We start from the raw sequence: 61,595 nt of genomic DNA on the forward strand, positions 1-61,595 counted from the left end.
TAGAAAAAACACTTTAATAAATACACTTTATTTTTCTTTGTTTATTTATTTATGAAAAATACAACATTTATCATAATAATGCACTTAAAATAATATCATTTTTATTTACAGCATTTTAAATGGGGTCCCCTTCGGGGATGGCCGCTGCGGCGGCCGCGGGGCCCACTGTGGCGGGAAGGGAAGTGCCGCGGGTGCCCGCTGCGGTGGGCCTGGGAAGCGGGGGCCCGCTGCGGTGGGCCAGGGCATTAAATAATGGAAATTTATCTGCCTTGCACACACATTGAAAATTGTTTGCACACACATTGAAAAAAAAATTAAAAAAAACACCCATTATCCAAAAAACCCTCCCACCCAATTTGTACTATTTTTAAATGAATTTAAGTTAATTTTTCTAGACCGAGTTGTTTTCTGTACTCTACACATTCAACTCGGTCTGAAATTAAATAATGACCGTGTGGTAGTACCTACACACCATCCTCAAATACATAGACTTTGTTCGATGTGGCCGAAATGGGGATTTCCTCAACTCTATCTGTGTAGTTTTTACATTTTAAACAGTGAATTGCCTTTACTTTCACTCTTCGAACTAAACTAAGTTCCAAACAGTCGTTATGGACAGAAATGTCAAAATTTAGGTTTTAAAAAGTGTGTTGTTATCCCCGTACGCACGTTTTTGTTACCCTTGTGTTGCGTTTTAACCCAGTATACTTTTGGCCCAGGAAACACACAGCTGGATATCAGTTCGCTACCCGTTTCAGATATTAGCAATCCAAATTTATTTGGAGCCTGGTGTGTCAATTGTTCTGGGAAGCAGGCTTCGTCCAAATTAGTGTACTTCATTCGTGAGCTAATTTGCTCGCCATTTTCCAAATCATTCAATAAATTTTCAGTTTTGACTCTTAACAGGAGTGAATCAGTGTCCCTGTAATACACTTGAACTTGTCCCTCAATCGGCCACTGTACCTTGCAAACATTATAATAAAATGACAACATGAGTTTCTTAGATATTTCAGTTATTGCACTTCCGCCTGCAATATTTTTATTTAAAACAATGTTTCTTTTCTTACGGTGTAGGAGCACCATATTAAAGTCTATGATTGTGAACGTTGTGAAGTTTGGATCCGCAATGATTCGAGCATAATCTTTGGGGTTGGTTACAATGTCACATCGACTTCTGTTTCGTACGCTCTTGCACATTTTACCGAACGCTGAGTTCAAAATTAGTTTATAGACTTCTTTTTCAACTTTCGTTTTCGCTTTTGAACGCTTACTGACAAAGGTGTCAATAAACGTTTTCATGTAAGACTTTTGATCAAATTGGAGGGCTCTATGAATCTTTGTGACTTTGAAACCATTAGACACCATCCATTTCAATAGCACGTGATGAACAACGATATTCTGTTTCGGGTTGAGGTCGGCAATTAGTTTTTGTTTTGAAGGTACCCAGCGCGTACTCCCATCCTCTACTAAAGATAAATTACAGGGGCTCAGAAAGTCCCTACCCACCGGTCTATTTATGCACGGAAAAACAAATTCTTTTACCGAGTCATGGATTTCCATGGGTATTTCACCGTCAGTTTAAAAACCATCCCTATTCCCCATTCTCCTCAACGCTAGCAATGTCGGGGATATTCGAAGCACATGGATTGTCAAGCCATTTATAATTGCCACACGGCAAACAGTAGTGAGACATTGCCTATGGGTAAAGAGAATTCATATAAAAAAAACACGTCCGACTTTTCATCGGTGTGCTGTCTGGTCGGATCAGTTTTCATGATACAATCCCCGTGAAAAACATACCCAACCCTCATTGATCTCTCTACATATAGATGCTGATCCACATCGGTGATCAGACCTATTTCTTCTTTACTGATTTTAAGAATCAAGTCCATCACCAGATGAGGAGTGGACAAATAATAACCTAAATCCTACCCAAATTCTCCATAAATTTTATCCGTATTTTGCACACAATGTCCAGAAGAGTGAGTACGTCACCTGCCAAGTATAGTTTACAATAATACCATCCTTTTCTACACCCGCCCTTTGCCCAAATACTCTTAGCAAATTCGTAGTCGCTAGTGGGGCACTCATTATCAGTAAAAGAATTTTAAAAGGCTTCAATGGGTGGCAACGACACTTTATCTAGCCTCCAGCCAAAGTTGTAATAATCATATGGATATATACCCTTACACGCTAATAAGTCATACATTTCATCATCGGGACCACGCTGTTTGAGAAAGGGAAAGTTATTAAAATTGTAACTTTTCTGTACTTGAATCAATTGACTTAAAGATTCGGGGAAGAAGCTAAAAGAGCCTAAAAAACGGATTTTATTCAGGCACGTGTTACCCTTGTCAACTGTTTTCCACATGATTTCAAGCAGCAGTAGCTTCTCCGATGATTTGGGTATGATATTATATGAAAAAGAACCATCTATCCATGCGTCATTTACAACTCCAACCTTGGCAATGCGGGCCAACGCCGGTAAAACAAACTTTAAGTTATAATTGGAATTGCGCATAAAAACAGCCACGAAATATTGCTGTATGGCGTTTAAATTGCACGACTGATGTGGCACCCATCAAAAGTTACTCCCCCCCGATATAGTTTCCTGCCACAAATGATCATGGTCAATCACCTTCCTCCTCCCCCCACTCCCAACACCATCATCAAATTCTTCCTTGAAAACCCAGCACATTTTACGATTTTTAATGGTGGCTATGTCATCTGGTCATAGGAGCATAAGATAGTTTGTGTAACGAAGGCGAGAAAATGCACCGTTCACTGTTTTGATTAGACTAACGAATGCTGAGCGCATGCAGTCTTCACCGTCACTCTAAATCTCAACTACATCTAGCACTTGCATGGTATTAAGGGAATCTTGTTGCGCGTGAGCGTAAGAGACCCCTATGGCTTCATGTATTTTAACACGATTTGAATTTGACGAATTGTACACGTCTTTTAGTTTCTCCTCGAAGTCTAAAATGATCTTATTGCTCTGCAGGAGTGTGTTTTGGAAATATTTAAAACGTAAGGTCGCTCTGTCTCCGCTTACCGTCTCCACAGCCTGGTATTCATGACGTTTACAGTGTTTCATGTGATGCTTTAACTTTAAATTAGAGCGAAATCTTGAGAGGCATGTTGGACAGTAATAACACATACCACCCCGATGTTTACCCTCACTTAGAACCCTACTAATATCGGTAATTGGATTAAAATGTCCAATTGAATCGGGGTCTGTGGGTGGACTGTGTAGAAGCCACACCCAATTTTCAACTGATTCAATTGAAGGAGCTCGCACTGGAAATAATACCCCCTTCTTATCGGAACGGTGGCCCTCCTCAAATTCTGTTTCCTACTGTAACACCGTGACACCAATCTTTAAATGTGCATTAGCCCGCTCGAAAATATCTATTCCTTTTAGTGTCACGGGAAATTGACCATTTAAACAATTAAACTCTACTTTGGGGAACTTTGAACCCTCCCAACCATTAACTGCCATTTTATCCAACTTTTTCTTAGTGGTATCTTTTTGAAGTGTTCTGTAGGTGCCAATTAAAAATGCATAATTGAAGCACTGTAGCCTCCTATCGAAACAGATTTGTTGTATCCCCTTATATACCTCTAAATCTGAATGATATTTTAATTCAATTGCCTTCTCCCCAGCCCCACCTCTTAAAATAAAATCCTTTTAAATATACAAATATTAACATTAAAACTTTCAATAAATCAAACCACCGATCCTCTACCCCCTTCTGAATAATTTTCCCAAGTAGGTTGAATGCTATTGTCACCATTTAGAAAAGCCCCCTCATAATTTTATAAATTCGGGCGAATCGCTAACTTCTCTCTGTGCAAGTATTTAGAATACACCTCGCCCACATTTTCATTAAAAAAAATTTTTTTAGTGCTATTGAACCTTTTAAACTAACCCCCATCCCCCACACACCCCTCTTTTGTTCAAGAATGGCTTGAATACCACTAGTGTATAAATGCGTTAAGGCCAAGGAGTCTGTGATTATATACCCCGACACTAGAGAGTTAAAGGGGTCACCAAATTTGGCGCTGTAGACCTTTGTGTGGTGCAAGGCAGAGTTGGAAAGAAAAAAATCTGGCAGAGGGGATACTTGTGTTGTTGCTGTATCGTTACTACTACTACTAGTGGCTGTATCATTAAGCGGAAAGGTGGGGGTGACAAAGAATTGTCGATAGCACCACCCCCCGTCTGTTCAATTGCAATGGATGGAGATGGGAGGAAGTCCTGTAAGTCAGTTAGTACGTATTCCAAGGTTTTTGGAGATAGCTAATCTAGGCAGCCTGTATTGTCCTGTGACAGAATTTCTTTATGTGGAGCCGGCTCAGATGCACTAGTATCATCACCTAAATGCTCTCGCATAAATCTATCTGTCCATTCCGGGTCCTCCATCATGTCAATGTCACAAGTTAAATCGTCTAGGCTGGCCATGTCCCCAAGACAATCATTTAGAAAACCCCTATGCCATTCCATATTGTCTAGAACTAGCGTAGGTTCATCTCTGAACTCCATTGGTGGTGCTAGAATTGGTTCAGGTCCAGTAAATGTTGATGTTTCATGATCCAATGGCGCTGCTATTTCATTAATCTGTAGAAAAAAGGTTTATTTTCTATGTGAAATAACCATTATTTTATAAAGTTGAAAAAATATTCAATTTTCCAGCCCACCCAAAAAAACTTAATTCCTCCTAGAACTATTTAAACTAAATACTTGCCTCCATTCCCCTCCCCAGGAGGTTTGGAAAGACGCTATATTCTTATTTATGCTGAAGCATTTCTAATTTTATGTTAACCAGAATATTTAATAAGTACCATTTTTCCTTTAACCCACAAAACTCAATTCCTCCTTGAATTTTTTAAACTAAATACTTGGCTCCATCCCCCTCCCCAGAAAGGTCAGAAAGACGCAATAGCCCCATTTATACTGAAACATTTCTACTAGTATGTTTACCTGAATATTTAATAAGTACCATTTTTCACCCCACCCACAACACTCAATTCCTTCTAGAATTATTTAAACTAAATACTTAACCCTGCCCCCCACCTCCCACAGAAAGTTCAGAACGATGCAATAGCCTTATTTATGTTGAAGCGTTTCTTAGTCGTATGTTTACCAGGATATTTAATAAGTACCATTTTTCACCCAACCCACAAAACTCAATTCCTCCTAGCATTTTTAAAACTAAATACTTGGCTCCACCCCCCCCCCAGAAAGTTCCGAAAGATGCAATACCCTATTTATACTGAAGTATTTTTCAAGTCGTATGTTTACCTGGATATTTAATAAGTACCATTTTTCACCCCACCCACAAAACTCAATTCCTCTTAGCATTATTTAAACTAAATAGTTACCCCCGCCCCAGAAAGTTCAGAAAGACATGATACCCTATTTACCCTGAAGTATTTTTTTTGTCGTATGTTTACCAGGATATTTAATAAGTACCATTTTTCACCCCACCCACAAAACTCAATTCCTCCTAGCATTTTTTAAGTAAATAATCAGGTATAGTGTAGAGGTAAAATACTTACATTTCCAAATTCAGACTGCACTTGTATGCCTGAAGCCCCTGGCAAAGCATGAAGGGGGGCCCCCTCATGATCTTGAGTAGACAAGACCGATGCATTGTGAGAAAGCATCCATTCGCTCTTGAATTTTCTACCAGGTTGCATAGAGGTTTGTGCATAGCTGAAACTGCCATGAGAGGGTCCTGGCTGGTCCAGAAAACTTGTAATGGAGCTAGCATATCTGATGATGGATGGCCTTGCAGCTTGCATCGATGTGGTATCGTTCCATCTTGGTCTCTTTTCAGGGGGAGTTATTATATGAATCTTCCTCCTCCTTAAAAAGAAGAAGAGAAATTTAGCATGGAAATAATGAGCCCTCTTTTACAGATAAATTGTGCTCTAAAGATAATTCTGTTATTTGTAGTGCTTTAGAAATATTTAAAAAAGCTTCTAAAGTAAAATTTTGGGGGGAGGGGGATTTCAAAAACATCTTCCCATAATATAATTTATCCTCTAAAGTTGATTCCGATGTTTGTAGCACTCTATGTCTTATTGCTTTAGAAATCTTTAAAAAAGCTTCTAAAGTAAAAATTTGGAAAATTTTGAGTTTGGGGGGGAAGGGGGATTTCAAAAACATCTTCCCATGATATAATTTATCCTCTAAAGTTGATTCCAATGTTTGTAGCACTCTATGTCTTAGCGCTTTAGAAATATTTAAAAAAGCTTCTAAAGTAAAATTTTGGAAAATTGTGAGTTTGGGGGGAAGGGGGACTTCAAAAATAACTTCCAATAATATAATTTATCCTTTAAAGTTGATTATGATGTTTGTAGCACTCTATGTCTTAGCGCTTTAGAAATATTTTAAAAAGGTTCTAAAGTAAAATTTTGGAAAATTTTGAGTTTGGGGGGAAGGGGGATTTCAAAAACATCTTCCCTTAACAAAATTTGTCCTGTAAAGTTGATTCTGATGTTTGTGGCGCTCTATGTCTTAGCGCTTTAGAAATATTTTAAAAAGGTTCTAAAGTTAAATTTTGGAAATTTTTGAGTTTGGGGGGAAGGGGGATTTCAAAAACACCTTCCCCTAACATAATTTGTCCTCTAAAGTCAATTCTGAGTTTAGTGTAGTATTCTTTAATTAACGATTTTAATATCAATTTTTTTTAGTATACCATAACGCGAGACCCTATTTTAAATTGACAACCTTGTTCAAGCATCACTTATGCTTCGCATTTCAACGGCTTTACTCACGTTTAATTTGACCATGAAAAGAATCTATTTGTCAAGGAAAGCCGTGCCGCTATCCTTCAACACGTGGTACCAATAATTTAAGATAACGCATGTAAAAGGCTGTTTGAAAATAGTCACTCTTGTTAAGAGGATTACACATATGCTTTTAGAGCAGACACTCTATTTTGATAATGGGAAAAGTAATATTTGGAACGAAATAACTATTTTTAAGGAATTAAGCTCATAAACAGAGTAGGAGAGTAGGGATTTTATTTACATAATAGAAAAAAGAGCGTACTTTACGTTTTATAGCGAGTATACTCATACTATTGTAGGGTTTGTATTGTTGGAGGGGGGGGGGGCTATGTCCCCCTGAAATTTGAATTTACTAGTGGGATGGTAAAATGATTTTATTTGGAAATAAATTAAGAAATTTACGTAAGCTGTACTCACATTGTAAATTGACAAATCCATTTCTTTAAAGTTAATAGTATTCAATGTACTATCTATGATATATCAAATCATTATGAAAATTAAATCGTAAGGTATGAGCATTTTATACAAAATCTCAAGGACGAATAAAAAATCAGTCCTTTTATTTGTAACCAATCACCAATCAAATTACCATATACTGTACAACCTCCGATGTCTTTGATTGGCTCCTAAAAAATAGTTGTTGACAAAAAAAAACAGTCTGGTTGAGTTATATAATTTCGACCATACTCTCAAAACATGTTGAACCACTTCACATGTTGCCAGCTTTTTTTTAAATGTGCACGTGAAGCTGAAGTGCAATTCCTTGTGTAATTGACAACAATAACAAAAACCAGTCTGGTTGAGTTATATAATTTCGACCATTCTCTCAAAACATGTTTGACCAAATTATACCTTGCCACCTTTTTGCAATGTCCATGTGGAAGGAACATGCATATTCTTGTAGGCGTGAATGTATGGTTGAATGTACGGTTGAATGTATGGTTGAATGTATGGTTGAATGTACGGTTGAATGTATGGTTGAATGTATGGTTGAAACAGTGTATATAGATACTACTCAGGCAGGACATTACTGTATCAATCTAAGAGAGCAGACAGTACCCCTAGTTGAGTCAATGTAAGAGAGAGGACAGTACCCCCTTATTGTGTCAATCTGAGGAAGCAGACCCATAAGTAATGCATACAAGCGAGACTATATTTCAAGCAGACACATACCCAATCTAATAGGATGTTTTATGTTTATGGATGTAAGGATTTTTATTGTTAATTATATTGGTGTTTTATTTGATGTTTTAGTGCATGGATGTACGGAGTCAATCTTATTGTATGGATGTTGTATGTTTATGGATTTAAGGATTTTTATTGTTCATTATATTGGTGTTTTATTGGATGTTTTATTGTTTGGATGCACGGATGTTATTGTAGGGATGGTTTAATGTCGTGTTAAATGGTTTGTGTTCTATTTTATGTTATTTTATACGGAAATTTTTGTTTGATGTAGGAATCGAACGTGAATCATCCTAAGAATATGCATACCACGATAATTTGAGATGCATACTGGACAGACAATTTCTTCTGATGGTAGAGTTCCATGTCCCCACTCAAGAACCACAAGTCTCCCCCCCAAACGAAAGTGTGTACATATGATAAAATCATTGTTGCGTTGAATGCTGACAAAGAGATATGTTTGAACTATGAAACAAGTAGTAGCGGAGATCTTATTGGGAATGTATGCGTACGGGAATGTAAGACTGTTATGTAAGAAATAATCCAGTAGAATTATTATTCTACTGGTTATGAAGTAAGAGAAGAGAGTAACTTTAGTATCAAGAGAGAACCTCTTGTTCAAGGAGTTGATGGGGGAAACGTTCCAGTGAAACCTTCTGCTTTAACTGGAGGCTTTGACATTTGTGAGCGATACATGGGGTCAAAAAGCTAGAGTAAAGACTAGATTAATATTCGTCTGCAATCACCATGATATACCTCCCAACCATTACTTTCACAAGAAGAACGTACTGATTTTAAATGAGAGGATGTTTGACTACGGACGTTTTTATTAAAAGATATTAATAAGGTGTAATATTCTAAGTGTCATTGTTGGAATAAAAATGTTCCTTTACATCACGTTGCTGTTTTGTTTATTTGTTAGGGGCACAATTGTTTAGACAATGGAACACATTTTTTTCTTAATCTCATTACATTGATATTTTTGAAATAAGAAATAAAATTGGAATGCGTATGCTGGCCATTATTTTTTTGTTCAAGTAGAACAGAATATTTTTTGTGCGCTAGTTTGTTAGCAGTTTCATAAGGAGAAAAATCCATTAACATGTTTCACGAAGAGAAAAATCCCACATGAAACACGTTTCACCAACGAAAAAAAACAGTATGCAGCAAATTTTGTTAAAATAAATCAAAACGCAACAAGTTCCATGAATAAAATCAGTTTCACGAGGAGAAAAAATCAATGCACGATTTTCACAATGAGAAAAATTAACATGTAACAAGTCTCATGAACCAAAAATCAGCACTCAACAAGTACGATGAATAAAAATTAGCACTCAACATGTTCCATCCAAAAATCGGTTTCACGAGAAAAAATTAAAAGCAATGTACAAGTTTCACGAAGAAACAAAAACATGCAATAAGTTTCACGTATAAAAAAATTAGCATGCAACAAGTTCCATGAACAAAACCAGTTTCATTTGGATAAAAATCAATGTATAAGTTTCAAAAAGATAAAAATTAACATGTAACAAGGTTTATGAAGACAAACCAGCATGCAACAAGTTACACGTACAAAAAATCAGCGCGCAACAAGTTCTATTGAGAAAATCAGTTTCAAGAGGAGAAAAATCAATGTACAAGTTTCACAATGACAAAAGTCAACATGCAACGAGTTCCACAAACAAACATCATATGCAACAAGTTCCTTGAAACAAAACAAGTTTCACGAGGAGAAAAATCAGTGTACGAGTTTCGCAAAGAGAAAAAAATCAACATGCAACAAGTTTCACGAACAAAAACAGAATCAGCACGCAACAAGCTCCACGATAAGAAAACATGCATGCAGTATGTTCCATGAACAAAATTAGTTTCAGGAGGAGAAAAAAATCAATGCACATGTTTTACGAAGAGAAAAAATCAACCTGCAACAAGTTTCACGAATGAAAAAACAGCATGCAACAAGTTCCACGAAAAAAAAATCAGCACGCAACAAGTTCAATTAACAAAATCAGTTTCACATAGAGAAAAATGAATGTACAAGTTTCGAGAAGAGGAGAAAAAAATCAGACGGCAACATGTTTCACGAACAAAAAAATCCTCACTCAACAATTTCCACGAACATAAATCAGCGTGCAACAAGTTCCATGAACAAAACCAGTTTTTTCAATGAGGAAAATCATGGTAGAAGTTCCACGAAGAAAAAAAAATCAACATTTAACATGGATCACGAACAAAGAAATATGCATGCAATAAGTTCCATGAACAAAATTAGTTTGAGTAAGCGGAAAAAATTAATATACTTGTTTCACGAAGATAAAAACAAACATGCAACAAGTTTCACGAATAAAAAATCAGCCCGCAACAAGTTCCATGAACAAAATCAGTTTAACGGGGAAAAAAATCATTGTTTAAGTTTTGCGAAGAGAAAAAAAATAAATGTGCAGGTTTCACGAAGAGAAAAGTCAACTTGCAACAAGTTTCATGAAGAAAAAACTATCATGCAACAATTTCCATAAACAAAAATCAGCACGCAACAAGTTTCTTGAACAAAATCAGTTTCACCAGGAGAAAAATCAATATAAAAGTTTCGTGAAGAGAAAAAAACAACATGTAACAAGTTTCACGAAAAAAAAATCAGCACGCTACAAGTTCCACAATCAGAAAAATATGCATGCAGTATGTTCCATGAACAAAATTAGTTTTAAGAGGAGAAAAAAATCAATGTTAATGTTCCACGAAGAGAAAAAATCAACATCCAACAAGTTTTACGAATCAAAATCAGCATGCAACAAGTTCCACGAACAAAACACAATCAGCACGCAACAAGCTCCATTAACAAAATCAGTTTCACAAGGTGAAAAATCAATGTACAAGTTTCGCGAAGAGAAAAAAAAATCAGACTGCAACAAGTTTCACAAACAAAAAAATCATCACTCAACAAGTTCCGCGAACATAAATCAGCTTGCAACAAGTTCCATGAACAAAACCAGTTTTCTCTATGAGAAAAATCATTGTAGATGTTTCACGAAGAAAAAATCAACATGTAACATGAATCACGATCATAAAATATGCATGCAATAAGTTCCATGAACAAAATAAGTTTTACTAGGCGGACAAAAATCAATGTACATGTTTCACAAAGAGAAAAAATAAACACACACATAGTTTCACGAATAAAAAATTAGCACTCAATAAGTCCCACGAACATAAATCAGTACGGAACAAGTTCTAAGAACAAAATCGGATTAGCAAGGAGAAAAACAAAATCAATGTAAAAGTTCCCCGAAGAGAAAAAACAACATGTAACAAGCTTTACGAATAAAAATCAGCAGGCAACAAGTTTCAGAAACAAAAATCAACACTCAAAATGTTCCACGATCAAAATCAGTTTCACGAGAAAAAAAAATTAATGTACAAGTTTCACGAAGAGAAAAAAAAACATGCAACAAGTTTACCGAACAAAATATTAGCACGCTACAAGTAAGTTTCGCGAAGAGAAAAATCAACAAGCAAGAAGCTTCACGAAGAAAAAATCAGCACGCAACAAGTTCCTTGAACAAAATCAGTTTCACGAGAAGAAAAATCAGAGTAGAAGTTTCGCAATGAGAAAAAAATCAACATGCAACAAGTTTCACGAACAAAAAAATCAACCAGCACGCAAGAAGTTACACGATAAAAAAATATGCTTGCAGTATGTTCCATGAACAAAATTAGTTTCAGGAGGAGAAAAAAAATCAATATACATGTTTCACGAACAGAAAATATTAATATGCAACAAGTTTCACGAATAAAAAAATAGCATGCAATAAGTTCCATGAAAAAAAACCTACAGTACGCAACAAGTTTATTAACAAAGTCAGTTTTACGAGCGTTTCGCACAACGCTAAGTGAACATAAATGACCCAACTTGAATGCAGTTATTTGAAAAAAGGATTGGTATTGTAGGTTGGCTGTAGGTACCCGGTTGCACGCCCTTTTTTTATTGTTCGTGAAACTTGTTGCATGTTGATTTTTCTCTTCGTGAAACTTGCACTTTTATTTTTCTCCTCGTGAAACTGATTCTCTCCATGGAACTTGTTGCATGCTGATTTTTGTTTGTGAGACTTGTTACATGTTGATATTTCTCTTCGTGAACTTTATACGTCAATTTTTGTCCACATGAATCTGATTTCGCTCATGGAACTCGTTGCATGCTAATTTTTTGCTCGTCAAACTTATTGTATGTTTTTTTCTCTTTGTGAAACTTGTACATTGATATTTTAATTTTTCTCCTAGTGAAACTGATTTTGTTCAAGGAACTTGTTGTGTGCTGATTTTTTTATTCATGGAACATGTTGCGTGCTGATTTTTTTATTCTTGAAACTTCTTGGATGCTGATTCTTCTCTTCGTTAAAGTTACTTGTAGATAACTAACGGTTTTTTCGTGAAACTTGTTGCATGTTGTTTTTTTTTCTTTGTGAAAATTGTACATTGATTTTTTCCTCGTGAAACTGATTTTGATCATGGAACAAGTTAAGTGCCGAATTTTGTTTTTGGAACTAGCTGCCTGCTGAATTTTATTCGTGAAACTTGCTTCATGTTGTGATTTCTCTTCGGGGAACTTTTACACTGATTTTTTTCTCCTCGGGAAGCCAATTTTGTTCATGGATCTTGTTCTGTGCTTATTTATGTTAATGGAACTTATTGAGTGCTGATTTTTTGTTCGTAAAACTTGTTGAGTGCTGATTTTTGTTCGTGAAACTTGCTGCATGTTGATTCTTTCTCTTCGCGAAACTTCTACACTGATTTTTCTCCTCGTGAAACTGATTCTGTTCAAGGAACTTGTTGCATTCTGATTTTTGTTCATGGAACTTGTTGCATAATGGATTGTTGTTGGTGAAACTTGTATATTGATTTTTTTTCTCGTGAAACTGATTTTGTTAATGAACTTCTTGCGTGCTGTATGTTTTTTTGTGGAACTTATTGCATGCTATTTTTTTATTCATGAAACTTGTTGCATGTTGATTTTTTCTGTTCGTGAAACATGTACATTGATTTTTTTTTCTCCTCCTGAATTTAATTTTGTTCATGGAACATACTGCATGCATATTTTTATCGTGGAACTTGTTGCGTGCTGATTGATTTTTTTGTTCGTGAAACTCGTTGCATGTTGATTTTTCTCATCGCGATACTTCTACACAGGTTTTTCTCCTCGTGAAACTGATTTTTTTCAAGGAACTTGTTGCGTGCTGATTTTTTCTTCGTGAAACTTCTTGCTTGTTGATTTTTCTCTTCGTGAAACTTACTTGTAGCGTGCTAATGTTTTGTTCGTGAAACTTGTTTAATGTTGTTTTTTCTCTTCTTGAAACTTGTACACTGATTTTTTCTCGTGAAACTGATTTTAATCATGGAACATTTTGAGTGCTGATTTTTGTTTCTGAAACTTGTTGCCTGCTGATTTTTATTCGTAAGACTTGTTAAATGTTGTTTTTTCTGTTCGTGCAACTTCTACAGTGATTTTGTTTGTCTCCTCACGAATCCAATTTTGTTCATGGAACTTGTTCCGTACTGATTTATGTTCGTGGAACTTGTTGAGTGCTGATTTTTTATTCGTGAAATTATGTGTATGTTTATTTTTCTCTTCGTGAAACATGTGCATTGATTGTTTTTCCACTTAGATTTTTTTTTTGAAACTGGTTGCAGTCTGATTTTTTTTTCTCTTCGCGAAACTTGTACGTTGATTTTTCACCTCGTGAAACTGATTTTGTTAATGGAGCTTGTTGCGTGCTGATTTTTTTTTATTAGTGAAACTTGTTGCATGTTGATTTTATATCTTCAAGGAACATGTACATTGATTTTTTTTCTCCTCCCAAAACTAATTTTGTTCATGGATCATACTGCATGCATATTTTTCCGATTGTGGAACTTCTTTCGTGCTGATTATTTTTTTTCTCGTAAAACTTATTGTATGTTGCTTTTTTTCTCTTTGTGAAACTTTTATACTGATTTTTCTCCTCCAGAAACTGATTTTGTTCAAGGAACTTTTTGCGTGCTGATTTTTGTTCATGAAAGTTGTTGCATGATGGTTTTTTGCTAATGAAATTTATTGCATGTTGACTTTTCTCCTCGTGAAACTTGCACATTGATCTTTTTCTTCTCTTGAAGCCAATTTTGTTCTTAGAACTTGACCGTGCTGATTTTTGCTTGTGGAATATGTTGAGTGCTGATTTTTCTTCGTGAAACTTGTTGCTTGCTGATTTTTTTCTCTTCGCGAAACTTAAACAATGGTTATTTCCCCCTTAAACTGATCTGGTTCGTGGAACTTGTTGCGTGCTGATATTTTATTCGTGAAACTTGTTGCATGTTTATTTTTTCTCTTCGTTAAACAGATATATTTATTTTTTTCCACCTAGTGAAACTAATTTTTTTCATGGAACTTATTGCATACATATTTCTTTGTTCGTGATTCATGCTAAATGTTGATTTTGCTCTTCGTAAAACTTCTACAATGATTTTCCTCATTGAAAAACTGGTTTTGTTCCTGGAACTTGTTGCAAGCTGATTTATATTTGTGGAGCTTGTTGAGTGATGTTTTTTTGTTCGTGAAACGTGTTGCAGTCTGATTTGTTTATCCTTTTCTTGAAACTTGTACATTGATTTTCCTCTTTGTGAAACTGATTTTTTTAATGAAATTGTTGCGTACTGATTGTTTTTTTTGTTTGTTGAACTTGTTGCATGCTGTTTTTCTCTTCGTGAAACATGTACATTGATTTTTTTCTCCTTCTGAAACTAATTTTGTTTATGGAACATACTGCTTGCATATTTTTTTATCGTGGAACTTGTTAAGTGCAGACTGTTTTTTTGTTCGTGAAACTTGTTGCACGTTGTTTTTTTTCTCTTCGCGAAACTCGTACACTGATTTTTCTCCTCTTGAAACTGATTTTGTTCAAGGAACTTATTGCGTTCTGATTTTGTTCATGATACTTGTTACATATAATTTTTGTTCGTGAAACTTGTTGCAAGTTGACTTTTCTCATCGTGAAACTTGCACATTGATTTTTCTCCTCTTGAAACTGATTTTCTCCATGGAACTTGTTGCGTGCTGATTTTTTGTACGTGTAACTTGTTTCATGCGGGTTTTTCTTCATGAACCTTGTTACATGTTAATTTTTATTTTTCTCAAACTTATACATTGATTTTTATCCAAATGAAACTGGTTTTGTTCATGGAACTTGTTGTATGCTATTTTTTTTATTCGTGAGACTTATTGCATGTTTTTTTTTCTTCGTGAAACTTGTACATTGATTTTTTATTTTTTCCTCGTGAAACCAATCTGTAGATGGAACATGTTGAGTGCTGATTATTATTCATGGAACTTGTTGAGTGCTGATTTTTTGTTCATAAAACTTGTTACATGTTGATTGTTTTCATTGTGAAAATCGTACATTGATTGTTTTCTCCTCGTGAAACTGATTTTGTTCATGGAACTTGTTGCGTTTTTATTTATGTTTACGAAAGCTGCTGCGTGCTGTTTTTTTCGTTCGTGAAACATGTTTCATTTGAGCTATTTCTCTTCGTGAAACATTTACATTGATTTTTCCTCTCATGAAACTGCTAACAAACTAGCGCACAAAAAATATTCTGTTCTACTTGATAAAAAAAAATGACCAGTATACACATTCCAATTTTATTTCTTACTTCAAAAATATCAATCTGATGACGTTAAAAAAAAATGTGTTCCATTGTCTAAAAAAATGTGCCCCTAACAAATAAACGAAACAACAACGCGATGTAAAGGAACTTTTTTTATTCCAATAATGAAGCATAGAATATTACACCTTATTAATATCTTTGAATAAAAACCTTCTTAGCCTAACATCCTCTCATTTAAGAGCAGTACACTCTTCTTGTGACAGTAATGGTTGGGAGGTATATCAAGGTGATTGCAGACCAATATTAATTTATTTTTGACTGTATCTTCTTGACACCATATATCGCTCAAAAATGTCATAGCCTCCAGTTAAAGCAGAAGGTTTCAGTGGAATGTTTTCCCCGTCAAATCCTTGAACAAAAAGTTCTCTCTTAATACTAAAGTTGCTCCCTTCTATTAGTTCATAACCGGTAAAATAATCATTCAGCTATTTTGAGTCATACACAATTTTTACTGAGGTGTCACCTAAACGTTCAATATGCATTTTGTTTTTGGTACTATTTGATTCATTGACTATATGATCAATAATAGTAATAACGTTCACTTGCGCTTCATTTTCCATCAATTCATGTTTATATTCATTGATGATAATATCTGTCAATGCCCTTTTTATTTTGCTTGTGATTTCACTGTCTATTGTCACGTTATTTTTACACAGATAACAGTTTTGGCACGTAGACAAGATATGATTGATGACAATAGAGCAGGAGTATGCCTGTCTTCTTCTTCTTGTCTTCTTTAAAATGCTAATACCGGAAAGGTGACGATGGGATGTATCAACAGGTAATGTGTTACCCCCAACAGTAGCAAGGAGTTTTCCCCTATCATCGACGATTATTTTTATGTTTGCCTTCTCTTTGAGCACTAACTTCTCTGGTAATGATACTCTAGCATATCCACCAATTCCACGATGGAAATTCTTGGGTACTCCAAAGGAATTTAACTCCTCACTGTCATGACAACGTACGCATACATTCCCAATAAGATCTCCACTTCTACTTGTTTCATAGTTTAAATATATTTCTTTGTCAGCATTCAACGCAACGATGACTTTATCATGTGTACACAATTTCCTCAAATAATTCCTTTTCACTTTTTTTTTAAGTATGATGCAGGTGTTTATCCCTCCAATGTGTGAAAATTACTGATTTAATACATACAATAAACTAGGTAGTGTCGATAACCGACCATAGAGTACCACTGGGAAAGTCGCGTCGTGTCTATGAGCAAGCGTAGATTACGATTGGTACAGCCGAAAGCATATTTCATGTCATTTTAAGATACGTAAAAAAAAAAAAGTAGAATAATTTTCTAAGTCCATAAAAATTCAGTCCAAAAAAGAGAAAAAAGTGCTACTACAAACATTATTCTTCTAATAGTAAAAGTCACGACTAACATATCTATATCATTCTCATTTTGAATTTGGAAAATATTAAACGTGAATCTTTTATGTTTTAAGTATGCTTCATGTCATTCTAAAATATGTATAAAAAAGTTGAAAAAACTGACTAAAAAATAGGGGTCGTTCCCTCGCGGGAGGGGGACGCGGGGGGGGGGTTGGTGTTCTTGAGTGGGGACATGGAACCCTACCATCAGAAGAAATTGTCTGTCCAGTATGCATCTCAAATCATCGTGGTATGCATATTCTTAGGATGATTCACGTTCGATTCCTACATCAAACAAAAATTTCCGTATAATATAACATCAAATAGAACACAAACCATTTAACAAGACATTAAACCATCCCTACAAATCATCCGTACATCCAAACAATAAAACATCAAATAAAACACCAATATAATGAACAATAAAAATCCTTACATCCATAAACATACAACATCCATACAATAAGATTGACTCCGTACATCCATACAATAAAACATCAAATAAAACACCAATATAATTAACAATAAACATCCTTACATCCATAAACATAAAACATCCTATTAGATTGGGTATGTGTCTGCTTGGAATATAGTCTCGCTTGTATGGATTGCTTATGGGTCTACTTCCTTAGATTGACACAATAAAGGGGTACTGTCCGCTCTCTTTCATTGACCCAATTAAGGGGTACTGTTCGCTCTCTTAAATTGACACAGTAATGTCCTACCTGTCCGCTTATCTATACAATAAAACATCCATAATAAAAACATTAAATAAAAACCAACCATATAACAATACGTATAATCAGTCATTAAGACATGCAAAAAAAGTTGAAAAAAAAACTAAATGTTTAAACGTCCATAACAGCCTATAAAACTATTAAAATCCATTTATCCATACAAAAAAAATTAAATAAAACACCAACTATTTAACAATAAGTATAATCAGTCATAAAGTAGCACACATAGTCATCTATATATTAAAAAAAAACTGTTCAAAAAAGATAGGGCCCCGCTCTCTATCATTAATACAATACTACTTAGGATCTCTCGTAATCGAGCGAATCTCTTGGAAGAAATATTGCTATACACAAACAACTTCGCTAAGCGTTACATGAAAATGCGAGAAGTGGAGAAACACCCTGCTGCATCACTGGGACAAAGCGACAAGCGACAATGACAATATATAAAAGCCTGTCGCAAAATACTGACTGGTTTGCGAGTAGGGTTGCCACCCGTTAAAAGAAAATCTTTAGACTATAGTAATTTGTTGGTTAGTGATTTCCTTCAAAATTCAAGTGATTTATATCCTGATTTAGTATTTTTTTTTTGTTTAGGCAATATAAAAAGTCACTAGAAATAGTGATAAATCACTAGGGGAGGCAACCCTGTTCACGAGTATGCCAAAACTACGACAAAAAGACGTATTTCACTCATTAAAGCTAACGAGAATAAATCTTATTTTGTCTCAAAACCCACCAGGGACTATTTGCAGAAAGACCTTTATCGATTTTTTCCGTCGTATTTTTTCAAATCTATGACAATATACCCATTTTAAGTGACTTTTACCTGATTTTTGAAACAAGTGAGTTCCAGGTTAATTTTTTAGAACAAGAATAATTTGTAATTTTGACCCTTCAATCAGTTGAAACGATGGTAAAGATCAAGAACAGTTGCTCTTCAAAAGGAGTCATGTTACAACAAAATGAGAGACATTTTTAGATTGCTAATATTATGCTCAATTTCATAATTTTGTTCGCTTTTTGAAAATTCATCCAAAGCCCCCCTCTAATCATCTCATACCTCTTTTGGCTATGTAAAAAAAAACTGACAGAACAATTGATTAAATTATTCAAAAACAGATAAAAATGGGAGAAAACGAGGAAAAATTATTCACTGATACTTGCTGCATATTATAAAGTAAGAGCTCCATCATCTTCTCTTTTTTTTGGGGGGGGGGGGGGCTGTATAGCCTAAGGCTATATGAGATCAATAAATGGAGATGGTTATGAATCGTCAAAAACTCGGACAAAACTATTAAATTAGCATAAAGTTAGCAATATAAAAATGTGTCCCCTTCTGTTCTAGGATTTTTCTTTTTGAAGAACCACTATTCTTAATCTTTACCGAACAATGGTAAAGGCTAATTAATGGAGTTCAGAGGTGGTTTCAGAGGGAGATGGAGGGGACACGTGCCTTGGGTGCAGACATTTTAGAAGCGCAAAATTTCAAATAAATAATCTAACGGTTATAATCATTTTCAAATTGTATTTCTATTTAAAATAATGGGGAGGGCGCAGTTGGTAAAATTTTGTTAAAATATGGCCCGAAAATTTTTGGGAGACAGGGAGGGGGGGGGAGATAATCAGGATTTGTCCCTGGCGCAAGAGAAACCAGAATTGCCACTGATAAAACTGCTTTTGATCCACTAAGAAAACAACCAGACCAACAAGCGAATAACTGGAAACAATAATCATCCATAGGTTTAGCGCCCCTCATAGCAACTGTAAATGGAGCAAATTGAGGCAATATCACTACAATTACGCATAAAGAGACCCAAGAACATTCTACTGCATCAAATTCCCTTTGGATAAGGTAACAAAGATAAATTGACCCCTATTGAATTACGGACTATGTTTATGACGTCACGGACCGGTTTTTTCTATTGAACAATTGTTACAACCAAACTCGATTTAGTTGAATCTTAGCAATGAGAGTGAGTATGATGATGGAAGTACGCTGGAAGGGGATGTATGTGGTGATAGTCTGTAATGAACCAATAGCCTATGGATCTCAACGTTTATATAAGATGAATTTTCAATTATTGTGCCAATATGGTCGGATTTTTTGTGTTGTCCTCTGATATTATTTAAAAAGATAAGATTATCCTGTGGTCCAGCATTTTCAAGAAACTCTTAGCCTAGTTAATAATTGACATATGAGGTATGTTGCATTCCTTCTTGGCTAGTGCATTCTATTGCGAGGAGACTATTAGGGGAAGGGAAGGCCCCTCCCCCGAATAGTATGTCATTCAATTTCTCTTTTGGTAGCCTGGGCCCAATGTTATTGCAAGCTTTTATTCATGAACCAAGCGCTAGACTAAAGGACACTAGACCGTCAATCATTTTGATCCGAAGCTTCCGTCAATCAATTGATTAAAGCATGATTGACCGTATAGGAGCCTGTTTAACGCTTGAGTCAAGCGTTGAGGGTGATTGATATGAAGTTTGAATGACTCAATTGGTTCCTAGACGGTCAGGTCAATATCTACCAAATCATATTATTGAGTTAGGACTAAAGTGAATACACCATTCGATGCCTTTTTTTATGCTAATTACGAATATAATAAGCATTTCTAGTGGAAATGAATTTCAGCCCCCCCCCCCTATATATGCCAATTCAGGGTTAGTTAGGTTAGGTATAGCCTATATAGGGGGGGGCTGTATGTCATTTCAAAGAGACATGATTATTAAATTTGTAATCAGCATAAAAAAAGGCATCGAATGGTGTGTTCACTTTATTTCTAAGTCAATAATATGATTTGGTAGATATTGACTGATGGTCAATCATGCTTTAGTCAATTGATTGACGGAAGCTTTTGATCAAAATGATTGACCGTCTGGGGTGTCCTTAATAGAGTAATGTCATTTGATTTCCTGTTCAACAATCTTTCCAAATATATAGCCTACCCTGAATTGGTATATATAGGAGTGGGGGGTAAAATTCATTTCCGACAAAAATGATTATTATATTTGGAAAGAGCGTAAAATTTGAAAGGGCTCCGTGTTACCATCGAAATCAACAATAAAAGATTTTGAAATTTAAAGCAAATTGATTTTTTGTGATAAGGGATACATTTATGATTATTCAAATAATTTAAAATGTATTTATTTTAAGTTTTCATTGCTATTCTAAGTTACGCATAGAAAATTTGTTTAGGTGCATTTTTGTTATGAATTTACGAGTCGGGAAAAAAATTTGGGGGAAGGGGTCCAAACTCCCTAACTCCCCCTGGATACCAGTGGCGTTGTTTAGGGGGAATGGCCCGTCCCCAATAATTTTTAGAAAATAATTATTATATAGCCCATACCCCTTAACTCTACGGATGTAGACCCCTCTTGCTACCCCCTCCCAATAAAATACTGGAGCTGCGACATTAATCCCTGTTGGATACAACATTAATGATACTACTTTTATTTATTTAGCATGTTTCTTTAAGATGTAGGCTAGTCAACCATTAAAGGGATACCGCTGATCTTTCTAGGCTATTTTTTTTTTCAAATTCGCATTGGGGCCCCCTAATGCGGGGTCCCCCTGCATTTTTGTTATTTCTTGCCCCCTCCCCCTTCAATAAAAATACTGGAGCTACACCCTGATGGATACGACATTGATGATACTACTTTTATTTATTTAGCATGTTTCTTTAAGAAGTAGGCTAGTCAACCATTAAACGGATACCGCTTATTCTTCCAGGCTATTTTTTTCAAATTCGCATTAGGCTATTTTGGTAATATGGATCGTCTTTTCAGACTCGTATCTAGGATATGAGAAATAAGTACGAAAAATAATGCAAATCCTCAGAATTTGTCTAGCAAACTTATGCTTATAGTCTGGGACTATGTTCAGGCAATGCAGGGGGGGGGCTAATAAAACCTACTATAAACTAGTCGATCCTTTTGGTAAGAATGTTTTCTATAAAAATTTTGCTTTATATGAACATAATCTTTCGTAACATTTTTCTGATTTTAACATTGTCTTGTTCTTGAAAGTTGCTGTAAATTTAAATTATAGATGGGAATATCCAGTTTGGAAAGATAACTTAAATTATTTTACGATAGTTGCTAGAAAAAATTCAAAGAAAAGTAACTTCCATGGATTGAATACGTTTTTATTTGAAGTTAGATTGCATCATATTGGACCTGTCATTGCATATGCAACATTCGTATCTCCGTAGGCTAATATACGATCTAAGAATATTTCTGATACACAGGACTTGGTTCAGTTCAGGCACTTCAGGTCAGAACATCACGACATGAAAAATTTGACAAAGAGAATGTAAGACAATTAAAAAGAATTTTGTATAATAATTCTGTCAAATTCTTCCAGTGTAACATTTCCTCTGGAATATTCAACCCCCAAAAATTTCCTTCCCCAAGAAAAATTCTCCCTATAGGCCTAGAAATCCACCCCAAGCAGAACCACTTCCCCCGAAAAATGTCTGTATATTTCCCAATAACAAATACTATACGTAAACAATGGGCGAGTTTCATAATTTACAGGCTTCTCACGGACTATGGGGGGTCATTTTACACTTAAAGACATAATTATTTTATCTTTTAACTGTACTGAAAAAAATGGCTATCTGAAAATTTTGATCAGGTAATTTTCGGAAACAAATGGGCGTGGGAGGGGCCAAGTTGCCCTCCCAATATTTTTAGTCACTTAAAAAGGGCGCTAGATCTTTTAATATCTGTTCGAACGCATTCTCTCCCGATCTTCTAGGAACATTATTTCGATGCAATCACCCCTGAAAAAAATAAAAAAAAATAAACACCCATTCGTGATCTGTCTTCTGGCAAAATAGCAAAATTCCACATTTTTGCAGATAGGAGCTGGAAACTTCTATAGTAGGGTTTTTTGGTACGCTGAATTTGATGGTGTGGTTATCATTAAGATTCCTTGAGTTTTAGGAGGTGTTTCCCTCCTATTTCAAAAATCAGGCAAATTTTCTCCGACTCGTAACTTTTGATGGACAACACTATGATTTTAACTTGATGAATCTTATGTATTTGGAATTAGCGTAACAAGCTGATTCTTTTTGTGTATCCATTCACAATAAAATTCTGTGTTTTACAGTTTTGGTTACTATTGAGCCGAGTCCCTCCTTACTTACATTTCGTTACCACGAACTGTTTGATAGACCAATGGTCGGCATAGCGCAGGTGCAGATCTCCTGATTCTATGCCTTCTGCCGGGAGTACTATTCCCGGTTGGGGGCAAATCATCCGACTCATTTAGTCATAGACTCTACCTAGACCCTACACACAGGGACTTAGTCTTGCTTTTAACTAATTAATGTTTAAATTTGGCAACCAGTCCTGTTAAAAGTTTTGCTGATAACAGCTTATGTGAAAAATGTTTTCTTTTTTCGTCGTCTTTTCATTTTAAATTGTCATTTTCGTTAACAAAATAGAAAAAAAAAACGCCGGAGCTGCCCTCCTAGATATTTAGAAATACACCCTCCCCTTCAAATTTTCATGAATTAACGCCTCTGCCTAGGAAGCTTTCTTCTCCGTTCCATGAACTTTTTACGAGATTTCTATCTCATACCGATACCGAGTTACAGACCGCTGATGAAGAGCGAAAGGCGAAGCTATGCTCCTAACCCCTATCAGAGGCAGCGCTATAGCATTGCCTACGGTAAAGGCCATACGGCTCCTATGTTTTATTATTATTATTTAATTTTTTCCCAGAGGCACTTCATATGGAAGGGGTCGTTGTAGAAACTTCAAGGGGGGCTCAATCGATTGGAAATCGAGAGTTCTAGTGCCCTTTTTAAGGGTCAAAAGTGATTGGAATGCAGCTAACCGCCTTTCAACGCCCACCAGTTCCCCAAACACATCCAATCGAAATTTTAAGATAGCCATTTTGTTCAGTGTAGCTGATTTCCGGATATAAATTATGTTTTTGAGGATGACACTCCCCCACAGCCCTCAGGGCAAGGGTTGTAAGTTATTCCCTGGGGGCATGTAAGGTTTTTTTAAAGAAAGCTTTGTCGTAAAAACTTCAAGAAAGATTCATTCAATTGGAAATTCAAAGGGCTAGTGCCTTTTTTAAGAGTCGAAAGTGATTGGAGGGCAACTAATCCCCCTCTCACGCCCACCTTTTTCCCAAACACATCCAATCAAAATTTTTAGATAGACTGTTCAAAGTAGTTGAAAATTCAGGGAATTAGGTCTTTTAGGATGACAACCCCCCCACAGCCCTCAGGGCAAGGGTTGTAAGTTATACCCAGGGGTCATATAAGTTTTTTGTTATAGAAAGCGTTGTCGTAGAAACTTCAGAAAGGGCTCATTCGATTGGAAGTTTTAATGGCTAGTGCCTTTTTAAATAGTCCAAAGTGATTGGAAGGCAACTAACACCCCTTCCACGCCCACCATTTCCCCAAACACATCCAATCAAAATTTTGAGATAGCCATTTTGTTCAACGTAGTTGAAAGTTCTGGAAATTGTATATTTGAACAGGGCACATCCTCAACAGTCTTCAGGGCAAGGGTTATAAGCTATCTAGGGGCATATATGATTCTTTAGGAGGGAATACTCTTTTAAACATCAAAGGGTTCATTTGATTGGAAATTGAAAGTTCTAGTTCACTTTTTAACGTCAAAAGATATCGGAGGGTAACCAGCCCCCCCTCCCCGCTCTCTTTTCCCAAATTTATCCGATAAAAATTTCGAGACAGCTATTTTGTTAAAAATAGTTCAAAGATAATAAAACAAAAACTCCGGTGTCGACACAACCCCTCAGGACCCGGGGGCAGGCGTTGTAATTTATGTCCTGGGGGCATATATGGTTCTTATGGAAGGGACGCTCGTATAAACTTTATATAGAGCACATTTGATTGGAAATTGAAAGTTCTAGTTAACTTTTTAAGAGTCAAAAGAGATTGGAGGGCATCTAGCCTCCCTCCCACCTCTCCACGCCCTTTTTTTCTCAAACCCATCTGATAAGAACTTTAAGATAGCCATTTGTTAAAGAAATAGTTCCAAGACCATATAACAAAAACTCAGGGGTCGACAAAGCCCCCCAGGGCCTGAAGGCAGGCGTTTTAAGTTATGCCCTTGGGGAATATATGGTTCTTATGGAAAGATTTTTCGTAAAAATTCATATAGGGCTAATTTGATTGGAAATTGAAAGTTCTAGTTCATTTTTTGATAGTCAAAAGAGATTGGAGGGCAACTAGCCCCCCCGCCCATTTTTTCCCGAATGCATCCGATAAAAATTTTGAGATACCCATTTAGTAAAAAATTGTTCAAAAATTAGATAACAAAAACTCATGTGTCGACACAACCCCCCAGGGCCCGGGGGCAGGCGTTGTAAGTTATGCCGTGGGGCATTTACGGTTCTTATGAAAGTGATTCTCGTATAGACTTCAGAGGGCTCATTTGATTGGAAATGGAAAGTTCGAGTTCACTTTTTAATAGTCATAAGAGATCCAAGGGCAATTAGCCCCCCCCCCCCTTCGCCTTCTTTTTCCAAACCCATCTGATGAAAGTCTTGATAGAAATTTTGTTTAAAAAAAATAATTCATAGGTCGGATAAGAAAAACTCCAGTGTCAATACAACCCACCAGGGCCCGGGAGAAGGCGGTCTAACTTATGCCCTAAAGGCATGTATGGTTCTTATGAAAAGGATGCTCGTATAAACTTCATAGAGTGCTCATGTGATTGGAAATTGAAAATTCTAGTTCACTTTTTAAGAGTCAAAATATTTAAGGGCAACTAGCCCCCCCCCCATGTCCTTTTTCCCCCGAACCCATCCGCTCCAAATTTTTAGATAGTCAGTTTTTTAAAAAAATTTCGAAAATTAGTTAACAAAACCTCCGGTGTCAACACAAACCCCCAGGGGGTAGGCGTTGTAAGTTTTGGCCTGGGGGCGTGTATGGTTCTTATGAAAGGGATATTATGTATAAACTTCAGAGGACTCATTTGATTAGAAATTGAAAGTTTTAGTTCACTTTTTATGAGTCAAAAGATATCCGAGGGCAACTAATCCCCCCCATACACCCTTTTTTCCTCAACCCTATCCGATAAAATTTTAAAAATAGCTATTTCATTGAAAAGAATTCAAAGGTCAGGCAAGAAAAACTCATGTGTCGACGCAACCCCCATGGCCCGGAGGCAGGCGTTGTAAGTAATGCTCTGGGGGCATATATCGTTTTTATGGAAGAGATGCTCTTATAAACCCCGGAGAGGTTTCATTTGACTTGAAATTAAAAGTTCTTGTTCGCCTTTTAAGAGTCAAAAGAGATTGGAAGGCAATAAGCCCCCCTCCCCCTCTACACCCGAAATGTGTCAGATAAAAATTTTTAGATAGACATTTTGCTAAAAGTAGTTACAAGTTCAGATAACAAAAACTCCGGTGTCGACACAGCCCCCCAGGGCCCGAGGGTAGGCGTTGTAAGTTTATGCCCTGGGACATGTATGATTGTTATGGAAGGGATGCTCGTATAAACTTAAAAGAGGGCTCATTTGATCGGAAATTGAAAGTTATAATTCACTTTTTAACAGTAAAAAGTGATCACAGGGCAGCTAGCCCCCCCCACACTCCATTTATTTTTCCCAGACGCACTTCGTGTAGAATGGGTTGTCGTCTAAACTTCAAAGGGGGTAAACTTTTTCACTTTGATATTGTTCCTTTGATGCCAGTTTGATACTCTGATGAAGATTTGATTTTGTTTTTAAGTTTGATTTTGAAATAAGGAATTTTTTTAAACTTGAAACTTTTTGCAATCAAAAACGAACAAAATTTAATTAAAAAAAACTTCCCGAATAATAAATAATTCAAAGAAAAGTAAAGGCCATTTTAAACTTAAGCTCAGCAGATACAAATACCTGTTAAAATTCAAACTCAAAACGACCAGAAATTACTATTAAAGAATAAATGAAACTCAAAACGAACAAAAATTAAATAAACAATCATAGCAAAAAACATAGAACAAGTAATAATATAAATGAGTAAATACATCTTAAAGCGAGTAATGCTTAGATTGAATATGAAAATCAAGCTTAAAACGAAAAAAAAATATTTTGCTATTGAAGTATAAATGAAACTTAAAACAAACAGAAATTAAATAAACAATCAATTTAAACAAACATACAATAGATATTAATGTAAATGAATAAATAAATCTTAAAACGAGTGAAACTTAAATTGAATATACAAATCAAGCTTGAAACGAACAAAAATCACTACAAACAATAGTTTGGGTAGCGCCTCCTTCTCTCACTGTAAAAGTCTAAAACCTACAGCGTCATTGGCACTTTACTGAAAACTATATGCGTCTTGAACCGTCTTGGAAAGTATAAACGACATTAAATTGAATATTTAATATGTAATGATATTAGTTGTTGAAAGATCCATCAGTTCAAGTACTTATTTTACTCTAATTTTATTTTTATTTTAAAATTTATGAAAAAAAAAGAAATCACAACAGAACAAATTACGAAACACACATTAACATGATACATAGCGAAAAATACCTTATGGTAATTTATCGAGAAAATAAGTTTAATTCCATATAATTATTAATAATTAATTGTAAAAATTTTTCCTTCTTTCTAATCCCTTCTCTATGTACGCACCAATACAAAATATTGTGGTTGGATTACTACTTTGTAAAATTCCAGGAAGCAGCAAAACAATCCCATGTAAGTAATTTTCCCTTAAATCAGAGAGCACCGGGCACTTTCGGAGAAAATGGTCCAAATCTTCGTCCTCGTAATTCGTTTTCAATGAAGTGCCAATGACGCAGTAGGCTTTTGGTTTTTATTTACAGTTAAGGAGGGGACAGTATCCAAACTCTTGTTTGTAGTGAAACTATATTCGTCTTGAACAACTTCAGAAAGAAATAATAAATTAAACTGAATATTTGATGTGTATTGATATTAATGGCTGAAAGCTCATCAGTTCAAAATTTTACTATAATTTTAATGTTTACTTTCAATATTAAGTACAAAAGGATAAATAAAAGTTCAAATAGGGATAAAATCCTTTTAATAGACAGTGTTTTTTATAACAGTGATAGAAATTCACAAAAATACCAGATATTTCGGTCACATATACAGTGACCGTCATCAGTGGTAAAACTAAAATAAAACAATTTAAAACAAAAGTTTATATACTAAATCAAATAACACTACATATTGTTTGAATCTCTAATTCATTTCAAAGCAAAGGCGGAAGCTATTCTCTTTGACCTTCTTGGATTCGGTTCATTAGCGTTCAATGATATAACATTTGGACAAAGGTCAACTACATTGGGTGAATTGAACTTTACTCTGTCAGATTTTAATAAATTATCATAGACAGAGTTCAGCCCATATTAACCTGTATCCCGATTCAAAGCAATATTCTTGAATAAGATTTTCTTTATTTCAAGAATTTCACGAAAATTTTGCTTTAAACCCCGATCCCTAGAAATCAAAGAGACAATCTCGAACAAAATAAAATGGTCTGGAAAATTAAAAATATGTTCTGAAAGGGCTGAAGTGAAATCTTCAGACTTAGAATCTTGCTTTAAAGCCGAAGAAATAGAATCTTTGTGTTGTGATAATCTCATTTCCAAACTCTGGTTAGTACGTCCCACATATGAGCTTCCACAAGTACATGGGATCTGATAAACCCCACTTTGTTGCCCCAATGAAGGTAGATCCTTCCCAAAATTTAGAAAACTACCCAAAGTATTATTACTGTTTAAAACTACCCTTAGACCAATGCTTTGTAAAATTCTTTTAAGTTTTTAACTTAGCCCGGGTACATATGGTAAGGAACAAAAGACATCCTTCTCCTGAGTTGTCTCCAGGACTTCCTTAGAAATTTCTAGAAACCTTTTTCTTCTGTTTGAAAAAGTCTGGTTAATTAACCATTCTGGATACATGTTGCTTATTAGTATTTTTCTTAGAAGACACAACTCCTCAACAAATTTTGGAGACCAAATACTAAAGATCCGATTATTTAAAGAAATGATCAAACCAATTTTTACTTGGTGAGGAGCGTGACGGGACAACTATAAGACAAAAATCTATTGTTATTTCTTGGTTTTCTGTAAATTTTAAAATCCAGACTATTTTGATTTTTCAAAAGAAGAACATCAAGGAAAGGAAGTTTCCCATTCTCTTCCAATTCAACAGTAAACTTAAAATCTCCTTCCAAACAATTAAGATGTTCCAAAAATCCTTTTAATTCCTCCTCCCCATAATCCCATACTTTTATAATGTCATCCATATACCGGCCCCAGAAAATATGTTTTAAAAAATATGAATCTAACGCAATTGTTTCAATATTCTCCACAAAAATATTAGCTAATAAAGGGGATAAAGGGGCCCCCATAGGTAAACCATTTACCATTCTGTTCGTTTTAAGTTTCATTTATACTTCAATAGCAAAATATTGTTTTTCGTTTTAAGCTTGATTTTCATATTAAATCTAAGCATTACTCGCTTTAAGATCTATTTACTCATTTATATTATTACTTGTTCTATGTTTTTTGCTATGATTGTTTATTTAATTTGTGTTCGTTTTGGGTTTCTCTTATTCTTTAATAGTAATTTTTGGTCGTTTTGAGTTTGTATTTTAACAGGTATTTGTATCTGCTGAGCTTAAGTTTAAAATGGCCTTTACGTTTCTTTGAAAAATTTATTATTCGGGAAGTTTTTTTTTAATTAATCAGAAGTAAAACACATGCTTCGGGTTAAAAAAATTGCATGGAAACCCATTATTCATTCATCCTTCAACAGCGGCTACACTGCAAAGATTCCACCTAAGCAGTTAAAATCATGTCGTAAATTCTTAAATGGACATCCCTATTTCCAAGACAAAATGCATGGGACGGTTGTTATCAAAATATATGGAGCATTTAATAATTTTATATATAGCCATGCTATTTGCTATTATTCATGCTAATCTAAGAAATTAAAGGAAAGAAAAATTTCTGAAGTGATTAGTTTACTAGGGATAGGGAAAGAGCTTGTCGAGCGGCAGGCATAAAAAAACGAGCTTATACCGTTTTGTGAGGAGCAGAAAAAATAGGTTACCGCCCTTCCTCAGCCACAAAATTGTAGGTCCTCTTAACCCCCCCCACCAGGGGTGGATCCAGGATTTTTTAGGGGGGGGCGACAAATAGGTTGATCCGAAAAAAAAAATTAGTGGGGGCGCAAAATAGGTTGATCCGATAAACTTGCGTTAGGAGCAAGTTTAATTAACGCAAACTTGAGGTAATTAAGTAAATTACACTACTTTAGACTACGCTAGGGGGGTGCGCGTCCCCCCTTTGGATCCGCCCCTGCCCCCTCCCTCCCAAAAATATGGTATGTGAAAGTTACAAATCGATCCCTCAACCCTTTGACAAAATCGGATATACTTACGAACTAATTATTTTGGTTGTCACCTTTTAATTAAACTTGCTGACTGTATGCAATAGGTTATACAGTAATTGGATGTACTAACCAGTCCTTATGCTGCTTGCATAATAGCAGAGAAAAAAGAACTTTGATAATTTCCTTTTATAATGTACAGATTCTACATATTTTTGGATGGAACTGGAACTTCAGTCCTACGTGCTGGCTTGCTTTGACCTATTTTAATATGTAAATGATGTCTAGAAACGTCCTAAGGCTTAAATGCTAGTGACAGTTGTTGCTTTCTAGTCCTTGAGGATTGGCTCCTGATAATAAATCATACAAGATTTATTGTGAATGAGTTGAATATCCAAAAATGACCTAAAGGCCAATAAAAAAGTATATTTCGGAAAAAAATACACACTCTAGGGAGCTTATTAGGGGAAGGGGCCTCCTTCATAGGGTAGTGGGGCCGCTTGCTTATCATGTGACTTTCAAGCCTCGTGTAAATTAATAAAAACCTTCTGAAGGAATTTGTTGAACGGACTTGAGAGCAAAAAAGAAGCACGAAACCGTTTGAAAGTAAAATGCTCGTATTTTGGCTCTGAAAGTCCTTAAAACTAGAAATTTTTAAAACGTATTTTGGTAAGGAAAGTCCTAAAACTAGAAATTTTTGAAACAGTTCCTAAATTTTGCTTCTATAAAATTTCTTTTGTCCCAAACTGAGCGTTGTGCGGGTATAAATTATTCCCGACAGAACTTTTTGGTAAGCTTTAAGTAATGAGTAAGCTCAGAGTAGTGTCCTTTTTGGTAAACTTTTTCTCTTAATTTTTCGCTAGGATTAAGTTACAAATAACAATATAAAATTATATGTTCAATATACAATCTTTCATATGTATTCGCAATGGCATTCTAATAAAACAATAGTAAAACTAAACGACGCCCATGGAATCTCAATTCTTCATGATCCCAAATATCATTAAGTTTTATCAAAATATACCACAGTATTTTCGCAGTCCTCAATTAGAACACGAAATATACCTCATGTAACAACAATTTTATATGCAATATGTCAAGTCGTGACTTCATAAAAAGAAAAATTACATGACCGTCATAATTATGAATTTGACCTACGGGTAACCTAAAATAATAAGTTTTTTACAGAAATTCGTTTTACGACATTTTTATCCCTGATTATCAACATGACTATATGGGGAGTGTGTATACTCTACTGGACTGTTATTGAATAACAATTAGGGGTACTTGGGCTTTATATGGCCTTTCTAAAAAGTCAAGTTTGGTTAATGCTAATGAAATAAAATAGAATGAATATATAATAATTTAGGAACAAATTTTGGCTAAATATTTGCATATTTTGGGGTTGTTGTGAGTAAACCTTGGTATAAATTAAAAACATAACCTACCCTAGCCCAACCTAGGCACTTTTATTCCCCCCACAATCCCAAAAAACAACTATATAAAATTTGTATACGCAATGAAAACCACGCTATGGATTGCATTACTCTATAGCTGTCTCTTGAATTAACCCATCAAAAACGGGTTTTTCGTGACTGGTTTCGTTGTAAAGGTCCATATAGTGCCCAAGTGCCCAATTAGGCTATATCACTTCTTGTTTTGAATGGTAGAAAAAAAGTAATCCATGAGTCTGCGCTATAGTTTTTCTCCTTTTACATTTCAATCTCCTCAACTTTGTAGTTGCATTCATCGTCGTCATTACAATTTTGTCTGGAGGTATTGCTTGTCATGTAACAACTAATGCAATATCAATAACCTTGTGCTTACCGCTTTGGTGATACGATGCATACAATACGTGCATCGTATATCCAAGCTCCCTCTACCCAAGGGGCATATCCAAGCTTTTTGTTCGAGGGGGGTATTTTTGGAGGGGGAGGGGGTTTATAATTTTTTTTAAACATAAAAAAATTTTTTTCTATTCTTTTTGTTACGTTTTTATGAGTCGGGCAATTTTTTTGTGGGGGGGGGGGTCAACCCCACTCCTCCCCCTGGATACGGTCTTGCCTCTACCTCATATTATGTTATGTAATTGAAAAGTGTTCGTAATTCCTAGCCATTCACTAATATGAAACTATCACGTGGCATTATATTACCTGAAGTGCGTGTTTCTCCGGAGGATCGTTGTCAAGGCGGTACAGTTGTACCGTCTTTGGTACAATTTAAAGGTTTTGATACAATTCAGTTCATGTGTAATTTGTTTATGCAATTCATTTTCCGGTACGTTTTGGTTTTGTTTGCTCATTTCTTACTGTCAGATCTTTTCAAGTTTTACTTCATTGAAAATTTTGTCTTGTTACCGAAAATTTTTAACCTGCTGTTCAGATAGCACAGTTTTATCTCTCGTGGTGCAATTTTAGTTGGGAAACTTGTAAAGTTTTTTTCACAGCATTGGCAACGCTGCTCTGGAGTACTTTTATAATCTATGTAAGTGCTTTAGAAAGGTGGTGTGTGATCATCATAGAGAGTATCCTATCGTGTTTTTTTGTGTTTTTTTTGGCTGTGGGATAGGCTTGGGAGCTAGGGACTTTAGTAGAGGTAGTGGAGTTCTACGAGTGAGTTTGGTGGAAGAGGCAAATATTTTTTTTTTCTTTGCGGTCCTCACAAAACAGCATTCGCTACGTTTTTCCTCTTATTAAATCCCTGTCGTCTGGCAGGTTCTTTGGCTTGTCAGTAAATAATTGCCGATCTTTCATATGTGTGTACCGTATACTGGGAACGGTCGAAGCTGTATCATGTAGGCGTGGGGGCTGTTTTCTGGGCAGTACCTCAGATGCATCGCTACGCAAGTTTGGAATCCAGATGTGTTTGTCTATTGAATTCGTTTGAGTTAAACCTAAGAGTTATAAATAAGAAACAAACAATTGTTCAGTGAATTCTTGTTCTATATTTTAAAATCAGACAATTCTTAATGTTCTAGGGTTGAACTAATAAAATGCAAAAAAGTAGCAGACGTTAGATCGGGCTCTCGTGCATTTGAAGACAGGAAATAGATGTAGCCCTCTCCTTATGGCATATTTATTTTGAAGAGATGATGTGTCTAATTATCTTGTCTTGGTGTATGTTCAGCAGTATACACAAAAAGAAATCTAACTGTCTTGATACATTAATAACTTGCTGCAGCTGGTACCAAACCTTGGGTAAGCTCCCTCGCGGACGTTACTTCTCTAACCAACCAACATGCTCAGTACATCCATCCTTGTCTACTTCTATAAAAGCCCTGTATCTTGCCTTTTGCCTTTGTTATTTCCTTTCAGTTTAAGTTTTGGGCACCCGGTTTACGAAAATCATGGTTGAGATTAAGATGTTGTTTTAATTGGTTGAGATCCTTACCTAATGGTTAACGTGTCCTATGCATTAAATTGAAGTATGTTGTTTTCTGTGGGATTTAAAACCTGATTTTTACCGATTTTGATTGAGCCTATTAAAACAAATTGAAAAAAATAAGTTTTTGGAAGAAAAGTATAGAGGCATGTTAAAACCTAAGACAGGCAGAAATAGAATCTTAGATTAATTTCAGGCTTAAAAGAAGATAAATTACCGTTAATGACTTTATGCATACAAAATAGGAACATCAATTAAAACAAATAATCACAACAAATATAAAGATAATTTATGCCGCTATAGATGAATAAATAGGTCCTAAAATGACCATAGATTAAGCTAAATAATCAAGGCAAACTTAAAACGAATAGAAATTTCCACAAACAGGAGTAAGGCTTCGCCCCCTAGGGCCTCTAAAAGCCTTAGCGTCATTTTAGCTTTAATGAAAATACTTTTTATTTCCAGCACTTTGTCATATGTCATAACATCAGTAACAATATAAAAAAAAATTAATAATGTCAGACAGCCAGGTACTATTTACAAACAAGAGTGGTGCTACTCCCTCTTTCTTTCAGACCCTCTAACCGACTTGAGCGTCATTTGAATTTAATGGAAAACTATACTTATTTTGAAAAGTATGGTTTTTGTTTGTCAAAACATCGACAGGAAAAAAAAAGAAGAATATCACCATAATAATCAAGGTGACTGGAAAGAACTAATGAAAGCAGACTGATTGCTTAATATGTAATGATATGAATTCCTGGAAGTTTCGGCAATTTTTGATTTTTTGATATTATAGCTATGAACGAGAAAACGTATAAAATATGATATGTTTTCAATAAAGCGCAAAAGACGATATGGCCTTTGCTAGTAATGAGGAACGGGGGCTTGATTATTGAAGTAATGGATGCCAAACATTCTTTTTCCCACCAATTTGAGGGGTTAGAGCCCATCATTTTAATCTTGATTATATCTCGGTATACTAAAATTAACTGTTTATGGCCTCTATTTGATGCTTTTTTCAGGGATGGGATATCAATGCTCTCAAACAGCGTCTCAGGATGTAACTTCTGGCCCCTAGCCCTCTTCCCCCTGGATTTAGTGCTAGTCAGAACCACTCGCCCTTCGAGGAGGCGACCGCTTTCAGAAATCACGACCACGAGGTGGCGTGTGCCAAGCGAGGCGGAGACTGTGCCAAGCGTGGTGAAACTGTGGAGCTTAAGTGGGGCTCTGAGATGTACACCAGGTGCTGGAAAGTGGACGCCCTCTCCTCGTCATCCATATCAATAATCAGTCCTCTTCAAGAGTCTCATTTAGGCTCTTCGAGACAGAGGCGGATACAGAATTGATGTTTAGGGGAACCAGCGAAATTTCAGCTCCCTCCATTCCTGTAGTTAGTGCAACTTTAGGAGGGCACATGCCCTTAAAACCCCGGATCCTTCTTCTTCTCATTTGAATTAATATGGAGGAGCTTTCACATAATCTCGTCATCGGAATCATATTCTGAGCCCTGCAGTGGGTTGCTGCAGCTCAGCTGAGTTCGAACTCTGGGTCCCATATTACCAAGCAGAAATCAATCTCACTTCGCCAGTGCAGGACGCCCTTGGTTTCACCTCTGTTTGAGATTTATTTCTGCATAAGGAACGACTGTCGACTAATTTTTATACTGTGGAAAAAAAGAAAAATAATAATACTGAATGATTTAATATTTCCGGTGTTTCGCATCTGGCACCGCTATCCTCATTTTTATACTGTTTTTATAGTTTAATTTTCGTAAACAATTGACTTTTTATTATCTAGTTTGAATTTCCTCACTCGATGCTGCAGCAATGATAATAACAATGGCAAGATAACCATGTTGTTATGTAATATACTATAAAAGAATTAGATACTTGAAGATTGATAGCTTTTCTTTTTCAGATATTTATTCATAACCATGAACGAAAAATGGGGCATAAAATAATCGCTAGACTTCCAAAAGATTTCTACCGTAAATGCGTAAGTATCTTATTGTTGTTCTTTTTTTTCACTGTAGCAACTTTTTCGGTGCGATGAGTGGCTACGCAGTAATATTGCGAAAAAGTCTTTGGCTGCTATGATATTCGAACCTGTTTTTAGGGGGGGGGGGCGTATTGCTTGTTGGAGGTTGTTATGACTGTAAAAATAATGGTACTTGTGTATTATACCGATTACACCCGAGAAGTGAAGTTAGGTTAATCATTCTTACTACATAATATGCAGAATAATCATGGTTAACACATTTTGCATGCAGCCTCGCTATACTTCACCCCTAACTCCCCCCCTAATGTGCAAATATATAGCCCAAATTATATGCGTTCAATGCTTTCTGTCATCCGTTGCTCGTTTTTTTCAGTTTTCATTCCGTCACAATTGATTTAATTTACAGGTGCACGGGTTGAAACAACTGAGAGGCATTGGGAGAATAGATAGGAAATATATAGTTTGGGCCATATATTTGCACTTAGGGGGGGGGTAGGGGTTTAAGTATAGCGGGGCTGCATGCAAAATGTTTTAACTATGATTATTGTGCATATTATGAAGTAAGAAAGATTAACCCGACTTCACTTCTTAAGTGTGTTCGGTATATTACAGAAGTGCCGAAATAATTTCTATATTGTGAAAAAAAATAAAGTCTCTCAGATATCGCGTTTTAGAATTAAAGCTATAAAATCTATTGAAATAATACAAAAAATTACAAGAACTGTTGGCACTGTCAGTGGCAGCAGTAAGTGTTCTGTCTAAAGTAAGCTGCTTTAAGGTTATCTGATCCCGATAATCCTGGAGCGAAGGATGTCAGCCAAGCCGAGAAATTTTAATTGGCCAAATCATTTTGCTTTTCTTTTTTTTTCTTGCCCTGTACACAAGTAGATCAGCCCTCCTATTTTGTAGCGCATTCGGGGAAAAGATTAGTTCCGAGATTATGACTTAAGTTTTTTCATGTGTTTCCTCAATATTGTTTTTGTTGCTTTTCAGTTGCGAATTTATAAAAGGGGTGGACAATGAAACTGTAGACGCACTGAAACGCTTATTCCCTGCTGTTTCTTCTTGGTTTTAGAGGGATATTATATCAGATGGAAAATCACTTATGCATAATACCTTTGAAATTAGGCTGGATAAAAAGTGAGAAATCCAATCACTTTATAAACTTCACCAACTGATTCAGCTAGGGCAATAGCCATAGATGAAATGTTTAACCTAAAAAAAAAAAAAAAAAAAAAAAAAAAAAAAAAAAAAAAAAATGGAGTGCGTTTTGAAACACAGGGATTTGGGCTAACTTATTGAGGTCCGGATTATATGTGTATATATAATAATTAACGGCCTACATATATATATATATATATATATATATATATATATATATATATATATATATATATATATGTATTTATATATATATATATATGTGTGTGTGTTTGTGTTTATATTTATTGGGGGGTGTTTCCAGAATTTTTTTCGGGGGGGGGGTGTACAAAAACCTTAAAAACGCATCAGAAAATTGTTTATTTGTATTTTTGTTACGTTTTTACGAGTCGGACAAACATTTTGGGGTGGGAGTGGTCAAACCCCCTAACGTCGAATTTCCTGTTCATCTGTTCATTTTAGAAACGTAAAATTTTTGCAGAACAATTTTAAAACTATGAGAATTTAAACGGACAATAAAATTTCGGTTGAGAAAAACTGAAATTGTGCCGACTTGATAACAGGCATGCGAGAGCGGAATGTCCGAGCGAGGGGTTGCTCTCTCCCAAAATGTGTGTACAGTGTACCCAGTGTCCAGGTGTGCCCAGGTGTGCTGGTTCAATCATTCCTCTGTAAATTCCTTTCAGAAATTTAGAATAGTCAACTTTAAGTCAAGTTTACTTGGCCTGCGTAAATTATTTTTGATTTAGGTAAAGGCTCTTAAAAAAAGCATAGGTGTGCCGAGCCGGTGCCCAGGGGGGGTATACAGTGGTGCCCAGAGAGAGAGGAGCAACCCCTCGGGTCCGAGCTAGCTAGTAGATAAAATATCATTTTGATTGAAATACGCCTTTATTGGCAACTCTGCCTTCATCCGTAAGCAGACTGAGTAACCTTTGTCCTATTTACCAAAACCAAGGTATAGGCTCAAAGATTATTTATAATCCAAGTTGAAAGGCAGACAATAAACGTTACAGATCGGTGCATAAAATGAATAGATCCCATACCGTTTGAATCATTATGTTATTATGGCATCTCTCCGAAATCGTAACCATTTGTATTTAAAATGACCTCTGCATGTTATAAACAACCAACAAAATCATTTCGCATTCTGCCTGTCAGCTGAACTTGGCACTTACTAGAAAATCTGATAAAAAAAAAGTGTGTGAACTGATACTTATCATACCATATGTAAATTTCACTGTGTTATACAGAGGTTATGATGGGTGCCTGCAGAGAGGGGGTTAGATTGGGCTGTGACAACCTTCAAAAGACCAACTAGATATTCAAATGGAAAAGTGTCGCTTCTATGTCAAAAACTTCCCTCTGTCCTGAAGAATTCGAAAAAATGCTTAGGATTGACCCCCCTATGGAAAGACATTCATGTCCCCCTCGTATTTTGAAAAAAATTCTGCTGGTGTTTATGGAAGACATACAACCCACAGGAATGAAAATTACTTGCAAACACCATCTCTTTCTCAGTGTCAATCAGGCTGGTTGGAGTCAAATGCTGCTATCTCTAGTTTTCAATTATTGAAAAAAAGGATTGGACCTAACTCCATAGGTAGCGTTTTACAGAAAAATTCGTGCGTTTTTGCTTAACACAGGCAAGGTTTTAGAAGAGGACTTGTGGGGAAATGTGGAGCCGTGTGTTGAGATATTTTGATACGAAAGCGAAAAGTGTCTCACAATTCGAGATTTTCTAGGAAAATAGATATTAGAGAGAAACAAACAGACAACTGTGACGTTCTGGAAACTTTGGTACTGGTGCATTATGCTGGCACCGCTATATACTGCATGTGGAATGTCAAACAGGAAATGCTGCAGTCAAACGGGAGAGACAGATATCCGGTTATAATGGTTTATGAACAAAATAATAAGAATTACTAGTTGCAATTATGCGCCCAGAACGCTGTAATGTCTTTCGCCGTAATGCTTCTCATACAGGTATAAAGTCATGGTGTGTTCCTTTGCACACTCTTTTCTCTTGGACAATAACCCTTTATCCTGTAAAAATTCAACTGCCTCTTTTTTGTCTTTGGGAAATCCTAAATTATAATTTTAACATTCATATTAGATCAATTCCACCCTAACAACTGTTTTAATACCCGGTATCTGTCTCTCCCGTTTGACTGTAGCATTTCCCGTTTGACGTTACACATGCAGTATATAGCGGTGCCCGCATAATGCACCAGTACCGAAATTTTGTATAATAAGAAGATTGAAGGATTAGTAAAATAAGAGTTCTATTAATTTACACTTTGCGATCTTTCCGTATTCTAAGTGCATTTTTCCATTAATCATCTGAACTTTCTCGCGCCAGCTATTACCGCAAAACTGAAAACCCCATAGGGTATAGGGAATGTAGGGCTAGGGTTACTACACATGCAATTATATTTGGGTTTAAGTACTTTTCATAAGTTTCTGGATTTTGCGAGTTTTACTGTATTTACTATAACATGATTGTACATTTTTACAGACTTGTTTTTTTTTATTTGCTGCCCTCCCTCCCCCTTCCCCCAATAACAGATCAGATCAAATGAAATATTATTAAACCAGTTGATAAATATTTAAGCTAAACAAGGGGTTTGAAGAGAAATGAGATCTGCATTTATCCTATAATTAACTTGTCTACTATGCGTTCAGACGGAGCATTTGAAATCTGACACTATTATTGAGTGAATAACCAGGTTTCTCGCATATCTCTTTTTAAGAATAAGTCAACTGGCAAAATTAAACTTTGTCTATGGCACAGCCGCTCACAACCTACGATTATCGGGCGAAAATGGGCTCAGACCAAGGGTGGATGCAGAATTATGTTTGGGGATGGGTACTGACGAAACTTGGGCATCCCCAATGGTATTTTTGCCCCTCTGTCCCTGTAATTAGTATCTATAGCTGCATAAAAGAAAAGGATATTCCAACCTCCGATCTGTCCAAAGGACATATTCCCGTAAAATCCCTTGGCACATCCTCCCCCTCTTAAATACACCTGTATATTTCGTGTTAATTGGGACAAGGTCTGAGTTAACTTTGTTTTGCTGGATTACTACATATTTTGCCCTAATTATTTTTGTAGACTCATAAATTGTGACAAGCTCAATGGTTCTACTTCTACTTACAGTTAAATCACCCCAGTGTTGTTCAACCGTCAACTGTTCAAATCTCATAATTATTAGATGTCCGTGTGTCATTTAAGATGTCTAACCGTCATTGAAGAAAATTAAGATCGAGATGAATTATGCCAACTGTAAATTGCTATCTAAACAAGGAATCATATGGGGAGAGTGTGCATGTTCACAGAGGGCGGTTTACCCACTGGAAATCCCAAGATTTTCCCATAATTTTCTATGTTTTCCCTCTAGTTTTGCCATTTTTATGTTCCTGATCTACCCTGCCATTGTCCGCAATAGGTCCCTGGGAAGGTGCCAGAACCGCAGTTAGGTTTGTTCTCAGGGAGGGGGAGGTATATATAGACTTTCCCGCCCCCTGTTGCACCATTAATACTGTAAATATTACAATTTCGCCAATAAATATTATAATTTTAGCTTGTTTTGCCAAGCTAAAAAAAATCCTTTTTTTTTGGGGGGGGACGAGGTTGTTGAAACCATCCCAAAACAGGGCAATTTTACGAAAAATAGAGAACGAAATAATAAAAATCGGTACTCTTGCATTATGTGGGCCTTTCTAAAAAGTCAAGTTTGGTTAATGCTAATGAAATAAAATAAAATAGGATGAATATATAATAGTTTATAAACAAATTTGGGATATATATTTGCACATTAGGGGGGGCAAAGTATAGCATATGTTAAATACGAAACCTAACCTAACCTAGGTACCCCCCCCCCTAACCCCAAGAAACAACAGTTTAAATATAGTTCCCAGAGTGAAAAACCCTTTGTTTATATGTGTAAACCTGTTTCTCATCACGCGTCTCGGTCTATTTCGTGAATGGTTTCCATTGTCTATTTCGTGACAGGCCCACATAATGCAAGAGTACCTAAAAATCTACCACTAATAAACACTACTATTTCAAATTTTTAATACACTTTTACTCTACGTTAATTTTAATATATGTAAACTCATACATATAGTGCATTGCCCATGATACAATAGAAAAATTAAAGAGTCTAGTAGCTGTTTCTAAAGGATCTTTGAGTTAATAATTTATTTAAAGAATCATTTAATCAGTAATTCTTAATTGAAACTGGATTCTGGGGTGGAGGCTCCTCATTTCATTTGTTTATTAAATAAAAAAACAAGTTTTTTTTAACTGAAAGTAAGGAGCGACATTAAAACTTAAAACGAACCGAAATTATTCCGTATATGGAGGGAGCTGTCCCCTCCTCAACGTCTTGCTCTTTACGCTAAAGTTTGACTCTTTCTCGCAACTCTATTTGTTAAAACAATAAAAAGCTTTAGCGTAAAGAGCAATGAGTGCATACTTCCAAGTAACAAATACTATATGTAAACAACGGGCAAAGTTCATAACTTGGAGCTCTTCCTCCGAGAACTGTGGGAGATTAAGTCATCCTCAAAGACATGTTTATGAAGTTTTCGACTATGCTGAACAAAATGGATATCTCAAAATATTGAGCGGGTGACTTTGGAAAAAAATGAGCGTGGAAGGAGGCCTAGTTGCCCTCTATTTTTGTTGGTAACTTAAAAAGTACACTGGAACTTTTAATTTCCGTTCGAATGAGCCCTCTCGCGATATTCTGTGACCACTGGATCGATACGTTCACCCCTGAAAAAGAAAATATTTCCTGATCTTCTAGGAACATTATTTCGATGCAATCACCCCTGAAAAAAAAAAAAAAAAAAAAAAAAACGCATCCGTGATCTTCCTTCTGGCAAAAAATGTACAATTCCACATTTTTGCAGTAGAAGCTTGAAAACTCTACAGTAAGGTTCTCTGATATGCTGAATATGATAGTTTGGTTTTCATTAAGATTATATCACTTTTAGGGGGAGTTTCCCCCTTTTCTCGAAAATAGGGCAAATTTTTCAAATTCCTAACTTTTGATGGGTAAAACTAATCTTGATGAAACTTAAATATTTGAAATCAGCATAAAATCCGATTCTTTTGATATATCTACTGGTATCAAAATTCTGTTTTTTAGAGTCTTGGTTACTATTGAGCCGGGTCGCTCCTTACTTACAGTTCGTTACCACGAACTGTTTGATTGTGTCGAATTTATTGGATGCTTTGTTTTATTACCATGTGGAGAGTTGAAGGAACATCTTTTTATTCCGGCAATTGAAGATATTATTAATTGTTTTTGATATTGAGTATATGACCCACACACGAGTTCGCCTCACTCTGGGGGATTGGTTTGATAGTTTTGTGAAAAAAAAAAATGAACATTGAAGAACTTGAACAACACTTCAGCAATGCATTCGAAAATACCTTTTACCGCTTCCAATTTCCGGTACTTGTCTGTTAAATGGAACACACCCAAGAAGTGAATTTGTTAATCCTAATGAAACATACCAAAAAGTGATGATAATGTAATACTTTAGAAACAAAATTAAGGGAACCACAACAAAGAATTATGGAAAGCAGGCCGCGCGGAACGCATTATATATTAAATACCTAACCTAACCCCTAACCAGCTCTAAATATTAAATATTTAATTAAGATATACCTACATCGTAGTTTTCTCACAAAAAATAAGCAAAACAAAACCGACTCCAGAGAGGCAAACCGGTTTTGTCAGATCTTAGACAGCGTAATTCTTGAGTGTGTTCTGTTCAGCAGACAAGTACCCAACTTCCTAATGTGTAGAAACCCAAAATCCTTCAGTGAATCTTTGAGCCCATTTTCAGAAGAAACCAGTTGGTGATTCCTAGTCTGCAATCATTCATGAGTGTATGGGGAGGGACATGGTACATCTTAAAGCTTGCATAAAAAACGCTAGGATTTCATCGAAATTGGATTACTAGGTAGGCATTTTGCCGTTCGTGTTCTCTGCCAAAAAGTTCGTTCGCTGAGTAAAATCCGGCACTTTCTGGTTCTTGATGGCTGCAAGTAACCTAGATGACCTATATGGTATATTATACTAGATTTGACTGACTGATAAAAAAGGAGACCCTTAGCCTGTTTGACGAGCGCCTGGAACGTGAACTTTCTTCTTGTAGCGGTTGAATTGTTAGTTTTATCTATGTTCAAATGTTTGTTACCATCTGGATTAATTATGAAATGTTTTCGGCTGCATGTCGTTAAGAGAAGCTCTTTGGTCGTATGTCTGTCTCTCTCACTTTCTACATGATAAATAACCTGAGCTTGGAGATTCGCAGGAAGTGGATATGAGATTAATTAAATATTGGAATCTTTCCCAATGTAAATGTGCAAAAGTAATTGAATTTACGCATATAATTACTTCGCCCTTAAAATACTTTTCCCTCGTCTCTTCGTTTGCTAAGGACTTGAGCATGTGAGTCGTTTTATATGTACTCAAAAACAAAAAAGGCTCTTCTGTTATTCGCCAGAGGAAGATACTCGCGAAATCCCCCCGTGAATCTAGTTGCAGAGTAATCACTATGGTTTGATATGATATACTCTAAGCAAGTGAGTTTATTTGTTTTTCAATTGTGGAATGAGGAGTGAAACAGGTGGGGTTTTGATCCCCTTTATATGGATTATTTTCATAGTCATGGAGGACAGCAAAGTACATTGGAGAGCCTGGTATTAATTGGTAAAACTCTCCTAGACTGAGTCAGAATATAATCCCGGCTTTAAATTTTGCTTTTCTCTTGCGAATTTCTAAGGCTACCTTTCATGCTCATATAGCGAATAGTCTAGTTTTCAATTTTTGAAACATAACCTTTGTAAAAACTAGATTTAATTCTCAATCCTCCGAACTGGTATAGTAACTTCAATAAATTAATATATGCGGTATTATCATCTTCCTAATCCGGTAAAGTTGCAAACAAATGAGTCTCTAGTCAGAGTAGTCAGCTTTGAATGGGAGAAGTCAAGTTTAACCGCTATTTATAAACTGCTGCAAGGCTATTTTTTTATCACCAATATAAGATTAGGCTACGGCATAATATTGTTTGTAATAGAAAATTTTTGTGATTTTTGACTATCGCTATACTGAGAATTGAAAATGCCGTAGGTACTGTATTCGAGGGGTCGCCCTCTTTAAGAACTTGTCTACACCAGGTCGCGCGTTCCATGTATGGTGGAACTTTGCGGCACACTTGGCTTTCCAAGATATTCACAATGTGACGGTAACTCAGCATGCTTTTTTTTTTTTTTTATTCCAATATTCACGGCGCCAGGTACTTCAAAGTATCTGATATGCCGCTATTCATTTACCTCTTTCAATGGCTTTGAGGTCTTAAATGCCTATTGAACCTTTTTTTGAAGGTGTCAACAGAGGGATTTGCAGGGATAATATCCCCAGGAAGATCGTTCCAGATAGAAGTGCAACGACGGAGGAAGCTGCTCCTCAAGTACTCGGTTTTCGGCGTATCCTCCTTTAGATAATTGGACCGAGCTGTGTGCCTTCGTTTCTGCATTGTCGGCCGGACAAAGGGAGGCAAAATTCGAGAAAGCTCGTCGGAGGGAAGCGAATTCATGTACTCGTAGAAAACAGCCATCGAGGCTATATCTAACCTCTCAGTTATAGGCTGGAGCAATTCTTGTGTAGAGGCGCAGCCCGCCCTATTTGCCCTATTCTGGATCTTCTGAAGTGGTGCCAACAGCGTTTTCGGAGCCCCAGCAGTCTCAAGTTTGTTTCCATTCCGAAATAAATCACACATAATTAAATAAATTCATTAAACGCAATTAAATCGGCCTATCTTTCGTTCCGATCTGATCATTCCTTTAACTTTAAATAGATGCCGTTATACTATTTGTAACAAAACAAGAATTTTAACTCGTGTACTGTTACTTTGTGGCAGTGTTGTCGTGTCCACGACAGTACGTGGTTCGTTGTGGTTATGGATGCAGCCCAACCAGCAATTTAAACTAATAGTCTAATGCCCGAGCCACATCATAGTCACATCTATCGATTAAAAAAAAGCCAAATTTTATGAATGGCGCGGTATTTTTCTTGGTTTTGGCGCCACCCTTACATTTCAGAAGCGGAGGATTAAAATTGCAATAAATTAGTTTAAAGAGTTTGCACCAACACTAGTTTGTGCCCAGCTGTTCTCTACTAACACTACGTTTTCTTCACTTTTGTCAGATTCCTGTCTAAGATAGAAAAACTGCTGTTCTAAGTTTCCCTCTTTTCTAGCTTTAAAAATTCTGCCTTAAATCTCGACTCTCGTTGGTCAATGAATAATTTTATACTTGAAAGTTGAATAATGTTCAACTCGATAAATTACAAACGGCGTACATAATTGGCGCTGTTGTCGTGCGCAATTTTGGTTTTATCGACAATTATGACTATAATTTAGGTTGGGCATCAAGAAATTACAGATCCATGTTTAAAATGGTATTTCGGGTACACTAGCTATGTAGTTATCGCCAGTATTTAAGTGGGATCTAAGACAATTCTTACTCTATTTATGTTCCTCAGCAAATGCACAATATTGGACGTTCCTACTCTATGTTGTCATTCATTCAAAGCTTCCGTTTAGGATCGATTCAGAAGTGGATGTTTCAGTCTATTTTTAGAATTTTTTCCATGTGTTCATCGTGTGCCCTAAAATGTTTCAAATTTCCTCCATAATCTATATAAGCCCACGTTTAGTTTCAGGTTTTCTCTTCAGGTTTCATATTTCTTTTTCCCATACTCTTCGGCGGTTGAATCTAACAATGGGTTCATGGCCTCAGAAATATGCCGTGGCGCCCCAAAGTAACGTATTGACATTATAGGGGCGCCAAATGATATCGCAATTTCAAGTGGTTGAAGGTACTCATATTCTTCTGTTAAAAAGTACAGGTATGTCTGAAGAACTATGGGCAAGAAGCCGTAAATCACAAGTGCAAGAATTGGTTCAGACTTATCCAAATAGACTTTGCTCGTTTCCTTTAAATTTCAGGTATAAATTCATTTAAAAAATAATTTTTTCAAACGAAAGTAAGGTGAAACATTAAAACTTGAAACAATCAGAAATTATTCCGTATATGAGGGGGGTTTGCCTCCTCCTAAATACCTCCCCCTTTACGCTAAAGTTTAACCTTTCGTCATATTTCTTTTAGAGCTAGCTCTCTGTTCGTTTTACATTTTAATGTTACTCCTTACTATCATTTGAATTTTTTTTTAATTTAATTTCTGATCATAAAAAAAAATGCTAGCAAATTTCCCCGCCTCCATGGAAAATTCCTCATTGGAAAGTTCCTCTTGCGTAGAATCCCCCCGGGAAAATTTTCCCCGGACAACTCCATCCCTTCTGAAAATTCCCCCGGAAAATTTCTTTCATACAAACTCACCTGGAAAATTTTCCTTAAAGGATTCTTTCATTTGAAAAAACAAACTTGTTTTTAGTCTTAATTTCTGATCGTTTTTCAAATCATATTTGAATGTTCCAAAGCAATAAAACAGATACAAATGAAAAAAAATTATGAGTCCAATCAAATCTGTTTTGCTAGGCTGTAGCTGTAAGATTGCTGTTGTTGTTATAGAAAAAAAGATGTAGGGTATTCGTCTTCGTAATCTGCGTTACGAAAAAAAAAGTATAAATACATTTAATTTAGAAGCAACCCTGCCAGAAACTTTGTTTTTGGGTGGAAGGGCAGCCCCTCTCATATACGGAATAATTTCTGTTCGTTTTAAGTTTTAGGGTTGCTTCTTATTTTCAGTTCAAAAACTTATCTATGTAATTTGTGACGGTTTTTCGAATAATCCAGGAAACTCTTTTCTCCCTCGTGTGAAAATTCCCCTATAAACTTCCCTCCATACGGAAAATTTCCCATGGGAAATCCCCTACACCTCCCTCACCCCAAAAAATAAGAAATTCCGATTATTTCACAATATCAAATACTATAAGTGGACAATGGGCAAACTGCGTAACATGCAGCCCTTTCTCCAGGGACTGTGGTGGGGGGGGGTCATATCATCCCTAAACATGTAGTTATCGAACTTTTCAACTGTTCTGGATGATTTTGGAGAAAAAATGTTTATTGTTCAAGCTAGTGTTTAATAATAATAAAAAAATAATAGCAAAGCCAACGGCTCTGAGCTATCAAATTTAAATACCTAGTTTGGGTTATTTATTTTTAAGTTTCAGCTTTACAATACTGACGAAAATATAGTACTACCCCAATTTTTTTTTTTTTTAACAACCAAAAGAAAAATCCAAGAAAATTCGGTTTTCAGGAATGGATCAGTGGTTTGGCAGTCGATCTGTTCACTTGGAATGATGTATATTAGACACCATTGTCACTGGGTCTGTAAATATACTCTTACTAATCAACGCAAGGGCGGATCTAGGACCTTTTTAGGGGGGGGGGGGCAAAATATGTTGATCCGATAAACTTGTGTTAGGAGCGAGTTTAATTAACGCAAAATTGCGTTAATTAAGTAAATTTCACTACTTTTGACTACGTTAGGGGGACCTCCCCCCTGGATCCGCCACTGAATCGACGTGGACTTGCATTGTTTTACCGAGGCACATGTACGTACGTTTTGCTTCAAAACTAAAACGAATTTTGTTGAAAAAATGGCGAAATTATTTTCATTTAATACTAAAAACTGAATGCATTGACTTCATGCACGCGGTTCATTGCATCCAAAATATTATCTATGTGCTTATTTATGTTTTAATATCAAAAGTGGTCCAGATCTTTACCTGTCTGGACCACTTTTGACCACTGGTAAAGATCTGTCATTTTTGACCACTGGTAAAGAAATGTCATTGCATCTTTACCTGTGTTCTATTGTCTTTCGTTCAGTGGTTGTTTCTCAAAAAAATAAATTACTCTTGATTCATAAATAGTGGTCCAGCCAGCTGCCAGAAGTATATTTGCATAATTATGCAAATACACTGCTGACAGCTAAAGCAACAATTCAAAAAAAAAATTATCTGGAGAGTGGGAAGTGAAGAGAGAAAGGAGAATGATAAAGAAGGGAAAGAGAAAATGAGAATAATATATCTCAATTCAATCTCAGGGCATTTTAAATGCGATTTAAAAAAAATGCAACATAGCTTGAGTATTTCATTTCATACCATTGAAGTACGGTAAAAACAAACAAAAGTAAAACAGATTTCAGGCAGATTAAAAATATGAGAATTATGACAAAACTCTTAAAATGCATGCTGTTTTAGACGATAGATTTGATTTTAAGGCGATTCGGTACTTGAATTTGTTGAGCGGTCTTGCCATGACTTATAGAGCTTGGACAGGAGAACCGAATAAACGACAGAAAACTAAAAGTCGATACCCAATTTTCCGGAAATCATTAGAAAGTGTGAATTTTGTTGTTTCGATTGAACAGAGGAGAATTTTTCCTTTCAAGTTCAGAAAAGGGCAGTCCCTAAAAATATTCTAGCATAACTGCTTGGAAAACACTGGTAAATCAGCTCAAGTTGCGCTAAGCGACACAGGATGACACCTTGCCGACACAGGATGATCCGAATAAATAAAAGTTCAAATAGGGATAAAATCCTTTTAATAGACAGTGATGATGACAACAGTGATAGAAATTCACAAAAATTACCAGATATTTCGGTCACATATGCAGTGACCGTCAATCATTTTTTTCCCAAAATTGCTTTGGGAGTTCCATGTGGTGCTAGGAAAATTTGCTGACGGGTCCTGTGTCTTTGAGGCGGTAAGCCGACGTTGTGACTCCTAAAATGATTTGTAATGCGTCAAATCCACTTAAGGTACAATCAAACATGTGCTCGTTGACGTATGTGTCAAATATGAGCAATCGTTGTATATTTGTGTTCCTGTGTAATTATCTTGGCACTACAGAGGCCAACTATATTTGGTAAACATTGGATAGTAAGTAATTTGAGTAGGAAATCATGTTACCGCAAGCTAAAAAGCCTACTATTTATTTGAATAATGAATATAGGGACATGATATAGCCTGTCATTCTTGGAGTTAGTTTCAATAAAGCCGTTGGTAGTGTTTCTATTTGCGAGATTTATGCCCGGACCACACCAAAACCACATCTGCCTATAAAAAGACCAAGTTTTATTCTTGGTTTTATCGTCACGGTTGTATTTCAGAAGCGGAAAGTTAAAACAGCCAAAAATTGGTTTTAAAAGCTTGAACCATCACTAATTTGTTCCCAATTATTCTCTACTAATACAAAGTCCTCTTATATTTTGCGAGAATCCTGTTACAGTTAGGAAAACCAATGCTTTAAGCTTAAATCTTTCCTATAGTTTCAAAAAACTATGCCTCAGCTCTTGACTCTGATTGGTCAATCAAATATTCTGTGCTTTTCGAATTGAACGGATGTTCAACAAGAGAAATTATGAAAGGCGTGTATAATTGGTACTGTACTCATGTACAGTACCGTTAAAAAAATGAATAAAAGTGTGTTTATAGTCATTTTTGTAACGTTTTACGAGTCGGATGAACATTTGAGGGGGGGGGGGTCAATCCCCTCTTGGATACGGCCTTGTCTTAAACACTAAAATAAAAAGATCAAGGATCAAAATAAAAAGATCAAAGATAAAAAGATTTTTTGATCTAAAATAAAAAGATCAAATAAAAAGATTAATATTATATTATAAAAGGTTTTGTGACGCTTCTAAAACATTTTCCCTCGCAAGAAGTGAAGTTTTCTTAATGCTAATGAAATAAAACAAAATAGGATGAAAATATAATAGTTTAGAAACACATTTTGGCTATATATTTGCACATTAGGGGGGGGGGCTAAAGCATAGCATATATTAAATACGTAACCTACCCTAGGTACATTTCCCCCCTAAACCCCAGAAAACTAAATTTTAAATATTGTAAACGCAATGACAAACCACGGTTTGCAATCCAATTCTCTATTGAAAGAAACCCGTTTTTTTAGTTTCTTAAGCATCTTCCCTATATAATATATTGCGTGGGTTCCAGCTAATACAACAGTACCCATTTTTTCTAGAACGTTCACCTGGATGGTACGCAGGGACTTATTTTGTTTGGAGAGAGTGTGAAAAATTCGAAAGAAAACTCCAAAATAGGTATATTATGTAAAAAATGGAAGATATGGGGGGAGGGGATATTGGGATTTCTGTATGTGGACCCAAAGCCTTCCACTAGCTTTTTTGTAGGTGCCTGGTAACATTTAAGGGTATAATCGCAAGTAATGTCTTCTCGTTTAGCCTTTCATCTAGCTAAAGGAAGATTGCAGTGGTGTCAATTTACGAAAATTGAGGGGAGGGGGGCAAAATGTATTTTTCAAAATCATGGGAGGGGTGGGGGAGGGGGTAAGTTTGACATTTTTTCAATCGAAGTACTAAAAAAGAACTTTTTTTTCTATAAAAGTACCACTTAAATAGGTGTTTTTAAAATCTAGGGAGGGGCAAAAAATCTAAAGGGCAAATGCCCCTTCCCAAATGGACACCATCGGAATCCCATATCCCCTACACTGGCGTGACAACTTTTAGTTAGTAGAACGTTTTTAAGTTGATTGATCTTAAGTTTTGATTTTTATCAGTTTAGCCTACTATGGCGTTGACCTACTACTTGACCCTGTGTATATGTGCATATATATTTCGTAATTGATCTTTTTTTTGCGTGTCTATATTTAATTCAGTTTACTGCTTTGTCAGTCTCGATAGTGGTAATACCACTTGGAAAAAAAAAATCTATTTCTTTAATTGACAGGAACATATGTTCTCCCGCTGTTTGTGCAACATCTGTGCTTGCCACTGTTTGAACAAAGATTAAGAGTACAAATTTTCCTTTTCCGCTACTAACCCCGATCTCTTACATTTACTTGGCTTTTACACAAGGAATCAAGAATCCTGAAGGGGTGAGACTAGAACCAAACCATTGATAATTCAAATTTGCTAACTGGGATAGTAGCTTAAAAGTTACAAAAATGGTTAAACTTTGAACCCTTTTGTTAGTTCAAGTGGGCGGGATAAAACTTGGTGGATGCTCAGTGGTCAGGGATTCAGTTGGTGCCCCCTAGATTTTGAAAATATCTTGGTATTTTCATCGAAAATGCCTTTTTTGGTATTTTCGTGGAAAAAAATTTACCTCTTAGATTCATAAAAATACATTTCCCCCCTCCCTTCATTTATATGAATTGGAACTACTGCCAGTGATATTTAAGTAAAATTGGTTTTACAAAATACTCTCTAAGTATGAAGATCTAGAGGTTGTTCCAATGTGTAGGAACAAATCATAATAATAGACGAAATTATTAACAGGAGGCAGAGTAGAGGCCCAACTTGTTAATAGTTTATAAATGCATAAACTAAAGTAGGCCCTAAACCTTGGCAGCTTTTGAGACCTTCACGCGGTGGAATGTTTGTGTTCGCTATGTATATAACTTCTGAACGTCTCTTCGGGAAAGCCATCGTTTTCATGCTCTCCGTGGAGACAGCAAGGCCGTACCCAGGATTTTTTTGGAGGCGGTTTTACTCAAAAAAATTTGTTGAGGGGCTTATACAAAAAAACCTCAAAAAATGCATACAAAATTTGTTTATGCCCATTTTTGTTACGTTTTTACGAGTCAGACAATCATTTTGGGGGGGGGGTGGTTCAAACCCCCTAAACTCGGCCCCCACCCTACCCACCCACCCACCGGATACGGCCTTGGTAGACAGTATGGGCATCTAATTTTGATCAATTTAAAAGATTAGGCTAAAAGATTTATAGCCGTTTTTTCTGGAAACTATTTTCATTTATAAATCGAGTTAATGATTTTGACTTCCTTTAGCCTCTGCTTCATATATGCAAGATTTGTTGATTAGTTGTTAACCCGTTATGTAATTGATCCGGAAGCCTAATGAGGCCATTTAGCTTGTGCTGTCTAGGTCCATGGCTCAGTATGGAACAGATTTGCCAACTAGACACTTCTGGCATTGGGTTTTCTTTTCCTTTATAACGTAAATTTAAGCCAGAATTTTACTAAAATGTACCTATTCCTAAACTGTTTCTAAAAATACTGACCAAGGTTTTTCAAGCGGGGATCGGCAGAACGCTAGAGTCTCGAAAAAAGTCCCAAGGGGCTTCGACAAAACGTTAATTAATCTAGTGTATTTTTGATACTTGCTAATTATTCGAAACACAAACAAGAATTTTGATCTGCAAGATCTGACGAAAACCGGTCTAGCTATCTATATTCGGAGACAATTAGCTTAGGCTCAGTGGAAAAACTACGTTTTAGGTATATTTTAATTAAATATTTAATATATAGAGTTGGTATTTTGGTAAGGTTAGGTATTTAATATAATGCCTTCTGTGTGGCCTGCTTTCCATAATTCTTTGTGGTAGTTTCCACAATTCTGTTTCTAAAGTATTAAAAAGTACCGTATTTTATTCGCATGACTTGCAACGATATGGTACAATGTATGCACCAATGCAGAGATATGGTACATTTCATGGATGGGCTTCTTGAGCCATTTAGTTTACTTTAAATAGTCAAACAAGGAGAATGGAAAACTGATTAGGCGTGTAACTTGACGTTTCATGGGTTTAATATGAAAAATATCTACTAGCGCCACTGACAAGGCAGTGTTAGCCATCAGAACTACACAAATTCAAAGGAACCTTAATTTGTAGGTTTTAAAATCGGTATTTCAGTTAAAGGACTAAGTTTAGTTCCATCCAGCTTGTAATTTTTTGTAATTTGACAGATTCTTTCCCCCATATTTTCCATTGATTATAAAATAATTAGGGCTGAGATAGCTATATGTGACGTGCACAAATATACCTGTAAGTATTATGCCCTTTTGGAATCCTGACAACCCTAATACTGAGCTGACTAAGCCTATTTATCGGTTGTTTGCTGAGGTATAGCTGGAATTCATTGACATTTTTTTGTGATGCTTTATACCCAAACCCGTTTCAGCTTCAATAAGCTTTATATGTGAGTTATTAATGGAATAGAAACATTCAGTCATTTAATTTGACACATGATTACATCCTAGTATGGATTGAATACAAATTCCGCCAGTATTTATTTCTCAGGCCAATCCTTGAGAAGTGAGAACAATTGAGGGTATCTTAACCAATGTTTCTCAATGCTTCAAATTCCGATCTCATTTCAGCTGGCCCACCTGGCCTGGGCCTTTTGTTATTCAAATGTGTTCACAGCCCCCTCTTCATTCTGTTTTTTCCCATGGTTTAAGGGCCCGATCTGACAAATAGAACCTCATAATTGGATTGAATTCCAGATCATAAAAAATGTACCTCTCTTTTAAGGTTAAAATGATCAATAAATAATGCTTGGTTTGCATTGTGCAAGGGGATGCGTGCTTGGTGATTTTTTCATACTAGAGGGCCAGAGGTGTGGACCTAAGCAAACCCTATTACTACAAGAAAGTCGAAATTTCTAAATAACACGAAGGGTCGATAGCCTAAGACAAGCTTGTAAGTTGAACTATAATTTAAAATACATGTAACTGGAAATATAGTTAGACATAGTTACTTCCACGGAGGGACCAGGCACGTACATTGGGGGGGGGGGGGGCATTGGGCCGATGTACCCTCAAACCTTGATATTTTTCGCTTTTCGAAAGCTTTTAAATTTTGTGAGGGGTTTTTCAATTCATTTTCCGCCCCGTCTATGCAAAAAAAAGGGAAACAAATAGCGAAACTACATGGACATTATAAGAAAGAAGGCGATAAGTCGCGGGAGTTCAGGAGAGGTCATGTATAGACCTGAATGCCTCTTCTACATCCCTTTTCTTTTACATGTCCGCCCCTACCCCCTCAAATAAATTCCTATGTGTGTCCAAAAGAGAGTTCATTCTAAGACAGGTTCCGCTGGGAAATTTCGCTCCAGATCTACACATTTGGGAACTTCAGGAATCTCCTCTAGAAGAATACGTCGTTGTAACCCATCTAAAGTTTTGACTCTGGGCGCTCCTGTGATTTTTGAGTTCATTTACCGGCAGCACAGGTCATTGCTGACATTCTAACTGATTTGTAAATTAGTGTGATAAAGTGTCTACATTCAATTCACGGGGGAAACCCTCGAGTCTATAGGCCAATTCATATTACATTTGACTTTACATAAGACATAACGTTAACGTTATGGTAAGACGGAACGGAAGATAAGAGCCTTGAGGGGAGAAGTTAAACGAATATCAACTTCTACGTTTACAAGGCAAAAATGAGTTTTTTTTATAACGAAGAAAAAATTGTATTTGTAGAACCTAGAGAATGTTTGTATAGCTCGAAGAACACTGCTTTCAAGGAAAAAAACAACAAAGAAAAGTTTATAAAAAGTAAAGGTATAATATGCTTAAACTTGGAGAAAAGCTCTAATTAAGACTTGATGTTTCTATCTGTTTCTCTATCGACTATACTTTCTGGGACCCATAGGAAGGGCGTAATGTGTGCCCCTCTATTGCTTGAAAATCAATGATATATAGAAATTACAGACTGCTGAGAAAGAGTTTTCGAGTAGTTGAGTGAAGAAGTCTCTGATACTAGCAAGGTATTTATCGTAGGTGAACATACTTTTAAGCTTTTTGCCGGGGGGGGGGGGTCAAAGTATTTTTTACAAAGAAGGGAATGGGGTCAGAAGAAAAAAAGTACATTTTGTGTCTTACTTTTACAATGCTTTCTGGTGAAGGTTGTGTTATATTTTCCTCGTTTTACTTGTTTATCCCAAAATTTAGTAAGTTGGCCTTTCAGATGGTTCTTGATGAGAAATCCCCCTCGCTTTGTGAGAGATGCATATGGTAAATGAAATTTACACTTTTTCGTGTCCCAGTATTCATTTGAAGGAATAGCTGAAGCATAAGTGTAACCAGGATTAGCACAAAGAGGGATGGATGAATAATTACATAGCTAAAATATGTATTTTTCAGAAATAAAATGGCATTTATATTGTGTTTTAAGATATCTGATTCAGTTGAATGGAATTTAAACATAATGATTAAAATGTTAAATTTTCTGATCAGTGGGTAACTGTAGCCCCCGTCCCTTCTATTTACTTTTAATAAATCAGTTTCCAAAAATCTGAGAAATTGGCGGGGAACTGTAACCCCCATCCCTTCTATTTATTTCAAAGAAATCAGTTTCCAAAAATCTGAAAAATCTGTCTAAAATTGGAGCTTATAATATATTCATGGCATCCTTTGAGTCCTCTCAGAGTCGCCTAGTTTGAAATTACATTTGTCCGACATTTTATTTGTTCTTTTTTTTTAAGAATGTTTGTTTACAATTTTTTTTCTTCATTTAAAGAGTGGACCTCCTAATAATGAAGAACAAGCCGAAATAGACAATTTTCAGCGGTATTTGTAATTTGTAAATTTATCCCCTTTTTTGTCTTGCAATCCACGTGAAGAACTATTTCTGCAATGCTGGGACGTATTAGCTTCGGGCAAATTTGATCTTGCCTACTGGGAAAAGAAGTTCCATGTCTGATTTGGAAGTGAAACCCTATTTGAATGAATTATCTATCAGCTACATCCATGTACGTAGGAATTTACATCATGGGGATGTATGCAGGTACAGAAGAAAAATGGGCCGCTTTCGGACCATGCCATCTCCCGCAACTTCCATAATTTTATTTTTTTGGAGGGGGGGGGCGGTGAACCCCTTCCCTCTCACCAAATGTGACGTTCCCTAAAATGAAACCCTGTGTAGGTACCCGTGGGAGTGTAAATTCATCAAAACAGCAGAGGGGAAAAGGCCAGAAAACGAAAATTAACGGGACTTGTAAAAATCTACAAAAACTGTGATATTTATGAAAAGTCCCACAAATCACGAAGTTTGATCTGTTTTGGACATATAAACCTCCCCAGCAAAAATATTCTTTTTTAAGGCTCTTGTTTAGGGAATAACTTAAGGAAGAATAATAGGAGTTTTGGCTATTGGTGAACATGCATTTGAGTTGGGGTAATTCCTCTAATGAAGATATTATACTGTCGACTAAAATATGATTTTTTTTTTATTTTTAATTTTTTTGTCATTTTTCTGCATGTTATCATTTGAAAACCTTCATTTGTGGTCGGTGAATCATCTGAAAAAAGGAGAGAGAAAAGAATAAGAGTGGTAGCTAAAATGTGTCTTCATTATCTCTTTTTCATACCTTGGGCTTCCTTTTTGTATAAGCTTGATTTTCACAATAAAACCATTCCAAACAAAGACCCTGTAGGTTTTCCGTCATGCTTGTCATTCTGTCACGCAATTTGCTTTCAGTAATCATGTAATTTTTTTAAATTTCCGGAGCTTTTTTATTTTATGGTTGAATCATTAGAAATAAGCACATTCCGCCCATACTGATTTCTCTTGGCAAAACTATTGAGTCAATGTTATAACTTACCGTACCACACCTTTTTATATTGTGTACCGTTTTTGGATTGGCACCGTTATTATCGAGCGGAAATATACCTTTTTTGTCAACAATGGCTACGATTTCATTTGTTTAGCCTAGGTCATAGTTGTACTGATATGCCTCTAGATGGTGTCAAGGGAGTGGGTACGTGCTTGAGCGGGGTGGGTACAAATTTGCAAAACAGCATAGAAAAGAAACATGAAAATTAAAGGCAGTGGTAAAAGACAAAATACAAACATCACCAGATTTATAAAAAATTATACAAATCACGAAATTCTATATAAGTCAATGTTTTACACAGATGTGGATATTATATACTTTAGTTAATGTATATATCTTATATATTGTTATGTATACAGACGTATCCAAGATTCTTTTTTTGTGGGGGGGGGGAGGGTGGGCTCGGGGATTAAAAAAAAACTTTACAAAACGCATCAAAAACCTGTTTATATGCATTTTTGTTGCTTTTTCACTAGTTGGATAAAAATTTCAGATGTGGGGGGGGGGGCTTACTGTAACCTTGACCTACCGTAATACACCTTTTTATATTGTTTACCTTTTTTTGGAATGGCACTGGCATTACCGAGCGGAAACATACCTTTTTTCAACAGTGGCTAAGATTTCACTTATTTAGTCTAGCTCACATTTTACTGCTATCTTTCTAGCTTGTGCCAAGGGATTGCACACTTGGCAATTTCATATGCACCAAACGTCGGCTTTTAATTGAATTCAGGTTGTAAATGCAATACACCTAGACTAGACAATCCACAACCCCTTGGTCTCTGCGTCTAATTCCCTTGAAAAATTTGTGATAGTGGTTTAAACATTGACTGAGGAGGTCTGCCACACAGATTTACTGAAGGTTTGTAAGAATGTAAACTTATTTCTAATTGGTAGACTATTTTTGGCTGTCAGGTCATGAACCGCTTTACGTTCTTACGTTAAATATTTTTACATTACAGAATGGTATTGTGAAACCACTTACTCTTGATTTGTCCTTGAAGCCGCTGTTTGTACTATTTGTTTTTCATTGTAAGATAAAGATTTAGTTAGAATTCGTTCAGATTCTTTCTATCTAAAGCTTTCGATTGTATTTGCTGGCTTGTTGATAAGGTCCCATAGGGTCATTTGGAATTGACACTTCAATCAAATGCTTATACTTCAGTTCAGCGTTGCTCCACAAATTGTTTCCTATTAGGCCTCCTTTTCCTCACTTTCATCACTTGTGCTGTACTTTAATATGCAAATTTATGACACTGAATATATATATTTTGTGTGCATAATAACTCTTTAAAAGTCATGGTTTAATGAAAAATGAACTTTTTTCTCATTATTTGCTGGAAAGTGTAAAATTTAATTTTGTAAATTTTGGTTTTCCTGATCGTGGTGGAGAATTTCATTAAAACTAATCCGCTTGTATCGCTGAGTCCGTACAGGGTGATTTTTTTTTACCCTGGAAATTCTCCTGGAATCATGGGAATTGAAAACTTTCAAATGTCGCTTTTGTTTTTTTAGACAAGATGGAACAAGGTTTTAAAAAAATGATTTCATACGAAAAATGTATTTTAAGGTAAAAAAAACTTTTATTTTTGCAGAACTTACATGCAAGGGTTCATCATTGCTTTGCGGTTGAAATTTGAGCGTGTCAGGTTGTGCCTTTCTTGTACCGTATCAATAATAGCCATTTCGAGTAGATGAATATAAGGTAATTTACCTTCTTTTAAAATATTCTTCAATGATCTTTTTGTATTGATTTGACTTTATGACTCAGTTTCTCGTTGAGACCATAGTTTCACACAGGACAGGGATCTTTTTCGATACAGCAAATAGAAGAAAAATACACTTCGGTCGTGAAGTTATGGGCAATTATGTCTGGACACTAGTTCTATCATCAAGAAGAGATGACAACAGTTAAGCTGCTTAACAATACTAGTAATATTTTCTTCCAGTTTGAAAATATATAAAATGGTTACATCTAGGACCAAGGACATATCCTGAATACTCGTCCGGGGGAGGGGTGCAGAAAAAAACTTTAAAACACGCATAAAAATATATGTATTTTTGCCTCGTTTTTACGAGTCGGACAAAAATTTCGGGGGGGGGGGACAAACCTGGTAACCCCCTGCCCTCCCTCCTGGATACGGCCTCGCCTAGAACACTGATATCAGAAGTGCCAATCGACTGTGGTATGGGATTTGAAAAGGAGTGGTTACCATTGGGAAAGTTAACTGACATAATGTTAGATTTATCTAACATTATGACAATTAGCAGAAGCGACATCTTTTGCAATATCTTCTAACATATCCGTTGCATTACTCTAAATACTTTTCTTGCAGATCTATAATGTTGTTGTCGTCGCCATCTAATTTCTCTTTCGTCTATTTGGGAAGTCACAAACCAGATGTTAAGTCATCACAATGAAAGGTGGCGAGCAAGTGAAGTACCTTGAGGAACCCCTGAGACAACAGGTAAGAGGGTCCGAGTAAATATTCATATACTTGAGTGACTGAACGAGATTTGTTAAAAGAAAAGAGCTATATTCACGAAAATGCATTCAGTGTGGAATTTATGCAGTAATATATCAATAAGTATGTTATGGTTAACAAGATCCCAGATGAACAGAGACAGCACTCTTAATGGACCGATGACTAAAGATTTTCTACTGTCCGAAGCTTTAAAAAAAAAATATATTTAAAGATTGTTTTTAACTTGAGCACATTATAGGATCATGAGCATAATTGAATCTCCCCCTCCTCTTTTTTTCAAAAAAGGAATGCTCGTTATGCAATTCAAATAGGAAGTAAATGCATCAACTTAGTTACAGAAAATGCCGTAATCAGGCACACACGCAAGATTCTGGTTAGGGGTAGGGGTACGCCCAAAATTCTAGAGGGGAGATAATAACTTCAATAAAGGTACCAAGAAATAGGCAAGTTACATAAAGGTTATTAAAAAATTATAGGTAGTAATCATAATCACTGCAAGATTTTGTGGAGTTAACCTTGCGTACCTGTGTGGCCTTAATTAAGGATCTGAAGTACTGAAGGGAAAAATCCCTTTCCCCCTGCTTTTCATTGATAGAGAGTTAAACCGAATTATTTGGAGAATTGCGTGAAAAATTTAAAATAATTTCAGGAACGCCATTGTCATTTGTCATCTAGACGTATTTTTGGAACAGGGGGTGTCGACTTCTATATTTATAACATGAGATTTGTATTATTACACTTACTACACTATTAATACAAGGCTTTACCATTAGCAAATTAAACACAGACTGGGCTATTGGGTACAAGCTTTAAACTTACGAAAGATGCTTAAACTTTTGAACCACTTGATTAGTTACAGTGGGTAGAGTGAAACCCGGTGAATGTCAATGATGGCTCTGTAAAACCTGCTAGGTACACAAACTCAAACATGACAATCTGACGGTGGTCCCAATATAAGGGTAAGGCGTCATAACATCCAACCGTCAAAAGCACCAACGTTATTTCATCTACAAAACCTGTCATAACATCGACAAAAAAATCCGTCAGAACCACCAACCTTCATGACATCCAAAGTCATAACATCCAAAATTTTAAAACTTTAGTTTTTTGGGGTTTAGGGGGGGGGGGAAAGGTACCTAGGTTAAGTTAGGTTACATATTTAGTATATGCTATGCTTTACCCCCACCCCCCGGAGGTGCAAATATATAGCCGAAATTTGTTTCTAAACTATTATATGCTTATTACTATTATATAAACTGAAGAAACTATTATAGGTTGAAGAAACTTATGGCGATTTACTAATTGAATATTATCAATTTTGCTGGGCCATGTTAATGTTGCAAACTACTATTATTACCTTGTTTTTGAGGCGAGACATAAGATGAGAGTGGAACTTATTGAAATATAATTCGCCCTGGAAGAGTTAAGCAGTACTTGCAGAGTAATAGGGATTAGGGCCCTCATGTATTCCCTTTTATCAGCAATGCAAAAAGTTAATAGATAAAATCTGACGCTTTGTGGCAAACAATAAAAAGGAATAAAAGTTACTTTTTAAGAAAATATTTTTTACGTTTTTAACGTAAAATTTGTCTTTAGCCATGTGAATTAGTTATAAGAAGTGTAAAACATGTTGTGATGGTGAGGAAAGGGGGATCAGTAGCAAAATTTGGCAACGCTGAACTAGAATTTGGGCAGTTTGCTTTCTTGTTACTTGTATATGAAGGACACTTTTAGTGTTTGGCAGGATGCTAGACTGCCATCTATATTGTTGCCCAGCAATATTACAAATTTTGGAAACGTTCTGACGAATTCATTATATTTAAGGTCGTGCATTATATATGAACAACCTTTATATTAAATGATGTATATTAATACCCCCAATAGTACTCGATAAGACTGTGGTTATTCAAAAGTTTTTGTGTTACAAGACATAAATTAGACATGAAAGTGGGAAAATGTAATGAAGGCATTTTCAGACATCAAAGATATTGCCAAAAAAATCAGTAGCTCTATATTTTGACTGTTTCTGTAAGTGAGAAAAGGTGTAGAATGTCTTGTGGGGGACAAATTCAGAAACTTTTAAGTATCTTGAGTATCGACTAAGATATGGAAAAAATTAATGGAACTGATATTTCATGTGGAACAGTGTCAGTTCGAGGAGGAGGGGTAAGTTCCTCCCGTACCTCCGAACTTAATGCCGTTGGGCAAATGGAACCTTTTAAGTTACTTTAAGCATTCCTCGTTTTAGAAGAAATTTAGAACAAGCCACATTTTGTTCAAAACTTCGGTTTTGCCTTTGGTATTTGTTGTTTGAAACAACTTTGCTAACAAATATATCATTAATCATGTATGGCTTTACCATAAAAGGTGAGTAATCAAGATATGTACATGAAAATTTATGAAAAAGATAGTATATTTTTTTTAACTTAGTTTATCGAGTCGAAGGTCCAGAAGCTCTGTTTAACTTATTCAAATTTAACTTTCCTCAAAGCATAATATTGCCTAGGGTGACCAAATGTGGCTCCAACTTTTAAGCCGGGTGACGGGGTAATTCGGTATGCTTTTAACCGGGTCTGATGTCTCGAAAATTCTTTTTTCACCCTAGTTTTTCTTGATTGAACCAATTTCGGAGGTGGAGTTTCCGCTCCTAACTTATCTGAAGGTATAGTTTCAGAGGTAGTGTAAGACGACTTTTGAAGTAAAGTACCCACCCATTGTTTAAGCCTTTTCCTTTTTGAAACAAATGCACCGTGCGGTGTTGAAAAGATGTTTCAGTTGAAATAAGCTCTCAGTAAACCTTAATAATGTTTTGTTTCCAGGGTATTTCAAATTTGGATTTGCGATCCTTTGTCCGAGAGGAGGAGGGTTCGAATCCTAGTGTACTCAATTATTTGGTTTGGGAAGGGGGTCAGTGGCATGACTCTGTAAGCTCAGCTAGAGTCGACCCGGCTTTAAATGGGTACCTGGAGAAATCTAGGGAAGGTAAACAGGAAGGGTGTGTG

General features: G+C 35.9%; 1 long non-coding RNA gene across 1 annotated transcript; it reads left to right on the plus strand.

The window, feature by feature from the left end:
• Positions 1-19,837: 19,837 nt before the first annotated feature.
• LOC148948528 (uncharacterized) lies at positions 19,838-58,575 on the plus strand. The gene is made up of 3 exons (XR_016142196.1): positions 19,838-20,001; positions 35,454-35,531; positions 58,444-58,575. It is a non-coding gene; the product is annotated as an uncharacterized LOC148948528 (long non-coding RNA).
• The last annotated feature ends 3,020 nt before the right edge of the window (positions 58,576-61,595 follow it).

The sequence above is a fragment of the Artemia sp. Qi Xiang Cuo genome, chromosome 9 (assembly GCF_049724085.1).
Source record: "Artemia sp. Qi Xiang Cuo chromosome 9, ASM4972408v1, whole genome shotgun sequence".
Lineage (NCBI taxonomy): Eukaryota > Metazoa > Arthropoda > Branchiopoda > Anostraca > Artemiidae > Artemia > Artemia sp. Qi Xiang Cuo.